Below are 72089 nucleotides of genomic sequence, written 5' to 3' on the forward strand. Positions count from 1 at the left end.
TGTAACCTGCAAAATCTGCATCTGAGTAACCTATTAATTTAAAATCTGATTCTCTAGGATACCATAATCCTAGATCAGCTGTTCCTTTAAGATACTTAAAGATTCTTTTTACAACTGTTAAGTTAGGTTCTCTTGGATCTGCTTGAAATCTTGCACAAGGACAGGTAGCAAACATGATATCTGGTCTACTAGCAGTTAGATAGAGAAGTGAGCCAATCATACCTCTGTAATCAGTAATATCTACTGAATTACCAGTATCCTTATCCAGTTTTGTTGCAGTGGCCATGGGAGTGGATGCACTTGAACAGTCTTGCATTCCAAATTTCTTCAGCAAGTTTCTGGTGTACTTAGATTGACAAATAAAAGTTCCTTCTTCACTCTGTTTGACTTGAAGGCCCAGAAAATAACTGAGTTCTCCCATCATACTCATCTGATATCTTGACTGCATTAGTTTGGCAAACTTTTTACAAAGTTTGTCATTTGGAGACCCAAAAATAATATCATCAACATAAATCTGGATCAAAAGTAAGTCCTTGCCATGGTTGAGATAGAACAGTGTTTTGTCAATAGTTCCTCTGTTGAATCCACTTTCCAGAAGAAACTGAGCTAAAGTCTCATACCATGCTCTAGGAGCTTGCTTAAGTCCATAAAGTGCTTTATCAAACCTGTAGACATAATCTGGATGTTTGGAATCTACAAAGCCTGGAGGTTGTTCAACATATACTTCCTCTTCCAATTCTCCATTGAGAAAAGCACTTTTCACATCCATTTGAAAGACAGTAAACTTTTTGTGAGCAGCATAAGCCATGAATATCCTTATGGCTTCTAACCTAGCAACTGGCGCAAATGTTTCATCATAGTCAATTCCCTCATGTTGAGAATATCCTTTTGCAACCAGCCTTGCCTTGTTCCTTACAATTATGCCATCACTGTCAGTTTTGTTTCTGAATACCCACTTTGTACCAACAACCGATCTATTCTTAGGTCTTGGCACTAAGGTCCAGACTTTGTTTCTTTCAAATTCATTCAACTCTTCCTGTATTGCTTGCACCCAATCAGCATCTTGAAGAGCTTCTTCCACTTTCTTTGGCTCAGACTGAGAGAGAAAACAATTGTAAAGACATTCATTCGAAGTACCTGTTCTAGTTCTGACACCTGCCTCAGGATTTCCAATTATCAAATCAGGTGTATGTGGTTTTGTCCACTTCCTTGCAGATGGAAGATTTTCTCTAGAACTGGATGCTCCCCCATGATTCATGCTGTCTTCGGTTTCATTTTCTGATGCTCCCCCTGAAACTATGCTCTCTGAGTTGGATCCTTCAGTATTTAGATTTTCAGTACTATCAGTACTTGGCTTATCAGAACTTGACGAATCAGAATTTGAAGAGCCAGATGTATGTTCTGATGCTTCTTGAGATGTGATAATATCTTGAGTATGCTCCCCCTGCATTGGTGCATCTTCCTTTGACGTAGTCACCACAGTTTCAATAACATCAGAGTTTAATCCATCAGAATTTACAGTATCAGGACTTAGACTGTCAGGACTTGAGGTATCAGAATATGAATCTTCATTTTCAAATCTCAGCTGATCATGATCAATGCAATCTTCAAGTCCGGTGATCTTCTTGTCATCAAAAGAGACATTGATAGATTCCATGACCACTTTTGTTTTCAAATTATAGACTCTGAAGGCTTTTGTAGAAAGTGGATATCCAACAAAGATTCCCTCATCAGCTTTTAGATCAAACTTGGATAGCTGTTCAGGATGAGTCTTGAGAACAAAACACTTACATCCAAATACATGAAAGTATTTGAGATTTGGCTTCTTGTTCTTCACCATCTCATATGGTGTTTTTCCATGCTTGTTAATGAGTGTTGCATTTTGAGTAAAACAAGCAGTCTGCACAGCTTCAACCCAGAAATAGGTTGGAAGCTTTGCTTCTTCAAGCATTGTTCGTGCAGCTTCAATGAGAGTTCTATTCTTCCTTTCAACAACTCCATTTTGCTGTGGAGTTCCAGGAGCAGAAAATTCCTGCTTTATTCCATGATTTTTGCAGAACTCTTCCATTATCAGATTCTTGAATTCAGTGCCATTATCACTCCTCAAAATTTTCACAGAATCTTTGATCAATTTATCCAGATGTTTGACATGATCAATCAGGATAGATGCAGTTTCACTTTTTGTGTGCAAGAAATACACCCATGTGTATCTGGTGAACTCATCTACTATGACCAACGCCTATTTCTTCTTTGCAATAGACATGACATTCACTGGACCAAATAGATCAACATGAAGCAGATAATAAGGCTCAAGAATTGATGATTCAGTCTTGCTCTTGAACGAAGATTTTCTTTGTTTAGCCTTCTAACATGAGTCACAAAGACCATCAGGAACAAACACTGATTTTGGCAGTCCTCTCACAAGATCTTTCTTGATCAGTTCATTTATCTTGTTGAAGTTTAAATGAGAGAGTTTCTTGTGCCAATTCTAGCTTTCTTCAGTTGAGGCTCTACTCACTAAACAGATTGCAGAACCATCAGAACTTGTTAAAAGCTTAGCTTCATAAATGTTACCACGCCTGAATCCCTTCAGAACAATTTTTTCTTTAGATTTACTAACTATTTCACAATGTTCTGCAAAGAAATCAACATGATAACCTCTGTCACAGATTTAACTTATACTCAGTAAGTTGTGTTTAAGTCCTGAGACCAGAGCTACATCTTTAATGATGACATTCCCAAGATTGATATTGCCATATCCCAAAGTTTTTCCAATGTTGCCATCTCCATAAGAAACACTTGGGCCAGCTTTCTCCACAAAGTCTGATAGCAGGGCCTTATTTCCAGTCATATGTCCTGAACATCCACTGTCCAGAACTAAAATATTTTTCCTGTTGCCCTGCAATCAAAAAGACCACTAATTATTAGTTTTAAGGACCCAGACTTGCTTGGATCCTTTGGCCTTTTTAGGTTTGTTAACATTTGCAGCGGATTTAGCATCAGATTTTATGTTAACAGTTTTCTCATCAGAACTTATACTACCAGACTTTGAATCAGAACTTACACTAGAAGGAACAACAGAAACTTTCTTTAAAGAAGGTTTTATTTCATAATAATCATAGTACAAACTATGATATTCCTTACAAGTATAAATGGAATGCCATAAACTACCATAATGAAAACAAGGATTTTGTGGCTTGTATCTAACAGACTGACTCTTAACTCCTGATTTTGAAGATAAGGAGTTAATATTCTTATTCTTCCTGCAAAAAGAAGCCAGATGGTTAGAACTTCCACAGTTATGACACGCTTTCCTAGGAGCATCAGGAACAGATTTATAGTTATTGCTTTTATTCACACCTTCCTTTCCATTCCTGTTTTTCCTAGGTGATTTTACCTTGTTTGCATTCTTAACATCTTTCAGCTTATGCTTAAGCTGCTTCTTTGTCATTAAGCCTATGTTAACTTCAGCTGTCTTTTCCTGTTTTAGTTTGTCAGAAGCTAATTCCTTTTTAACTTCTGATTTCTCATTTTCAGATTTTTCAGTTACAAACTTAACAGGTTTTAACTTCAGCTTTTGCTTATCAACAGGCTTAATTTCTACAGTTGCTTTTTCATTTTTATTTTCTCCATAACCTAAGCCCTCTTTCCAGTTTCCACTGCTTAGCAAATTTTGAGTTGTTTTGCCAGAGTTAGTCCAAGTTCTGATAATCTCTCTCTCCTTTTCTAACTCAGTTTTTAGAGATTCATTCATTTTTAGCACTTCATCCCTAACATAAAAAGCATCATCTCTATCCTGCTGAGTTTGATGGAACATGACTAACTCTTTTTCTAAAAAATCATTTCTTTTCCTAAAAGCAAGATTTTCAGAAGTTAATCTTTCACATGTTAAAGTTTGATCTCTATAACTAACAAACATGGTTTTAAGATATCTTCTCAACTCATTAATATCATCAGTATGAAAAGCATAAGTAGTCTAAGGTACCTTTGTTTCAGCAGCTTCAGAACTGCTCTCAGAACATGATTTATCAGCATTTGCCATCAATGCATAGTTCTCCTCACTTTCAGAGTCTGAGGTGTCTGTCCAGCTTTTCTGCTTTGTGACAAGAGCTTTGCCTTTTTCACTCTTGGTCTTCTTGCAATCAGGAGATATGTGGCCTTTCTCACCACAATTATAACATTTAACATTAGCGTAATCTCCTCTGTCAGACTTTCCTCCTCTTCCTTCAGATCTTCTGAAATTCTTCTTATCAGAACTTATGCCTTTTCTGGAAAACTTCTTTCCCTTCCTGAACTTCCTGTATGCAATCTTCGTGATTCCTTTCACCATAAGAGCACACAGCTTCATCATCTCCTCATCAGCATCAGTTTCAGGCAAGCTTTCAGAATCTGAGTCATCATCACTCTCAGAACTTGATGACTCAGTATCAGACTTTATGATAAGAGCTTTACCCTTGTCTTTCTTTGAGGAAGGTGGTTTGAGGGATTCCTCTTCAGCCTTGAGAGCAACTGTCCTTGACTTTCCTCCTTTCCTCTTGCTTCTTTGTTCCATCTCAAGTTCATGAGTCTTGAGCATTCCATAGATTTCATCAAGAGTTGTTTCATCAAGATTGTAGTTGTCTCTTATTGTTGTTGCCTTCAAATCCCAACATTCAGGAAGAGCTAACAGGAATTTAAGGTTTGTATCTTCAAGATCATACTCCTTATTAACTAATGACAAGTCATTCAAGAGTTTGACAAATCTATCATATACATCAGTCAATGACTCATTAGTCCTAGAGTCAAAGTGTTCATACTCTTGAGTGAGTATTGTCTTCCTGTTCTTCTTAACTGTTTCAGTTCCTTGACACCTTGTCTCCAGTGCATCCCATATCTCCTTAGCAGTCTTGCAGTTGATTACCCTGTTTGACATTACATTATCAATGGCACTATGCAATAAGTGTCGTACCTTGGCATCCTTAGCAATAGATGCTATATCTTCAGCAGTGTAATCACTCTTTTCCTTTGGTACAGTTTTTGCTGCTTCACCTGCAACTACAACAGCGAGCTTGGTAGGTTTGTGAGGCCCTTCCTTGATTCTATCAAGGTATTCTGGATTTATTGCTTCCAGAAACATGGTCATCCTTACCTTCCATATGGGATATTCAGATGGTCTCAATATGGGAACTCTGATAGTCTCATATCGACTCTGAGTTGATGTCTTTGATGATTCCTCAGTTTTGGTAGGCTTAGTTGGAGTTTATGTGTCAGACATGATTGTGTTTGGATCTTTAACTATATGTGTGTTAACAGAAGGCTCTGATACCACTTGTTAGGTCACACTTTCACTGTAGAGGGGGTGAATACAGTGTTTATTACAATCAAATCAAACTTCAAGAACTTATGTAACAGAAAACAAACTTTATTGAAACAATAAACTCTGTTACAATCTGGAACTGTTATCTCTCAGTGATGAACAAAATATCACGAGAGCTGCTAGGGTTACAGTAAATAATATTCTCGATTAATGATAACACTTATAGTGTAAACCCTATGTCTGTGTTTATATACTACACAGTTACAAGATAATCGCTAATTGATATGGAATATAATTCTGCTTCCTAATATATATCAATCAGATATCTTTTCTTCCAAGTATTCCATTCTTCACGGAATTCCTTCTTCATGCATATCTCTTCTTATGTTTATCTTGATCTTCTTAACTTCAATCAGCTACTGTCCTTATCTGATCGTTCTTCAGCACTTAAGTTCTGATATCTATCTCCTGATGCTTATCTCCTGATAACATAAGTACTGATATCCCTTAAGTTCTGTCGTCCAGTATAAGTATTGATCAGTTAAGTACTGATTTGTTCTGTTCAAATAAGATCTGAAATCTAAACATAAAACATATTAGCCATAACATTATCAAATATATCTAACATTAAAAAACTTTTATTAATTAAATTATTATTTATTAAATAATGAACCACCAAAATTACTTTTTTATTTATTTACAATAAATTTCGTAATTTGTAGGTAATTTGAAGTTACATTCCCGATTAATTAATAATTCAGAATATAGTAACAATAGATTTATAGTTATTCTAACACTACAAGCGAGGTGTTATAATAGGCCAAAAATCTCTTAACTAATGTAACGCTCCTTGTAACACTTGCATTACAGTAGCCCACTTATGGCGTAGTGTACAAGTTAAAGAACAAGTTAAAGTATTCCAATCAACAAGATGACTTCAAAGATAAAAGGAAATCTAAGGCACTTTTGACTTGGAGTGTTGAAGAAGATTCAGATTCTGAAGAGTCAAGTGAAGAGATGATTAACATAGCTCTTGTTGGACTTGAGGAATCTTGTGAAAGTGATTATAATGGTTCAGAATCAAATAGTGAGGTAAATTCCATTAGTGTTAAAGTACATAGTGATAATTTTTCTTTAGGTGAACTAACCTTGTAGGACAAAAATAATCAATCTATGATTAAACTTATGAATTTAAAAAATGAGAATTATTAATTAGAACAGGAAGATGTTCGTCTTCTAAAAGTCATCTCAGATCTAATAGATTCTAAATCAAATGTTGGAATGATAGAAAATCACAAAGAACATATTGTTCAACTTCAAGGAAATAACAAGCAAATTCTGAGAAGGAATGACACACTCACAAAAGAACAAACTTCGCTGAGAACTGATCTCAAGGCTCAAAATGCATATTTGGAGGAAATCGAATTGAACAAATCAGCTAGTTTGATTGAAATGTCTAAGTAAGCTAAAAAGATCATGGAACTGGAAGATGAGATCAAGAATCATAAAAAAGAAATGGGAAAGTGTGTTCAAGGAGAATAAGTATTCAAATTGATGATGAACAATCTCGAGTTCCATTTGATAAAGGTGGTCATGGGATGGCTTCTATATCAAATGATCATTCATTGAAGTATGATGGTAAAATGATATTACGTATGATTAAGGTATACCTTGGAAAGTTTGTAATATATGTGGAAAGAAAGGTCAAATAGTTAGGCAATGCATAGTTAAGAGAGGAGTGGCAACAAGCTGGAACAAACAGACAGCTCACAAATAGAAAGTTGCTAAGCCAAGACAGCAAGCTGAATGAATAAGAAGAACAAAGAATTAAGCTCCCAAAGTTGACCAAATATGGATCAAGAAATATGATTTGAATGTTTTATATGTTCTATCTCCTAACTATATCGGACCCAAACCAATATGGGTATCAAAACTTTGAGTTGTTTTTGTTTATTTTGTAGGTTTGTCTTGTGGCATAATTAATGTCCAATCAATGGATTTTGGATAGTAACAAGGCACATGAGTGGAGATAAATCTCAGTTTCTTATTCTAAAGATGAGGAAGGGTGGCAGTGTCACAATTGGTGATAGCAATACTCTTCCTATTCTTGGAAAATGAAAGATTGGTAATAGTGTTGTATCTTTAAATAAAACTCAATATGTTAAAGATCTTACTTATAATCTACGTAGTATAAGTCAATTATTCCATGATGGTCGTAAAGTATATTTTGGTCAACATGATTGTACTATATTTGTTGCTTCTAACAAAATTCCTCTAGTTTCTATAAGGGAGGGAAATATATATCTAATGGATTTTAAAGAACATGAACAAGCATGTTATTTAGTAGCAGTTGATACAAGCCCAGAAATTTGGCATAGAATGCTTCGACATGCCAACATGGATTTACTTAGCCATCTGTCAACAAAACAGGTAGTTCGAGGTTTGCCAAAATTGAAGTATGTCAAAATAGAAACTTGTACTGCTTGTCAACTAGGAAAGCACATCAGAACTTTACACAAGGTCAAGAAATTTTGTCAAGAAGCTTATAAAAGTATTGGAGGTAAACATTATGCTTTTGTTATTGTTAATGATTATTCTCGATATATATGGGTATTGATTTTTTCTACTATAGTTTGTGCTTTTAGTGAACAATCTTGAAAGAAGACTTATAGGTATACGAAGTGATTATGGTGGTGAATTCCAAAAGGACTTTATTTCTTATTGTGAAGAAAGAGGAATTACACATCAATTCTTTGCAGCTCGTAAATCATAACAAAATGGAGTGTTAGAACGTAAGAAAATATCTTTGCATGAAACATGTAGGACATTGCTTGAGAAAAGCAGGCTGCCAAGAAGTATTTGGGCAGAAGCCGTCAACACAGCAAGCTATGTTCTTAATAGAGTACTAACTTGGCCATTATTAAACAAGACTCCATCTGAATTGATGAAGAAAAAGAAACCTAATATTGGTTATTTCAAAGTCTTTGGTTCAAAGTGCTTTGTACTTAAAACATCTGACATGGATGAGTTTATTGATATTTCATTTCAACAAAATAATGATGATCTGTCAAGGAAAGAGGCAGATGTTGCAGGTACAGGTGTTGACAGCGAGCCGATAGTGAAGAATACTGACTCACAGCATGCTGATAAGCCAAAAGATGCAACAACATAAGTTGATATAGAAGATTTAACTTCTTCACCTATTGATGAAACTTTGGAAAAATTATCTAGACATACTCTGGAAGGTCAAAGAGGAGACAATGACACTGGTGTAATATCCAGGAAAATTATGTGAATATTTTATAATAAATAAATAAATATTATGTGTTTATGTAAGTTTAAAATGATTATTACCATGTTATGACATGTTGAAGTTGTTATCTGTTGCCCTGCGAAGACCATTAGTTTTTTTGATTAATTGTTATGTGTGTTAAAATGCATATATAAATACGTAATCTAGATGCGTGTTTATTGGCATCTTTATCAAGGTACTGATTTTATCTCCTTTTATATGTATTTTTATTCATTATATGAGTTTTCGAGGTTTTATGTTAATTTAGGAATTATTCCGATTTATCAAAAATCAACGGCCCGGGCTCCCACCGTGACGACAAAGCCCATAAAATTGATATTTTAATTTTTATAAAATCATGCATATTTCAAATATCCATCATCTTTGTAATATCTGGGATATATCGTGTAATTATTTTTGCTAATAAATAAATATTATGCATATTCAGTATTTATTCTGTGTTAAGTGGTATATGTATTTGGATGTTTAAAAATAATATCAATTGAGTATTTTAATTTTTATATGTCCAAAATAAAATATAGATAATTTTCATATCTTCTTATTTATTTTTATGTTGATTTACGATTTTATAGGAAATATATGGATTTTATAAAATCTTTTTCCGAGTATTTATAAACAATTTTTTATAACCGGGAACCAACCGATGTCACTCGTTATTACATTTTTATAACCAAAAACTCTTCCGAGAACTTCTTCCTAACCTTATTACAATATTCTGAGCATTTTCCATGTTTCGAATTTTTCGATCCGGCGTACGGTTTATCCTGTGCAGGTCCCGGCGCAATATTTTTGATACACTATTCATTTCGGTAAATCAATAAAACTCGTATTTTTGATAAACGGGATCTTTTTATTAAACTATTATAATTATCACCTCGTAATACGTATAACCAGACGCTGAGACCAAGACCACAGTACAAATTGTATTGATTTGAATAATTATCCCGAAAACCGGTACTGTTTGGATCTGTTTTTATAAATAAACGTACCATTTTGTATCCGGAATGATCCAACGGGATACCAATTTTCCGTAATTATAAATAGCCTTTACCGTATTTTATTTCGTACCGAAAATCATTTACAAACAGTAATTATAGAAATTCCAGAGAAAAATCCTAATTTCATAAAACCTACCGATAATCAAACCTCAATTTCAAGGTGTTACCGGAATCTGTTAGTGAAGCTCGAGTACTCAAATCAAAGCTCTTGAAATATACTATCAGAATCTGTGCTTCATATCACTGCAGAATCAAAGGTTTATTTTCTGTAATTTTATTTATTTTCGAATTATTTTGATTAAAAATATGAATTTTTGTACGGATGATTGTTTGAATGATTTGATGCTTGCATGTTGTAGAGCTTGTTCTCCTGATGATTTTCATATGTCATGTGACTAATTTGGAGTTTAATAACATGTTCAAAATTGAGTTTAATTTTTGAATTTTAAAATTAGGGTTTATAACCCGTATGAATGTTCTTAATTGAAATTTAGGGCTTTTTGTTCTAGGGGTTATTAGCTGTTGAAATTAATGGGTTGTGTTCCTTATAAAATTTGCAATTGATTGGTATATAGCTCGTTAACAGAGGATCCCTGAATCGAAGGGAGTTGTGTTTTGAAGTTTACGTCGGCTCGCCGGAAACCGGCGAACTTCTCGGCCAAATTCCAGCCAACTCAGGGATTATTGATGTGTTTTGATTGCATGAATAGATTCTTGCTATTTAAAAGATGTGATCTGTAGGAGATGGTGGTGTGAGGATGTCGGGAACGTGTTCTCCGGCCATCCCCGTAATTTTCCGGAGACTAAACTGCAAAATTGCAGTTTAGTCCCTATACTTTTGAAGATGGTGAAGTTTAGTCCCTGAAGTTTTTGGAAATTGCCGAAATAGGATTCCTGTTTTAAAAATGTTTAAAAATCATATTTTCTATTTATTTTAATTATAAAAATTCATTTTTAATTTTTGAAAATTCCAAAAATTATTATTTTAATTCCAAAAATTATTTTTAATTCAAAAATAAATCTGAATTAATTAGTTAATTAATTTAAGTTAATAAATAATTGATTAATTGGTCAATTAATTCGAAAATTAATTTATTAATTGATTTAATTAATTATTATTTGATTTTTATTAATTATTTAATTAGATTTATTTAAAAATGATTTAAAAATTCTGAAAAATAGTTTCAAGTTTTAAAATATTGTTTTAAATTGTTTTCAAGGCTCGATAATTATTAGAAAATTATTTTAAAGCCAGTTTTGGACAACCGAACCCTGTTTATTGCTTCGAAATTAATCCAACGACCCGTTTTAATTCTGAAAAATGTTTTAAAATTATATTAAATATCTGAAAGCCTGTTTATGACCCGAGACTCCTTTATAAATGATATATCATTGATTGTTTGACATGTTACAGGTTATATGTGACTTATTGTTTAATTATCGACTATATGTTCGGTGTTTACTTGTTTATATGTTCGAATTTGGGTAAAATGAAGGGTAGATAGAAATGTATACCGAATAGAATCGTACGAGTTGAGTATTGATAGATGCTTATAATATGTGAGCAGAAGAGGCAAGGCTTGGGAAAGGGAAGCAGATAGTCGAGGAGTAAGACGGTTGTGATTGGAAATTAGTGCAGTTTAGCAAGCTAGTCCAGGCAAGTGTTCTGAACTTTCTCAAAATATATTATAGATTATCGATAGTCCTATATTGCAAGTGCTTTGAAGCACTGAACCCTAAACCTTGATTCCAGTTGTTGATCTTTAAGTCGTAAACCTTATTCTTTCTGAACCATTGATTGTTATATACTCGAATACGAACCACAGATATACGATACTACTCCCTAAATAAATACAAACTAAATGCCAAACACTGAATCAAATTGCTTACATATTCAAACCATTGTACCTTACGCTTTAAAAGACCAAAACCTTAAAATCTTGAAACTTTGATTCCTTTGTTATCCAATTCTTTCATTACCTAACAGCCATTCTTTGAAACTGACATATTGATCCCTCGTGAAGATTGCAACCATTTCATTATTGAATATTCAATGTTGCTTATGATTTTGTTTATTGCTTTACATTCTTTATTCTGTTATTATGTTAGAATTGAATTATTTTATAAAATTGTGGACCAGTTTCGTGGTCACACCAAATTGGTGATCAAGTATGGCCAATGTGTGTCGTGGATCCAGTAATTAGAGCAGAGCTGTGTGCCTTGCTCGGGGTTAGTGCGTGACTGATCTGCAGCCTAACCTTGGTTTTAAAAATAAAAATATAATATCCAATTTTAAATCATTAATCATTGTTCACTTGATACCTTAATCCTTTTAACTTGATCATCTTTATTCTCAGTCTTGTCATTGTGACTTGCTGAGCTAGTTAGCTCATTTGTGCGATGTTGTTTATGTTCTTTTCTAGTTAAGAAAGAACCAGTTGGTAGCGAGGATCCCCAATCCAGTGCTAGAGCTAGGGGTCCAAGTTGATCGAGTTAAGCTAGCAGACAGCTTTTGAGATAGTTTAAGTTTGTAAAAGTTTGTAATAATGTTTAATATCCAGTACTGAATTTCAATAGTTGGGATTTGGACGTTTGTAATATAAAGTGTGTGTGTTGCTTGTTTACATATTTAACTTGTTGCGATCCATGGTAGTTGGTAAGTTAGGTCACTGCATAATAGTATTTTCTTTATTATTGTTATAAGCAGGTTATAAATAAGGTGTGTGTGTGTATGTGTGGACCCCAAACTTCTGACCCGGGTTTGGACGGCGCCACAGGTTTGGTATCAGAGCTACAGGTTATAAGTCACTGACACAAGCCGAGGTTGACGGGAATGGGTAGAAGGTTAGAATTACAAGTAAGGAAATAGAAAGATCAAACGTCGAGAGGATGAGTGTGACGGTATAACAGATATTAGTATAATTCGCGTTGTGGTTCAAGACTCATATATTGTGATATGATTTCAGATAGCAGTGATGGCCAACTCTTTCATCTCCGTACCAGCTGATCCCTCAGAGCCCTCAATTGAAGGACCATCTTCGGATCCACGTCCTGTTATTCCACCAGTGTTGGCTATTTTACCTCCACCTGTGTTGCAGCCCGTACCACTGCAGGCTATTCCACCCCCAGACATGAGGCCACCTATCAGAGGACCCCAACCTGCTGAAGCAGCGATTCCTACAGGGTCAGATTCAGGAGTTATTACATATCATGCGTACCAGGGAGGTTGAGAGTGGTGAGAGGCGACTCAGAGAGAGGCTCCAGGTGTTTCGAAGAGCAGGTGTAGTGAGGATATCACCCATGATTTCCTTGTGGAATGGGCTAAGTGGGTTCTAGATGAGCTTGAGGAAATTGGAGGTCCAGACTTGCCATGAGCCAGAATTTCCTTGGAGTTAGATCCAGAGATGGAGATGCTCATCAGTACCTTTCCCTTGCCAGCATTGTCATTTACATTACTATAGTTGTCTTACTTTACTTTATTTATTATATCAGTTATACCCTGTAATACCATGTATCATGCTCCTTTAACTGTTTATATTCTGTAAATAAGCATGCAATTCACGTAGTTCAATTATTACAATTGTTTTCAAAAAGAGATATTTCTGTTTTACAAAACTTTTCTTTTATGTAAAGGACTTGATTTAAAAGCTAAATAAGTTGTTTGATTCTTTACAGAAAATGCCTCCCAGAAGAAATACCCACACCAACACCCAGAATGAAGAAACCAACAACAACAATAACAACCAAGATGATACTAACCAGAATGCAAACCCAGGACCCATAGACCCAACAATAGCCCATATTCTCCAAATCTTGGCCCAACAAACAGTTCACTTGACTCAACAACAACAAAGATAGAACAATCCCCAGGTAACTTTCAAAACTTTTCAGGTAGTAAACCCACCAGAATTCAAGGATTCCTTAGATCCGATTGAAGCGAATGTTTGGTTAAAGGAAATAGAAAAGTCGTCTGGTTTAGTTAAAGTAAAGGAAGAAAAAAAGGTGGAGTTTGCAAGTTATTAATTGAAGAATGAGGCCACCTATTGGTGGGAGACTGTGAAGACATTGGAAGGTACATATGTTATTACTTGTGAGAGGTTTAAGGAATTGTTTTAGAAAAATATTTTCCCCAGTTTGTTCAGGATCAGATGGAGCTGAAGTTTTTAGAGTTAAAGCAAGTAAATATGTCGGTAGCTGATTATGAAAGTAAGTTTAAAGAGTTGTCAAGGTATGTGCCGTCATATGTAGATACTGACAGGAAGAAGGCTAAGAGATTCCAGCAAGGTCTGAAGCCATGGATCAGAGGGAAGGTAGCCATCTTTAAATTGGATACATATGCAAGAGTTGTACAGAAGCCATGATTGCAGAAACAGAGAGCGAGATGTCACAGAAGGAAAAGGAGAGTAAGAAAATGAAGTTTTAAGGGAATGAAGGACAGTCACAACTAGGGAAGTTTCTAAATTTTAAGAAGGGCAAGTTTTAGCCAGGGAGAAATTTTAATTTCATGAAGCAAAATGCATGCGACGGAGGTCAAAACAACCGTCCAATCAATGTGAATCAGCCGAATCAGTTGAGGTTAACTTTTCCAGATTGGCAGATATGTGGGAAAAAACATGGAGGAGTCTGTAATAAGTTAAATGTGGTTTATTTCAAGTGTAATCAGAAAGGGCATTATTCGAGGGAGTGCCGCAATCAGCCAGTGAGAGAGCCAGTAAACAAGGATCAGCCTATCCGGAATCCAGCGGTTAAGGTTCCAGCTATTGGATTTACATGCTTTAAATATGGGAAGCCAGGACATATAGCTAGGGATTGCAAGACACCAGCCCCAGTCAGTAATGCATTGAGAATTATGGGATCTACCCCACTAGTGAATGAGACTCCAAGGGCTAGAGTTTTTGATATGTCTGTAAAAGATGCTATCCAGGATACTGATGTCGTGGCAGGTACACTTAATGTGAATTTTTATATGCCAAAGTGTTAATAAATTCGGGAGCAACTCGATTGTTTATTTCTCAAGATTTTATTAGTAAATGAAATTGTCCGGTTGTGTATTTAAATGAAATAATGACTGTGGAATTAGCAAATCAAGAACTATTGCTGTTAATCAAGTTTGTGGGAATTGTGAGATTGAGATTTCTGGTAACAAGTTTTGTGTAGATTTGATACCATTTAAGCAAGGAGAGTTTGACGTTATCTTAAGAATGGATTGGTTATCTAAGCACGATGCCCAGATAGATTGTCGAAATAAGAAGGTAATGGTAAAGACGCCTGACGAGATGATAGTAACGTTTAAGGACAACTTTTGAGATTTTGAGAAAGAAAAAGTTATACGCTAAATTTTCAAAGTGTGAGTTTTGGTTACAGGAAGTTCAGTTCTGAGGACACATAGTCAGTAATGAAGGGATCAAAGTGGACCTAGTGAAGATTGAAGCAATTACCAATTGGGAAAGATCGAGAACACCAAAAGAGGTAAGAAGTTTCTTGGGATTAGCGGGATATTATCGCCGATTTATTCAAAATTTCTCAAGGATTGCAACGCCATTGACGAAGCTTACACGGAAGAATGAAAAGTTTATATGGAATGATATATGTGAAGAAAGTTTTCAGGAATTAAAGCGAAGATTAATTACGGCACCTGTTTTGTCACTTCCAGATGATCAAGAGAATTTTGTAATCTATATCGATGCTTCTCATAAAGGAGTCGGATGTGTTCTGATGCAGCACGATAAGGTTATTGCGTATGCGTTAAGGCAAAAGTATCCTACTCATGATTTAGAACTAGCAACTATAGTATTCGCTTTGAAGATTTGGAGACATTATCTATATGGAGAAAAGTGCGATATTTATACGGATCACACAAGCTTGAAGTACATATTCACACCGAAGGAGAAGATGGTTAGAGTTGATCAAGGATTACGACTACACGATTAACTATCATCCCGGTAAAGCAAACGTTATGGCGGATGCGTTAAGTTGGAAAGAAAAGTTGAATGTATTATCTGTTGCCGAAGAGATATACAAGGAATTTCAGAAACTGGAATTGGAGATTAGAGTTTGCAAGTCTGATGAAACAAAAGTGTATAGTATGACTTTCCAGCCGGAGTTGTTAGAAAAGATAAGAAAGTGTCAAGCAGAGATAATGGATCAGGACATTAATCGTTTGGTAGGAGAGGAATTATGCACGTAAAAGGACGCTCAAGGTATTCTTAGGTTTTCTTCTAGAATTTTACTACGCCATAAGTGGGCTATTGTAATGCCTAAATGGCGTAACAATAGGTCCAAAAAGTGTTACATTAGGTCTATTGTAACACCTGGGGGTGTTACATATACGAGCATTACAATAGACACCCTAACGTAACACTTCACTGATCTATTGTAACAGAGAAGAAAACGTTACAATAGGCAACTACTGTAACACTAAAAGGCCCAAATATAACTGAAAATAAGCGATACATTAGGTTTAACCAAAATTGCAGAAGTAGGCCCACATGTGGGTCCCACATAGCCTAATATAACAGTAAGTTCTATCAATTGTAACACCAAATTTTTTAATTAAGTAATAGTACCATTTGTAATGTAACACTATATAGAAAAAGTACATTACACTATAATAGGCAAATGTAACAGTTAATTTTAAAATTTTGGAATACATGCTATATTTAAAGAACAATCACATTACCAATATTATCAAAATAAAATCTATAATACATATCCAAAAAATTACAAAAACGAGCTAAAATTATAATAATATGATCGATCAATAAACCCTATTCCAAGCATATCCAAATTACACTTGATCTTCTCCATTGATCTTCTTCTCTTTACTACACGTTAAATCACCAAACAAACTTCTTTGAAAACAAACTCTTAGATGTGCCACAAGCTGCCCCATACCTAAAAAGATAACAATCCAATTCAAGCATAAAAAGGTATATATACAAAAATCTTTTTAGAAATTAGTATATAAGAGAAAATTGAGTTGTCCTTTATTGTACAATTAAATACACTACCATTAAAACTTATTCATTTATTCTATTACAATTTAAAACATGATGCACACAAACATATACATACTAATAATATATAGGTCAAATCCAAATAAGAATAGAAAAAGTGTGACAAGGGCTATAAATACAATAAGCAAAATTGTCCATAATAACAACATGAAAACATTTAAAGTAAATAAAAAAATCAAGATCTAAATAATTAAATCAAAAAATAATTAGACACAATGTAAAAGAATAAATGGGTACAGTAGTTGTAGCAATGAAGCACTCGAACCTATGTCTGTGTCCTGAAAAATAAATTCATAGCAAAATAATAAAAATAAGCTAATATGAGGAAGTTTGTTTGAAGAATACACTTAATATGATAAAAAAGATGCAAATTTTAGGCAAAATGTATTGTCTAATAGGAACCAGAAGCCTGAATATCACAGGGAACAAAACCCCAGTAACAGGAATCCAGGTAATTCCACAAGTGATTAATGAGTACCCAGATTGGAAAATTGTGAAAAAGGTGATTGTCTTGTCTCTCCTATGCAAATTAAATAGGCTCATTCATCTTAATTCTTAAGGGTCAATAGTCAATAGTACTCTTGCTTTATATATTAAATAATTAACAACAAAAAATGACATTTAAGTACACTTGAATTGTATAGGCCATAAACAAAAATTAGCAGTAAAATGAACTTTCTTAATGCATCTAAACAAATAAAAACATCAAAATTAATATACTGCCTATCAGTTGAAATAACTTTAATTTAAAACAAATGATGATTTGTGTTAGTAATCACTACTAGGTTCATTCCTAAATCACAACTCCAACATCTACCAAAACTAACCCTCATTAGTCACTCAAATTACATCTATAACAGTTAGAAAACAAGAATTTGGTTAAACAAAAGATCCCAAAACATGAGGGCAATTAAGGCATTTCCAGCTGAGTAGCTAGCCAGTAGTATTTATAGAGGTTGTTTGAATAACGATTTTGTTAAACTATGAAATTGCAGATTAATAAATAAACCATATGTGCCTAAAAATAAGAGAGACAAAATTAAACACTGACTAAATTTTGTCTGAGCAAATATATCCAGAGCCAGTAGAGGTACTTAGGCTAGAACTTAACACTAAACTTTACTAAGAAATCACACATATGATCATCTTTAATCACATCCTAATACATCTAACATAATTAAATTACCTTCTTTTAAAGGGCAGTATAATTCACAAAACTATAGTCAGATGGCTATTTATGGGATAGAACACGGGCCAACTTTTTCTTCCAGAGTAATTCACTATTGTAACTAACACTACATATAAGTTCCACGGTATATGATATAAATAAACATGATAGAAATTACTATTGGTGATGCAGAACCAATATATTCAAAAGAAATTGAGTACGGCTGAAAGTCAAAGGCTATCTTAAAGTAGTGCATATAAGCAGTTGAATACAATTTGTGTAGTGCATATATGAGATACATAGGATACAACTTACAAGTCATGTAGTGTGTGTCTCTGTATCCGTTTATATAATAAATAAGTATAGTCATATAGTTCTTCCTATATATTGAAATCAATTTTACTGTCACCTTATATAACAAGTTAATAACAAGATAATATACATTTTAACATTATCCCGGTCATACTAATTCTTATATTTCAGAGCAAAAACTAGTTCTGCTCATAACTTTAAACATCTCAAGGAAAAAGTGTCATGTTGTATAAAGTATTCTGCATAGGATATAGAACTATTGAATCTTATAAAACCTACATTCAAGATTTTATCAAAGACTCCACTATAATAACTCTCCAAGTACTAAAGAACTAGAAGAATATCACTATGGAGTAAGATAAAAGACGCCATAAAGTTACCAAAAGTGTAATAGAGGTTGGGTATTAGCCTATTACAGTGTTAAAGTTAAACTTTTGTAAGCCAAAATTTAAGGAGAGAGCAAACAGTTAAACTTCAACTTGCCCTTCAATTCCGTGTGCTAGCATTTCATTCAAATTCATAACATTTCTACTATTCCCCTACATACTTCAATCTCTGCAAAGCAATTTAAATATTCAATACAAATCCCTCCTACAGTCTACATTACGTCATTGTATAATGATTCACTAACCAAACCTAAAATTTGTCCCAAATTTCCATCACAAAACCATTCCAAACCATAAATACTAAAACACACATAATAAATCGTACATATTGACAAATATATCAAATAAACTAATAATTACCTGACCAGTCCTAGCTCTCCCAACCAAATCAGTACCATCAAGTATAATATCAAACGTCAACGCGTGAATCGGAAACAACGCCTCAATCCCCTTCTCCCTCAATTTCTCCCTCAACGGCTCCGAAATCCTAAAATTCGACACTGCATTCAGATTCACCACCTTCACCTCCTCCTCTACCTCGCTCTCCAATTTCACTTTCTTCGCTTTCTTCTTCTTCAAATTAACCTCCTTGCCTCACTCCGAGCTCGTATCGCTCCTCTCCTCATCCTCCTCGCTCGCCTTCCTCTTCTTCTGTTTCTTATTACTCTTCTCCTCACTCTTCTTCTCCTTTTTCAAGCTCTTGTTATCAATCGGAGATTCAATTACTAACACTACATATATGATATAACCAATTACTTGCAGCACTTCTCGTAACCAAAATCACATAGTTAAAATATAATCATAATTGTTCCCGCGAATCCAATCACTTTAATTGAGCATTTAAGAAGTAAACCCCTAAAACAAAAATCATAAAAAATTTAAAAATTGAAAATAAACAAGTTACACAAATTTAATTCAGCAGGTTGCTAAGAGTTACAAATCGATTTGTTGTGAAGTTACTCAGAGATACCTAGAAATCGATTTCCTCTAAGTCCCAAACTTTTCTCATATTTGCTCACGAAATCCCAAAACTCTTTCCAGTGAAGTACATACTTTGAGTTAAAACCCTAATTTGAAGCAGTAATCGCGTTCAACAGAAAGAGAGTTCGAAGAGAGATAGTTTAGAGAGAGAGAAAGAAATATTCTGTCTAATCGACTGGAGGGGGAGTATACAGATGTGTTTTTTCATTTTGGGGGAAAAAATCCCTCCTTTAATTTGACCTCTAATTTTTATTTATTTTTAAATTCTTATTGTACTTATTAAAAAATTTGTTATATAAAAAATCAAAAAAATATCATATATATTTATAAATAATAAAATTTTAAAATTTATACTATTATATATGATATATTATAGTCATAAAAAATCCAGAATATAATTTTAATACTAATCTATGATAATTTTTTCACTTTAATAATTTTAAAAATAAAAAAAGCAACTAATGTAACACCAGGTGCTGGTGTTACATGTTGTGCAACACCAGCATTTCTCTGCAACACTAGCTTTATAGCTATTGTAACACTAATTGAGAGGTGTTACAATAGAATAAAAATTTCCAAGCTAATGTAACACTCCTTGTAACACTTGCATTACAGTAGCCCACTTATGGCGTAGTGTTTGGATTCCACTAGTAACGGAGTTGAAGAATGAAATTTTACAGGAAGCTCATAATTCAAGGTATTCAATCCATCTAGGAAGTACCAAGATGTACAGAGTTTTGAATGAAAATTATTGGTGGCCAGATATGAAGAGGGAAATTGTGAAATGGATTAGTACATATTATGAATGTCAAAGAGTTAAAGCAGAGCATCAGAGACCAACTGGATTGTTGCAAACATTGGAGATTCCAGAGTGGAAGTGGGAGCATAATGCCATGGATTTCATAGTCGGATTACCAAGGACGAAAGCCAATCATGATGCCATTTGGGGTATAGTGGACAGACTTACCAAGTTAGCACATTTTCTGCCTATAAATGAAATATTTTCACTAGACAAGTTAGTCCATATGTACCTGAAAGAAATCGTAGTTTGTCATGGAGTCCCTGTGTCTATCATATCCGATCGAGATCCAAGATTTAATTCGAGGTTTTGGAAAAGTTTTCAAGAATGTTTAGGAACGAGACTGAATATGAGTACGGCTTACCATCCACAGACGGACAGCCAAAGCGAAAGGACAATCCAGACAATCAAATACATGTTACGTGTTTGTGCCATTGATTTCAAAGGAAGTTGGGACGAACATTAACCTTGGTAAAATTTGCTTACAATAACAGTTATCATGCCAGTATTGGGATACCACCCTATGGAGCTCTTTATGGACGCAAATGTCGATCTCCTGTATATTGGAACGAAGTAGGAGAGCGTAAAATACTTGGACCTGAATTGGTACAAAAGACGAAGGAAGTTGTTGAAGTTATCCAGAAGAGAATGATAGCAGCACAAGACCGTCAAATGAAGTATGCAGATCAATCAAGGAAAGATATGGAATTCGAAGAAGGAAATCTAGTATTACTGAAAGTATCACTGTGGAAAGGATTGACAAGATTTACAAAGAAAGGAAAACTGTGCCCAAGATATGTCGGACCTTTTGAGATTTTAAAGCGCGTTGGTAAAGTAGCTTACGAGTTGGCGTTACCTCCACACATGGAGCACATTCAGAATGTTTTTCACGTATCGATGCTTAAGAAGTATAATCCAGACTCCAGGCATGTAATCGAATATGAGCCAGTAGAACTTCAAGCAAATTTATCATATGTAGAGAGTCCGATAGAGATTCTAGAAGAAAGAGAGAAATTGTTAAGAAATAAAGTGGTAAAGTTGGTAAGTGTATTGTGGAGAAACCCAAAGGTTGAAGAGTCAACCTGGGAGTTAGAAAGTGACATGAGAGAAAAGTACCCTCATTTATTTTCTAGGAGATTCCGAGGACAGAATCCTTTTAAGAGGGGAAGGATGTAATATCTGGGATATATCGTGTAATTATTTTTGCTAAGAAATAAATATTATGCATGTTCAGTATTTATTCTGTGTTAAGTGGTATATGTATTTGGATGTTTAAAAATAATATCAATTGAGTATTTTAATTTTTATATGTCCAAAATAAAATATAGATAATTGTCATATCTTCTTATTTATTTTTATGTTGATTTATGATTTTATAGGAAATATATGGATTTTATAAAATCTTTTATATAATCGGGAACCAACCGACGTCACCCGTTTTTACGTTTTTATAACCCGAAACTCTTCCGAGAACTCCTTCCTAACCTAATTGCAATATTCCGAGCATTTTCCATGTTTCGACTTTTTCGATTCGGCGTACGGTTTGTCTTGTTCGGGTCCCGGCGTAATATTTTCGATACATTATTTGTTTCGGTAAATCAATTAAACTCGTAGTTTTGATAAACGAGATCTTTTTATTAAACTATTATAATTATCACCTCGTAATACGTGTAACCAGGCGCTGAGACCAAGACTGCAGTACAAATTGTACTGATTTGAATAATTATCCCGAAAACCCGTACCGTTTGGATCTGTTTTTATAAATAAACATACCATTTTGTATCCAGAATGATCCAACGGGATACTAATTTTTCGTAATTATAAATAGCCTTTACCGTATTTTATTTCGTACCGAAAATCATTTACAAATAGTAATTATAGAATTTTCCAAAGAAAAACCATAATTTCATAAAACCTACCGAGAATCAAACCTCAATTTCAAGGTGTTACCGGAATCCGATGGTGAAGCTCGAGTACTCAAATCAAAGCTCTTGAAATATACTATCAGAATATGTGCTTCATATCACCGCAGAATCAATGGTTTATTTTTTGTAGTTTTATTTATTTTCGAATTATTTTGATTAAAAATATGAATTTTTGTACGGATAATTGTTTGAATGATTTGATGCTTACATGTTGCAGAGCTTGTTCTCCTGATGATTTTCATATGTCATATGACTGATTTGGAATTCAATAACATGTTCAAAATTGAGTTTAATTTTTGAATTTTAAAATTACGGTTTATAACCCGTGTGAATGTTCTTAATTGAAATTTAGGGCTTTTTGTTCTATGGGTTATTAGCTGTTAAAATATAGTGGGTTGTGTTCCTTATGAAATTTGCAATCGATTGGTATATAGCTCGTTAACAGAGGATCCCTGAGGGAGTTGTGTTTGGAAGTTTACGTTGGCTCGCCTGAAACAGGCGAACTTCTCGGCCAAATTCCGGCCAACTCAGGGGTTATTGATGTGTTTCGATTGCATGAATAGATTCCTGGTGTTTAGAAGATGTAATCTGGAGGAGATGGTGGTGTGAGAATGCCGGGAACGTGTTCTCCGACCATCCCCGTAATTTTTCGGCGACTAAACTGCAAAATTGCAGTTTAGTCCCTATACTTTTGAAGATGGTGAAGTTTAGTCCCTGAATTTCTGGAAATTACAGAAATAGGATTCATGTTCTAAAAATGTTTAAATATCATATTTTCTATTTATTTTAATTAAAAAATTCTTTTTTAATTTCTAAAAATTCCAAAAATTATTATTTTAATTCCAAAAAATATTTATAATTCAAAAATAAATCTGAATTAATTAGTTACTTAATTTTAGTTAATAATTAATAGATTAATTGGTCAATTAATTTGAAAATTAATTGATTCATTGATTTAATTAATTATTAATTGATTTTAATTATTTATTTAACTAGATTTAATTATTTAAAAATGATTTAAAATTCTGAAAAATAGTTTTGAGATTTAAAATATTATTTTAAATTGTTTTTAAGGCTTGATAATTATTAGAAAATTATTTTGAAGCCAGATTTGGCCAACCGGACCCTGTTTATTCCCTCGAAATTAATCCAACGACTCGTTTTAATTCCGAAAAATATTTTAAAAATCATATTAAATACCCAAAAGCCTGTTTATGACCCGAGACTCCTTTATAAATGATATATCATTGATTGTTTGACATGTTACGTGTTATATGTGACATGTTGTTTAACTGTCGGTCTATATGTTCGGTGTTTACTTGTATATAGCGTAACTTTCAGTCTGTTAATCAGATTTGGGTAAAATGAAGGGTAGATAGAAATGTATACCGAATAGAATCGTACGAGTTGAGTATTGATAGATGCTTATAACATGTGAGTAGAAGAGGAAAGGCTTAGGAAAGGGAAGCAGATAGTCGAGGAGTAAGAAGGTTGTGATTGGAAATTAGTGCAGTTTAGCAAGCTAGTGTCAGGCAAGTGTTCTGAACTTTCTCGAGATATATTGTAGATTATTGATAGTCCTATATTGTAAGGGCTTTAAAGCACTGAACCCTAAACCTTGATTCCAGTTGTTGATCTTTGAGTCGTAAACCTTATTCTTTCTGAACCATTGATTGTTGTATACCCGAATACAAACCACAGATATACGATACTACTCCCCAAATACATACAAACTAAATGACAAACACTGAATCAAATTGCTTACATATTCAAACCATTGTACCTTATGCTTTGAAAGACCAAATCCTTGAAATCTTGAAACTTTGATTCCTTTGTTATCCAATTCTTTCATTACGTAACAGCCATTCTTTGAAACTGACATATTGATCCCTCGTGAAGACTGCAACCATTTCAATATTGAATATCCAATGTTGCTTATGATTTTGTTTATTGCTTTATATTGTTTATTCTGTTATTATGTTAGAATTAGATTGTTTTATAAAATTATGGACCAGATTCGTGGTCAGACCAGATTGGTGATCAAGTTTGGCTAATGTGTGCCTTGGATCCAGTAATTAGAGCAGAGCTGTGTGCCTTGCTCGGGTTTAGTGTGTGACTGATCAGCAGCCTAACCTTGGTTTTAAAAATAAAAATATAATATCCAATTCTAAATCATTAATCGTTGTTCACTTGATACCTTAATCCTTTTCACTTGATGATCATTATTCTCAGTCTTGTCATTGTGACTTGCTAAGCTAGTTAGCTCATTTGTGCGATGTTGTTTATGTTCTTTTCCAGTTAAGAAGGAACCAATTGGTAGCGAGGATCCCCAATCCAGTGCGAGAGTTAGGGGTCCAGGTTGATCAAGGTAAGCTAGCAGACAGCGTTTGAGATAGTTTAAGTTTGTAAAAGTTTGTAATAATGTTTAATATCCAGTTCTGAATTTGAATAGTTGGGATTTGGACATTTGTAATATAAAGTGTGTGTGTGTGGGTTGTGTACATACTTTAACCTGTTACGATCCAGGGTAGTTGGTAAGTTGGGTCACTGCATATTATTATTATCTCTATTATTGGTATAAGCAGGTTATAAATAAGGTGTGTGTGTGTGGACCCCAAACTTCTGACCCGTGTTTGGAGGGCTCCACAATCTTTGCATTTATGAATTATTCATAATTTTTGAGGAATTTTTGCATAAATTTTATATTTATTTAATTTAAAAATTATTCTCTATAATTATTATTTTTGGGCCTAATTATTTTAGTTAGGGGATGAAAACACCCTTAATTGATTTTGGGGTAATAATTTTCGGATAAAACAAACATCAGAATTATTTATTTTATTTCAAATAATTAAAATAAAATAGAAAATGATGGATTTGGGGGTACAATCTTGTTTATAACACAGAAGCACTGATTTTGGGAGCTACACAGATCCGTTCTTGATGCTCTTATAACCAAATTGAAGCTCGTTTAAAGGCCTGTCAATTACTACCAGAATCATGATCTAAGGTTAAGTATTTTAAAAAATCAAATTTTGTGTTCTTCAGGTTGAAATTTATTTTTGATTTTTAATGATTGTTGATAATTTTTGAAGTTACCAATAGCTTTAGAATGATTCACTGAATCGAATGGTATATTTGTTTGAATTATTTAAGTTCGGATTTGGTCAAGGCAAGTTTTTGTTTAAGTTTCATTTTTATTTATTTTATTTTGATTTTCTGGACTAATCTTGATTTAATTGATGGTTATGATGTTACGAAAAGATTGTAGACGAAATCATCTTTAATTTGACCTATAAAAGGATGTATTTGGTCACGAATTTACTCGAATTTATGATTGTCAGAATAAGCTTGGTTCTGCCGGCTTTCATAGCTTTTCAGCGGGAAACGACGAGTTCCTACCCGTCTGTTATGGTGGTGGATCGTCTTGAGTTGTTGAATGGATTTGGAAATTGTTGAGGCAAAGAAACTGTATTACTCAGTGCTGGTTTGGCTGAATCGGAACTCAACGGAATTTTCGGTCGGCCGGATTCTGGGCAGAAATCCGGCGAGTTCTACCTGACCCATTTGCCAGATTAAACCCGACCTGTTTCTTTTAATTTGACCCGGTTTCAACCTTCAAATATCCTAATTTACAAATCCAATTCTGTTATGCAAAGTTTATTTTAAAATAATTATAAATTTATTTTCTATTTTCAAAAATCATTTCTTTTAATTCAAAAAATTATTAGTTAATTGTTTTAAATTCCAAAAATTATTTTTTTATTATTTTCAAAATTCAAAATTTGATTTAATGATTTATAATTTATTTTATGTAAATATTTATAGATTTAATTAATTTATTAATTCATTTAATCAATTAATTTTATTTATAAATAGTTAAATCAAGTATAATTATTTATAATTAATTCAAATAATTCCTAAAAAATATTTTTAGCTTTTAAAAATTATATCTAGGTATTTAGTAATCAATTAATATTATTAATAATTTATTTATTCATATTTTATTCGTAATAATAAAATGTTCGTCCATTTTAGTGAAAATACTTTCGAGACCTAATTTCTTTTGTATTGAAAGATCATTTGATTTTTGAGTTATTCTGAGTTGGTATCTGATCGATAAATACTATTATTGACCCGATTTTAATTCTAAAAGCACTGAGTCCTATCTTTTCACGATCTGACTTATGTGTTACATGAATTATGTAATTACATGTTAGATGAATAACATGATTACGTGTTATGTGATATGCATGTATGATATCTGTTATTAATTTTTAATGACATAATTAGTTATAAACGATCGGGTAGACATCAAGAATTATAGTTACGTCGATTGAGTTTTGTATTGTTAATTGAAATAGTACTTTTATTTATACAATCGATTAGCAAGGAGACAGCCATGTGTTAGACTGAGTCGGTAGCCAACAGTTATAAGCTGGGGTTATAGTGAAGACTTAGTATGCGTACTAGGAAAATTTTCTCCCCTATTCTAAATTCAGAATAATGAAGTGCTTTATTTATTCTTATATCAGATGCAACTTCTCTACGCTATTCTAATTCCAAATTAGTCCAATATTTTACATATTAAACTGCTTATGATTATGCATGTTTTCTATACTATTCTAATTTTAGAATAGTTAAACGTTTTATATATAGCTGAAATAATCTTCAAATTGATAGATAGTGAATAGCCATACTATCCAGAAATATTCTATAAAGTGGAACTTTATTTTGAGATTAGCAAATAACTATTCATTCTAGTTATTTCGCCATCGGTTGATGTGGTTACTCCAGACCATGTAAAATAGGGAGTTATATTGTGAAGGGTTTCGTCGGGTTCGACTCCTTTAATTAAAAATGTTTTATTGATTGGATGAATGCGTAAGTCACCGAGGCGGACGGTCCAGCGGAGGGCCAGGTATTATATGAAATATTTATAATACAACTTATACCATAGATAAATATATTACATTTATATTTGAGTATTCATGTTGTGGGACATGTTTCTAGGAATCATGATCCCGAGATATCACTTGGGCTGATCAGCATGTGAGGTACGTCCGTCGGTTGAAGATTCCGGTCTAAAAATTATTGTTTACTATTTATAGCTTGTTTAGATATTATTATTGATCAAATATTATTGGTTATCTCCTGTTATGCAGTTATTATCATAATATGGTTTATCACTTCAAGTATACTTTTGTAGTACTTACTGATCATTCCTTTCGCTCATACTTGTTTATTATTCGGATCTTTCAGCTAAGTCAGAGCAGGTCTGAGTTCCAGGTTTCACCAGGAGTTGTGTGCTTGTAAATAATTTGGTGTGTTTTCCAGGTAGACTGTTTTGAAACATTTGATTAGTCTAGAGGTTTGTAATAAAATTTGAAAATTTGTAAAACTAAATAAACTTATGAGTTGTAATAACATTTGGTTTGTATTAGTGCATGTTTCATACTATAACATGTGATTGATCCAGTTGCATGGCAGGGGTCATATTTATTATTTTATTCCACTTTTCATATTTTAGTATTGTTTATTGGTTAGTAACTCCCAAATCTACACCCCGGACTTTAGGGCGTTACAACTAGAAAGCTTCAAAATCTATTTGATGGTGAGGATTTTTCACCTCCTTCTAAGAGAATTAGAACAAATAAAGAAGATATAGCTCAACTTTTCCTACCTAAGTCACCAAAGACATTGAAGAATCATCCACCATAATTTAGTATTGGTGATAGGTTAGAAGGAATCAAGATAATAAAAGGAGCAACAAATATTTGTGCTTTTGCAGCTTTTGCATTCTACAAGAAAATCAAGCTACACTAAATGAATGTAAGGAGTACTTTCTTAAATTGATTTTTTAAAGTAGAAGTTTATGTCAAACAACCTCCTGATTTGAAAATAAGAAATATCCATATTTTGTGTATAATTGAAGAAAGCTTTATATGGATTAAGGAAAGCACCTTGCTCCTCGTATGAATAATTAAGTGAATTCTTGATCAAGAATGGTTTAATTCGAGGTACTGTCGATCCAACTTTATTCATTATATTTAAAGGTAAAGATATATTAGTTGTTCAAATAAATGTTGATGATATTATATTCGGTGCTACTAATGATTTGTTATGTGAGTGGTTTTCTAAGTGTATGCACACTGTATTTGGTATGAGTGTGATGGGAGAGCGCAATTATTTTTTGGGGATACAAATCAAGTAAACTCCTGAAAAAATTTATATACATCAGTCTAAGTATATCTAGAACTTACTCAAATATTTGGTTATGATAATATCAAGTCAAAATTAACACCGATGACTGCTGTCAGCAAGCTGACAACCGTTGAACATGGTAATGATGTTAATATTTAGACTTATAGATGTATGATTGGAAGTTTATTATATCTAAAAGACTCTAGACCTGATATTATGTATAGTGTTTGTGTTTGTCAAGATTTCAAGCTAAACCTAAAGAGTCTTGTTTGAATGTTGTTAAGAGAATTTTCAAATATTTGAGCGGAACTATTACTCTTGATTTAATCTATTTAATCACAAATATATTTGATCTTGTTGGGTATAGTGATAGAGATTATGAAGGTTTTCAAACTGATAGAAAAAGTACATGTGGTGTTTGTGATTATTTAGGACATAATTGGTTTCTTGGCTAAGCAAAAAACAGACATCTGTTGTTTTATCTACAGCTAAGGAGAATATTTAGCAGCTGATAATAGTTTTAAACAAATACTTTGGATGAGACAACAGCTCAAAGATTTTTGAATTTCTTGTGGTCAACCTCCTATTTGTTGTGATAGCACAAGCACTATCAATATTTCTGAGAATCCAGTAAATCATTCAAGAACCAAATATATTGATGTTAGGCATCATTTATTAAAAGACAATATTGTAAGAGGAAAGATTAAGCTGATATTTATAGATACTGATGCTCAAATACTGATATTTTCACCAAACCTCTAGCTGAAGAGACTATGATATGAATTTTATAAGACCTTTCCAGAAAATAGATAATATCAGCTTGCTACTGGTGCATAAGGTGAAAAAGTACACAATGCTATCTGATTGGGTGATTTTCGTTGTTAAAATCTACTTACTATGATAACAATTGTTTGTTTTTTTCTTTTCGCCTCTTTCAGTAAGTAGCATGATCATCTGCAGATGGACGACAACTCCTGGAATCATCTAAAATAGCTTTAGATAAGGGAAAACTTGAAGATGCAGTAAGATTTGGTTCAAAGGTAATATGCCTGCCAATGGCTTGTCATTCTATCAAAAATATGAATCAGTATTGTTTTTCTTTCCGGCTAATATCTGGCTATTGTATATTATTCTTTTCTAGCGGAATGTAAGTTTAGAAAACCAAGATAAAAAAAATGATTCTTAGTAACAAACATTTGTTGACATTTTGTATTAATTGGCTAATACTGATGTGTGCTTCACTTGTATTTTCAGGCTCTTGCGAAGCTAGTTGCAGTTTGTGGTCCCTATAATAGGATGACAGCAGGAGCATATAATCTTCTTGTTGTAATTTTATATTAAACAGGAGTCTTTAATCAGGTCTTTTTATATAATAAGCCTCCGATTTGTAGTAATTTTCTGCAAAATAAAGATAATTTTCTCCGATTTGGAAATTATTTGTGATCTTATTTATGGAGTCTGCCCTTGTACACTTTTAATAGGTGCACGATTAAGAACATAACAAGAACATGCCACCACTTCGGCCCAAAATATCTAGGCAATCTTTTTGGTTTCCATATACATCGAACAAGCTCCATAATTATTCGGTTCTTCCTCTCGGCTAACCTATTTTGTTGAGGGGTTGAATGAATTTCATGCATCTTTAAAAAACTTCCAAATTCTTCGGACATATATTCATCACCACGATCAGATCGTAGTGTCTTCAAAGAACGACCAATGTCTTTCTCTATATATGCTTTAAAAGCTTTAAAAACTTCAAATACTTGAGATTTTTGTTTGAAAAAATAATTCCACATCTTGCGACTATAATCATTAATAATAGTGAGGAAATAACAACTACTTCCAATAGAGTTTATGCGCATTGGTCCACATAAATCCGAATTTATTAATTTCCATGGCTTTTTAGCTCGCCATGCAATGTCTTTTGGAAATGGATCTTGATGATGCTTTCAAAAAACACAATCTTGACACACTTGATCTTGCCTTTGAATATATGGGATGCCTCTCCCTATATGACCTTTACAAATCTTGGATAAGTGCTAAAATTTAAGTGATGATATTGAAGATGCGAAAGCCAAGACTTGTCATATACAATATTCGAAAATCATGGAATGAGACTCATTTTGGATTTTCAATGGAAAGATTTTAGTTGATGTCATCTTAACTCTTACAACACGGAGGCCCTTTTTATCTTTTATCTCACAAATATCATCTTTAAAATTCACATGATGTCCATTTCTTAAAAGTTTCCCTACACTTAAAAGATTATGCTTAAGATCGGGAACATAATAAATACTAGAGATATAGTTTATACCTTGCTTTGCTTGGATTGAAACATCTCCATATCCTTTGACGACGAGCCTATTGTTGTTACCTGTATTGACTTCTTGTTAGACACTTTTTCAAAATTCACAAAGCAATTTTTATTTTTGGTCATGTGATTGCTACAAGCGCTATCATATATGTTAGGTCACACACACTGTAGAGGGGGTGAATACAGTGTATAATACAATCAAATTGAACTTTAATATCTTAAGTAATAGAAAACAAACTTTATTGAAATAATAAACTATGTAACAGTATGGAATTGTTACCTCTCAGTGATGAACAAATATCACGAGAGCTACTAGAGTTATAATGAATAATCTTCTCGAAATATGATAACACTTATAGTGTAAACCCTATGTCTGTGTTTATATACTACACAGTTACAAGATAATCGCTAATTAATATGGAACATAATTCTGCTTCCTAAAATATATCAATCAGATATCTTTTCTTCCAAGTATTCCATTTTTCACAGAACTCCTTCTTCATGCATATCTCTTCTTATGTTTATCTTGATCTTCTTTCCTTTAATCAGCTACTGTCCTTATCTGATCATCCTTCAGCACTTAAGTTCTGATATCTAACTTCTGATAATTATCTCCTGATAATATAAGTACTGATATCCTTAAGTCCTGACTTCCAGTACAAGTACTGATCAACGGTTAAGTACTGATTTGTCATGTTAAGTAAGATCTGAAATCTAAACATAAATTATATTAGCCATGACATTATCAAATATATCTAACAATCTCCCCCAACTTGTAAATTAGCATAATATACAAGTTTAACAGATATTTGATGATGTTAAAAATATTAAGTACAAATGCATGAGAATTAGACTAGATAACTACAACTCACAGTCCTTAAAGCTTTACCAATATTCAACTTCTGATAACAACTTCAGTCTGTACAAATATCAGAATTTAAGCAGTTGTAGATCTTCAACTTGGCTTCATCATCTGATCTCTCTGATGTCAGGAGTTGTTCTGAGATAGTTCTTCAACAAACATTTCTCAGCATATCTGAGTTCATCAATCATTCTCCTTTTGGCATCTTTAAGCTCTGCAGTATCTTGACCAATTTGAATAATTGCAGCTCTGAGATCATTGATCTTTGCTTTTCTTATATCCTGATCCAGTCTGATCAAATAAGCTTTATCAGACTCAAGATTGAATTCAACAGCCCTGTACCCCAGAAAGGTAGTTATAATCTTAGCAGTGTTGGGCTTCATTTCAACTATATCACCATTGTGATCTCTGTAATTTGGAACGTATGTGATGTCAGACTTAACAGAATAAAGCCTTTTCTGTCTCTGAATCTGTTCTTTCAAATAGTTTGCAGCAGTTCCTGTTATTCTGTCATCCACTTGAAGTAAGAATAGTACATGCTCCAATTCTTTAAAATACTTCAATGGAATGGCATTTTGTCTTATATGATAAACCCTACCATCTTTCATGAAAAACAACAAGATGTATTCTTTCAAGTAGGTATGGTAAACCATTTGTACAGATTCCAGTTGATTCAATCTCTCAGGAGTTGCTCCAATACCTGGTTCACTCAAGGAAGTTGGATCATTGGTAGTGTTATGTATTCTTCTTTCATCAGCACTTCCCAATCTAGTTTTATCTCTTGCTTCCTTTCCAGTAACTACTCTAGCTTCAAAACCACTTGCAGTAGTCTTCAAAGGTTGAGTATGTTTTGCTTTAGTGAATCCTGGTAGGAGTGTCTTTGGTCTATCTTCTGATATCAAGTTAACTTGAGCTATGTCAGAGGTTACTTGCTTCTTCTGAATATCAGAACTTACAATTTCTTGACTCTGAACAACTTGAGCCATGTCAAAGGTTGTTTTAAGAATTTTTCTTGAAGTTAGAGCAAGATTATCCTTTTCATCAGTAATTTCTTCATCCTCTAGAGGCACATAAACCTTGATAGGTTCACCAACCTTTTCTTTACCCTTGGATCTTGGATCTATCTACGGTTGTGATCTAGCAAATGTTGCTTCAGTATATATCCTTTCTTTGATCACAATGCCTTTGAGTTTTGGAAGTGGCTTTTTACCAGAAGCTTCAGATTTAGATGTGACTTTCTCTGATTTAAGTCTGGCTTCTTCTTCCATTAAACTTTCCAAGTCCATTCCTGGATTTTCCTGAAGAAATAACTGTCTTGACATTTCCTCATCAAGATCTAAAAGTTCATCAGAACTTATCCTTTTACCAGCAGCAGAACTTATTCTTTTCCCAGTATCAGAACTTGTCTTGTGACTTGTGATTTCAGCTTTTCTTGATGTGAATCTTCTACCTTGACTATGACCTCTACCCATTCCAGGGTTTCCTTGATCATCTTTTTCATCATCCTTTCCTGTCAGTGTCTTGTCAATCTTGCATTTGGACTTAATTACTTTCTCCCCCTTTTTGGCATCAGCAGGTAGTAGAAGAAAGATAAGCAATTCCACTGAGGATTGGATTTCAGTCAGTTGTGATTGCTAAGAAGCTTGATTTTTCAGAATATTATCAATCTGAGCTTGTTGATGATCTTGAGTCTTCTCAATATAAGCAATCCTGTCAAAGGTAGGTTGGAAGAACTTTTTCTTATCAATTTTCCAAACTTGTTCCTGTTTGATAAATTCTTCCTGAATCTTGTGTAGCTCTGCATGAGTGAAGACCTTGTAGATGTTTAGTACTCAATGCAGTGACTCTAAGTTGGGTTTTGAAATCATCAGAATTTAACATTTCATCAGCTTTAGTCAAGTGCTCAGCAAGATGCTTTTCAGTTGGAACACATGAAACTGAGTTCCATTCCTTAGTCCACTGCTGTCCTGCAGGAGTTTCACTCCAAGGTACTGTGCTTCTCCGGTAACAAACTTCTTAACCAGTTCAGACTTTAGAATAGTCTGTTGAGGAGCATGTCCTGAAGGACCTGCTGCATCAGCATCTGCAGTTGGAGCAGCATCACCAGTATCTCCAGCATTTGCAGCATCAGAACTTAAAGAATTAGTATCTTCTGATAAGATAACAGTGTTAGTAGCAATGGAGGTTTCAGCATCCTCTAAGTGATGATCTGTAGCTAAGTTCTGATCAACAGCCAAATCTTGATGCTCACCTAAAGTCTGATCATCAGCATCATGATGCAGAGAAGGTGTTGTTGATAACTCTGGAGTTTGAACAGCATCAGTAACAGGTGTTGTTGAAGGATTAGTTGCAGGTGGAGCTTCTAAGAGAATTACTTCAGGTATAACCAAGTTTTGAACATCAATATCAGCACTTGTGCCTGGATCAACAGGAGACACAGATGGTGTGTTAGCCTTTTCAGAAACAGCTTCCTGAGATGGAGTTGATGGAGAAGAAGTGACTGGAGCAAATTCCTTGTCTTGTGAGATCAGAGATTCCTGATCCCCTTCCTTAGCTGCTTCCTCTTCATCATCTGAAACTGGCATGTGTTCCCTCTGTTTCTTGTATCTCTTTGTTGATTTGGATTCCTTTGGAGTGTCAGGAACTGTCATTCTTCTAAGCCTCTTGAGAAGCCTAGCTCCCCCAATTGCAGAATCCCTCTGAGAAGTCTCTTTCTCAGCTTTACTTACAACAGGTTCTGAAGAAGGAACCTGTTCCTCAGTATCAGATTCATCTCTCAAGGCAATCCTCCTTCTCTTTTGAGGTGTTTGAGGAACAGTCTTTGTCCTCTTTGGCTTGGAGGATGAAGGCTTCACAGTAGGTGCTGAGGATGAGGGTTGAACAGTCTGTGAAGTGGAGAGATAGGATTTGAGATATGTCCTGAGGGTAGGTTGTGTAGAATGAGTGGTCGGTGCTGAGGATGATGGTTTTTGGGTGTCTGTTGTTGGTTGGACATCAGAGTAAACAGATCTATAAGTATCAGGATCAACATTTACTAGGATCTATTTTACAGACTGAGGAATCTGTAATGGTCTAACCATTGATTTCTTAGTGTCAGCATTTACCAGGTCATTAAAGTAGCGTTTTGTAACTTTAAAAGGTGTGGTTGAGGAACTGACTAATTGAGGTTCATCAGTACAAAAAGTATAAATAAGTTGACAGAATCTAGCAAAATAGACAACATTCCTATCCTCTGTCATCATATCCCCAATAAAACCAATTATACCAGTTGCAAAATTAAAATGAGTTTGATTGATAATAGCATACCCGATGTGCTGACTCAGAATCGGGATAGCATCAAAATTCGAACATTTGTTCCCAAAAGCTTTGGTGATGCAGTCGAAGAAGAAGCTCCATTCTCTTCTGATATGAGCCTGTTTCAACTGCCCAAGTTTTGCCAAACTCTTTTCATATCCCAAATTAGCCATTAACTCCTGAAGAGCTGATTCCTCTGGAATTGAAAAAGTACACTCTTCTGGGAGATGTAGAGCCCTGCGTATTGTACCAGGAGTAACTGCATAGATGAATCACCCACTTCGAAAACAATACTGGGAGTACCATGTTTACCACCATCATCAAAGTGCCCAGTCTGCCAAAACGTCAGAAGATGAATCACCCACTTCGAAAACAATACTGGAAGGCTGGGTTAATACACACCCAATCTCACTGTGTGCAAGAAGATCTTGCACAAAATGCAATTCAGATGGAGCTTCAGCATGATCAAGAATTACAGCATAGTTGTTTGGAACAAACTTAGCTCCATCAATGATTAAATCCTTAGGTGCCATGTGAAAAATTTAGATGAAAAAGTGCCTGTTAGGTGTTTGATAAAATGTCTGTATGAAAAACCAATGTGAGAAGATGAGAGAAAGTGAGAGTAAAAGCAAGTAGAGAGAAAAAAAATATGAAGGAAATAAAAGATTAAAGAAATCCTCTCTCTGTTGTACTTATACTCTGAAAAAAATGTTTATCGTTGGACACCTGTCAGACATGCAGTAATAACGGATAGTTACTGGGCTCGAGAAAACAGTAATTATTACTTACACACTCGCCTGTTTTCAAGGAAAGAACCGTTCCACTTACCCAGATATGCCATTAATTAAGGTGAAACAGTTTTAATTCAAAATTGAAGTCGTTCCCACTTATGGAATTATTCTTCACTGCAACATTAATATTCTGAAAATAAGTCAAGTGAAAATGACCAAGATAAATCATATGAATAAGTACTGATAAAGGAAAGTCAAAACTTAAATTTAAACAGAATTTATATGGACATCAGAATATCAATCAGGATTTATCAATGCATTACAAAATATCTTAGAGACAAAATCTTGAAACAAAAACAAATTTCATTAATATATCAAGTGAATACATTCATGAAATTGAGATTACATCAGAATTTATACAAGATTTCCCTAAGCTGCTAAACCTAACATCAACAGCCTTAGTCCTAGCTAATAAGCCTGACAAAGCTGATGATGAAGAAAAACAGGAAGAAGACGAGATTAAATCATTTTTTCTTCCTACTCTTGACAAACAGAATGGCGAGTCGGATGATTCACTCTTGCTGGTGGAGAGCTTCCAGCCTTTCCTCTTCCAATCGCTCCAGATGGCGATGGTAATCCATATAGAAGAATAGGAGGTGGGTCAGTACCTCCTGTGGGACAGAGTCCCATATCTCCTCAGGAATGGTCGTGACGTGCCATTCCTACTGCCAGTCGGCACAACTTAGCTCCATAATTAAGTTTTGTTAGTTCAAAAACATGTTGTATCTGACCATTGCGTTTTTGAAAGAAAAAGTATGAAGGTAAGTTTGTGAGAAAGAATTTGATGGGAAGGCTGATGTGAAGTGGCTGCTTATATAGGCAAGAGAATGCCAGGAGACGTAAAAGTATTTAATGCTGACAGGTAGAATTAATTCTACCTCGTCTCCCCAGACTTTGAAAAAGAATAACATTCATTGGAAGGAGAAAAAATGGTTGAATGTGCACAAGAAACAAGTAAAAGTGGACTGTTCAAGTACGAATACCATTAACCCTAACCATAGTGACTATTAATCTTCCACTTCAACATATTCTAGTTTGAACTGAGACTGTTATTAAATTTTATCCACAGATAAGCCAAGTAAAGAATTAGACTGTAATATCAGAACTTAGACTTATATCAGAACTTAACAGTCATCAGAACATAATTTCTTAACTCGAAAAAGGAATGCCTATCTAAGTAAATCCTCATACAAGTTCTGAGTTATACTCTTCAGAACTTAATCGTCAGAATATGCAACCAGAACTTGTCCTCAGAGTTAGTGCAAAATGACACAATGACTGTTTATCTAAAACAACATAGACCACCACAGTAATTTTCATCATTCAGATGGAGTGATTAGTGTGTGCATTAAGCTAAATTCCAGACAAGGAGTAAAGTCTGATTCACTTCAGTACATCTTAGAAATAAGGCATAACTAAAATTTGGCTAAAGAGCTGTCATTATCCTGAATACCTACTGATGAATGAGTTCATGCTTGAGTCCACCTCAGCTGTTTTGTGCTAATTTTATGCATCTTTTTAAATTCTATTTTACAGTGGCTTCTCAGTGTAAGTGAGTCACGACTGCTTATCAGAATTTATGCTATTATCGGAGTATTTCTCTAGTAATCATAGAGTGTGAAAAGTCACCAACAAAATATTTTGCTTTTCTAATGCATATTTACTTAATACCAGCAATGCACTTGGGTCGTCCCTTCCACATTTTCACTCTAGATCTCAAAGGAGTACCTGATTTTATTCTTTGATCCTTTTTGCTTTTTCTTTTGATAAGTGAGGTTTATCAACACTTAGTACATTCAGCAGTTTTACTAGTATCAGAACTTAACAGTTGAGTAGCATTATTTTAATTTGTGACTTAGTAATAAGATAAACAAAGTAAACTCAACTAAGCTCAATTATCAGAATTTTCTTGTGACATAAGATTTCCACAGAAATACTTACTTCTTATATGGGATCATCTGTTTATTGAAGACTACTAGGTCAGTATATAGCACAGTTATCCTCATAGGATTGAATAGTTACTTAAACAGACATATCACTTATCAGAGTTTAGAAACATATATCATACAACAATCAGTACTTGAACACATATTTCAATTAATCACAGAATACACAAAGAGATTACATTCTGTAAATACTGATCATAAAGTCTAATGAAACAGAACAAAACTAGACAGATTTAGAAAAAGAACCTGAAACCATTCCAAGTTCATTTACCAATCTTGTAAAAGTGGCTTCACATAGTGGTTTTGTGAAGATATCTGCTAGTTGTTGATCTGTTGGAACAAAGTGCAATTCCACTGTGCCTTCATCCATATGTTCCCTTATGAAGTGGTACCTGATGCTGATGTGCTTTGTCATAGAGTGTTGAACTACATTACCTGTCATAGCAATAGCACTTTGATTATCACAGTAAATAGAGATTTTGAAATAAGTTAACCCATAATCCAGTAACTGATTCTTCATCCAAAGAATCTGTGCACAACAGCTTCCTGCAGCAATATACTCTCACTACAAGAAAAATATTAATAAACATCACACATTAGACATCGGTTATGTTTGCCACTGATGTTAAAAGAATTTATAACATCATCCCGTATTTTTCTGATATCATTGTAATTCGAAGACAATAGTTATTTTAAAACCGATGTCTAAAGTTACCTAAAAAAATTTCAATTCGCGCCCATCTTTATATTTCCCCCCTTAGTCAAAATTTTCCCCCATTAACCTAAAATTTCACCCCGCTCATTAGCCAATATTTTGGTTCCCCCATTATTTTCCGTCTTCGGACATAAAAATTCCTCACCATCTCTCTCTTAGCACTCCTCTCCCTCTCTCTCGACTAAACACTCCTCTATCCCATTCACTTTCACCTCGACAGCTCACTTCACCATCGGAATTCCACTCATCTCACCTCTTCTCACCATCTCACCATCTCTCTATGTTCATCATCTCAATTCAGCTAAAGCTCGGTTGTTAAACTTTGTAAGCTTATCTCATCTTTATTCTCAAATCGAACTAGTGTTCTCCACATGAAGAAAAAATTAGAAATTGGGATTTTTTTATTCAGAACCCTAATTTGTTAAATTGGGTTTTTTCAAATCGGAACCCTAATTTGATTATATGTCCTGTGTATGGTGCTTTTATTTAATTCAATATATTTTGGAGTTATTAATTCTTTTTAATTTTTTGTATATATACATGACCGTTTTTTGCATATGGTAGTGGATTTAATCTTTAGGTATTCACTTGATTAAGTTGGATTAGAAGTTGCGTTGTGTTACTCATTGGTTTATGCTTTTGCATTTGTATGTTATATGATTTAATTTTTAAGTTAAATTGTGTTTGTCAATTTGGGGATACTACGAATGGGTGTATGTCTAAAGGTTGGATTTTTTATGTTTTTGTACCTTTGATAGGCATTTTTGTGTTTTTCTGTTGGCTAATTATATGATTTTGTTGTAATTTTGGTTGAATGTGATGTGGAACTGCAGGGCCACATTTCAATCCGGAAGGATTCACACACGATGCTCCTGAAGATGAAGTCCGTCATGCGGGTGACCTGGGAAACTTTATTGTTAATGCCGATGGTATTGGACTATTCTATTACTCTGGTTAGATTGGTTATTACGGGCTAGTATTTATAATATAAATTTGACAGATTAGTGTATTTAACCTTGAAATAGCTTTGAGGAAGTTAATTACGTGTCTTAATTAGTATTTCAACATTGCTCTTTATTCCTCGAAACAAATGATAAGAATCTTTCCAGGGCTCTCTATTGTGTGAAACTAAGATGATGAGAATTATGCTCATGATTAACTTTGAGCACTAATTAGGGTCCATATTATGGGTTCCAATCAAATTATTGTTTATAAACTTATCCTTACTGATACATTTTCCTTCTATGTAATAAATGTAGGTGTGGCAGAAGCAACAATTGTCAATACATAGGTATTTCTCTAGACCTTGGTAATTTTACACTTTGTTATGTTCTAATTCATTCTTAGTTATATTTGAATGGGAACTTAGTGGGCTAAATGCAGTAATTGGAAGAGCCTTGGTTGTTCATGAACTTGAGGATGACCTCAGAAAGGGTAATATTTTATTTTTCTCATTTTGAACTTCTGCCTTGCATGCCTGATATAATGATATGTGAATGTTATGTATAGGAAATTAGGAATGGATTCAATATATCTTCTGTGTGCAAAGATTTGTTTATTCCATGTTCTCACTTGCATTTGTTTATCTATTTAGGTGGTCATGAGCTTAGCCTTTCCACTGGCAATGCAGGAGGTAGACTGGCATGTGGTATGTAATAAGCAAACTCCATTATTTCTCATTACAAATATATTATTACTTTTGCCTTACATTCTCCTTGTGTATATAGTACATGGTATAGATTGTGTTGTGTTATATTCTGATATAATGAAAAGTTATTTGACAGAATTCGAGTCGACTACTATAAAAGTCATATCAGTTTTAGAATATGTTTGTGTTATAATGCATGCATTTTGGGCTAAATTGAAGGGACGTTTATTAACGCGATGTGCATATTCAAGGAGAGATCGACTAAGTCTGTTATAATTATAGTTTGTTTTTCATAAAAATTCAGGATTTTTTTGTACTTTCTTCTGACCTTATAATTTAAAACAAATATTTTTGAATGAGCCATTGAACTGTGAAGAATACCAAATCTATTGATATGTGGATGTGACAAAGTTCAATGAGGATGATACACGCATCAAATGCACATAGTCATTTGCCTTTGATCATATCTAAGCTTTGAATCATCCCTGATTTATTAATGACTTAATATATATATATATATGTATACTACTAGAGCTCATCCATTCAAAAGTTTTGGCACGACATGGTTATATCTTATATGTGCTTCATTAGATATTCTTGTTGTTGAGATGATTTGTAGACATTAATCATCCCAAGTCCCTAAACTAACAGTTCTTATGCCTTTATATCAGTAATGGGCTTGTTGGACAGAGCTCTCCTGGATTTAGGCATATTAAGCAAATAGTAAGTATGTCTTGTTTGTCTCTGTGTAAGTCTCTTGTAAGTCTCTGTATAATAGTATGTCTTGTTTGTCCTTTTTTTTACTTGGTCTCTTGTAAGTCTCTGTATAATAGTATGTCTTGTTTGTCTTTTTTTTACTTACACAGTCACTGTCTCTATCCTTATTCATTAATGTTGAGTTCTTATAATTAATCGTGATCATCTAATATGATTTATGCTAATGTATTTGTGATGATGATGTTACAAATGGGTTTTTCTTTGATTATGTTTTATTGGGGTTTTGTTGTTTAGGATCTGTTTGTTGTTTATAATTAATCTTGATCATCGAAAATTTTATACTTCTATGAAATATTTGCTAAAAGTGCAGATTTAAATGGAGTTTTAAAGCTAACTCTAATGTTGCGGGCAGAGTTAGAATTACCTTTACTTTTCATTCTTTTTCTGGGTTCTGTTTTTGTTCTTATGGTTCTATCTCCTTATTTGTAATTGCTATTTGATTTCGAGTCGGGAGTCAGGATTGTACATAACTAGGCAACACTGGTAATTACGCATGCATATCATCTTATGCTCTGCGCTGTTCCAAACCCATGTTTAATACAATCAGTCTAATTAGCTGAAAGAAGCATACACCTGGGAATCCGCATTGTTTTAATTTACTAATTTATTTTGATGCATGCAGCCCCAAAACATAGTACCAGCCGCTCCTGCTAAAGAGCTTGCAAACCCTGCAATATAGAGGAAGAAAAAGAATCTCCAGAAGGTTAAACATATTGCTCATCAGTTTCGAAATGTACTAATCTAGTCTGTCTTCCTACTGAGGTTTCTTAACAATAGACTTTATATATGGATTGCACATTTACTAAGGTTTGTAATGTGTTGCAAAAACAGCTTACTAGTGCAAACAACTTTGTATCATAATAGGGGGAACTAGTGTGACTCATGATTTGATTGATCCGATCTTGCTAAAAATCCTATTCCTTTAAGATGCCACAATCCCAGATCACCTGTTCCTTTAAGATACTTAAGGATTCTTTTCACAGCTATTAAGTGAAGTTCTCTTGGATCTGCTTGAAATCTTGCACAAAGACATGTAGCATACATGATATCAGGTCTACTAGCAGTTAGATAGAGTAGAGAGCCAATCATACCTCTGTAATCAGTAATATCTACTGATTTACCAGTATCCTTATCCAGTTTTGTTGCAGTGACCATGGGAGTGGATGCACTTGAACAATCTTGCATTCCGAATTTCTTTAGCAAGTTTCTGGTGTACTTAGTTTGACAAATAAAAGTGCCTTCTTCATTCTGCTTGACTTGAAGGCCCAGAAAATAGCTAAGTTCCCCCATCATACTCATCTGATATCTTGACTGCATCAGTTTGGCAAACTTCTGGCAAATTCTATCATTTGTAGACCCAAAAATGATATCATCAACATAAATCTAGACGAGAAGTAAGTCCTTTTCATGGTTGAGGTAGAACAGTGTTTTGTCTATTGTTCCTCTGTTGAATCCACTTTCCAGAAGAAACTGAGCTAAAGTCTCATACCATGCTCTAGGAGCTTGCTTAAGTCCATAAAGTGCTTTATCAAGCCTGTAGACATAATCTGGATATTTGGAATCTACAAAGCCTGGAGGTTGTTCAACATATACTTCCTCCTCCAATTCTCCATTGAGAAAAGCACTTTTCACATCCATTTGAAAGACAGTAAACTTTTTGTGAGCAGCATAAGCCAAAAATATCCTTATGGCTTCTAACCTAGCAACTGGTGCAAATGTTTCATCATAGTCAATTTCCTCCTATTGAGAATATCCTTTTGTAACCAGCCTTGCCTTATTCCTTGTAATTATGCCATCACTGTCAGTTTTGTTTCTGAATACACACTTTGTACCAACAATAGATCTATTCTTTGGTCTTGTCACTAGGGTCCAGACTTTGTTTCTTTCAAACTCATTTAACTCTTCCTGCATTGCTTTCACCCAATCAGCATCTTGAAGAACTTCTTTCACTTTCTTTGGCTCAGTCTAAGAGAGAAAAGAATTGTAAAGACATTCATTTGAAGTACCTATTCTAGTTCTGACACCTGCATCAGGATTTCCAATTACCAAATCAGGTGTATGTAACTTTGTCCACTTCCTTGCAGATGGAAGGTTTTCTCTAGAACTGGATGCTCCCCCATGTTCCATGTTGTCTTCATTTTCATTTTCTGATGCTCCCCCTGAAACTATGCTCTCTGAGTTGGATTCTTCAGAATTTAGATTTTCAGCACTATCAGAACTTGGCTTATCAGAACTTGACGAATCGGAACTTGAAGAGCCAGGTGTATGTTCTGATGTTTCTTGAGATGTGGTAGGATCTTGAGTATGCTCCCCCTGCATTGGTGCATCTTCCTTTGACGTAGTCACCACAGTTTCAATAATATCAGAGTTTAATCCATCAGAGTTTACAGTATCAGGACTTAGACTGTCAGGATTTTCAGTATCAGAATTTGAGTCTTCATTTTCAAATCTCAGCTGATCATGATCAATGAAATCTTCAAGACCAGTAATCTTCTTGTCATCAAAAGAGACATTGATAGATTCCATGACCACTTTTGTTCTCAAATTATAGACTCTGAAGGCTTTTGTGGAAAGTGGATATCCAACAAAGATTCCTTCATCAACTTTTAGATCAAACTTGGATAGCTGTTCAGGATGAGTCTTGAGAACAAAACACTTGCATCCAAATACATGAAGTACTTCAGATTTGGCTTCTTTTTCTTCAACATCTCATATGGTATTTTTCCATGCTTGTTAATAAGTGTTGCATTTTGAGTAAAACAAGCAGTCTGCACAGCTTCAGCCCAGAAATAGGTTGGAAGCTTTGCTTCTTCAAGAATTGTACGTGCAGCTTCAATGAGAGTTCTATTCTTCCTTTCAACAACTCCATTTTGCTGTGGAGTTCCAGGAGTAGAAAATTCCTGCTTTATTCCATGGTGTTTGCAGAACTCTTCCATCATCAAATTCTTGAACTCAGTGCCATTATCACTCCTTAAGATTTTCACAGAATCTTTGAGCAATTTATTCAGATGTTTGACATGATCAATCAAGATAGATGCAGTTTCACTTTTTGTGTGCAAGAAATACACCCATGTGTATCTGGTGAACTCATCCACTATGACCAACGCATACTTCTTCTTTGCAATAGACATGACATTCACTGGACCAAATAGATCAACATGTAATAGATGATAAGGCTCAAGAATTGATGATTCAGTCTTGCTCTTGAATGAAGATTTTTTTTGTTTGGCCTTCTGATATGAATCACAAAGACCATCAGGAGCAAATACTGACTTTGGCAATCCTCTTACAAGATCTTTCTTGACCAGTTCATTTATATTGTTGAAATTTAAATGAGAGAGTTTCTTGTGCCAATTCCAGCTTTCTTCAATTAATGCTCTACTCATCAGACAGATTGCAGAACCATCAGTACTTGTTGAAAGCTTAGCTTCATAAATGTTACCACACCTGTATCCTTTCAGAACAACTTTGCCTTTAGATTTACTCACAATTTCACAGTGTTCTTCAAAGAAATCAACATGATAACCTCTGTCACAGATTTGACTTATACTCGGCAGATTGTGTTTAAGTCCTGAGACCAGAGCTACTTCTTTAATTATGACATTCCCAAGATTTATATTGCCATATCCCAATGTTTTTCCAATGTTGCCATCTCCATAGGAAACACTTGGGCCAGCTTTCTCCACAAAGTCTGATAGCAGGGCCTTATTTCCAGTCATGTGTCCTGAACATCCACTGTCCAGAACTAGAATATTTTTCATGTTGCCCTGCAATCACAAAGACCACTAATTATTAGTTTTAAGGACCCAGACTTGCTTGGATCCTTTGGTCTTATTAAGTTTGTTAACATTTGCAGCGGATTTAGCATCAGAGTTTATGTTAACATTTTTCTTTTCAGAACTTACATTATCAGACTTTGAATCAGAATTTACACTAGAAGGAACAATGGAAACTTTCTTCAAAGAAGGTTTTATTTGATAATAATCATAGTACAAACTATGATATTCCTTACAAGTATAAATGGAATGCCATAAACTACCACAATGAAAACAAGGATTTTGTGGTTTGTATCTAACAGACTGACTCTTAACTCCTGATTTTGAAGGTAAGGAGTTAATATTCTTATTCTTCCTGCAAAAAGAAGCCAGATGATTAGAAATTCCACAGTTATGAAATGTTTTCCTAGGAGCATCAGGAACAGGTTTATAATTATTGCTTTTATTCACACCTTCCTTTCCATTCCTATTTTTCCTAGGTGATTTTTCCTTGTTTGCATTCTTAACATCTTTCAGCTTATGCTTAAGCTGCTTCTTTGTCATAAAGCCTATGTTTACTTCAGCTGTATTTTCCTGTTTTAGTTTGTCAGAAGTTAATTCCTCTTTAACTTCTGATTTCTCATTTTTAGACTTTACAGTTACAAACTTAACAGGTTTTAACTTTGGATTTTGCTTAACAACAGGCTTAATTTCTTCAGTTCCTTTATCATTCTTATCCTCTCCATAACCTAAGCCCTCTTTCCAGTTTCCACTACTTAGAAAATTTTGAGTTGTTTTGCCAGAATTAGTCCAAGATCTGATAATCTCTCTTTCCTTTTCTAACTCAGTTTTTAGAGATTCATTCATTTTTAGCACTTCATCCCTAACATAGAAAGCATCATCTCTATCCTTCTGAGTTTGATGAAACATGACTAACTCTTTTTCTAAAAAATCATTTCTTTTCTTAAAAGTAAGATTTTCAGAAGTTAATCTTTCACATGTTAAAGTTTGATCTCTATAACTAACAAACATGGTTTTAAGATATCTTCTCAACTCATTAATATCATCAGTATGAAAAGCATAAGTAGTCTGAGGTACCTTTGTTTCAACAGCTTCAGAACTGCTCTCAGCACTTTCTTTATCAGCATTTGCCATTAATGCATAGTTCTCCTCACTTTCAGAGTCTGAGGTGTCTGTCCAGCTTTTCTGCTTTGTGACAAGAGCCTTGCCTTTGTCACCCTTTACCTTTTTACAATCAGGAGATATGTGGCCTTTCTCACCACAGTTATAGTATTTAATATTGGTATAATCTCCTCTGTCAGACTTTCCTCCTCTGCCTTCAGATCTTCTGAAATTCTTTTTACCAGAACTTATGCCTTTCCTGGAAAACTTCTTTCCCATCCTGAACTTCCTGTATGCAATCTTTGTGATTCCTTTCACCATAAGAGCACACAGCTTCATCATCTCCTCATCAGCATCAGTCTCAGGCAAGCTTTCAGAATCTGAGTCATCATCACTTTCAGAACTTGATGACTCAGTATCAGACTTTATAACAAGAGCTTTACCCTTGTCTTTCCTTGAGGAAGCTGCTTTGGGGGATTCTTCTTCAGCCTTAAGAGCAACTGTCCTTGAATTTCCTCATTTCCTCTTGCTTCTTTGTTCCATCTCAAGTTCATGAGTTTTGAGCATTCCATAGATTTCATCAAGAGTTGTTTCATCAAGATTGTAGTTGTCTCTTATTATTGTTGCCTTCAAATCCCAGCATTCAGGAAGAGCTAACAGGAATTTAAGGTTTGAATCTTCAAGATCATACTCTCTATCGATCCAATGACAAATCATTCAAAAGTTTGACAAATCTATCATATAAATCATTCAATGACTCATTAGTCTTTGAGTCAAAGTGTTCATACTCTTGAGTGAGTATTGTCTTCCTGTTCTTCTTAATTGTGTCAGTTCCCTGACACCTTGTTTCCAGAGCATCCCATATCTCCTTAGCAGTCTTGCAGTTGATTACCCTGTTTGACATTACATTATCAATGGCACTATGCAGTAAGTGTCGTACCTTAGCATCCTTAGCAATTGATGATATATCTTCAGCAGTATAATCACTCTTTTTCTTTGGTACAGTCTTTGCCGCTTCACCTGCAACTGCAACAGCAAGCTTGGTTGGTTTGTGAGGCCCTTCCTTGATTCTATCAAGGTATTCTGGATCTGTTGCTTCCAGGAACATGGTCATCCTTACCTTCCATATGGGATATTCAGATGGTCTCAGTATGGGAACTCTGATGGTCTCATACCGACTCTGAATTTGTGTCTTTGGTGGTTCCTCAGTTTTGGTAGGCTTAGTTGGAGTTTCTGTGTCAGACATGATTGTGTTTGGATCTTTAATTGTATGTGTGTTAATAGATAGGCTCTGATACCACTTGTTAGGTCACACACACTGTAGAGGGGGTGAATACAGTGTATAATACAAATAAATCGAACTTTAATATTTTAAGTAACAGAAAACAAACTTTATTGAAACTAGAAATTCTGTTATAGTATGGAACTGTTACCTCTCAGTGATGAACAAATATCACGAGAGCTACTAGGGTTACAATGAATAATCTTCTCGAAATATGATAACACTTATAGTGTAAACCCTATGTTTGTGTTTATATACTACACAGTTACAAGATAATCGCTAATTGATATGGAATATAATTCTGCTTCCTAAAATATATCAATCAGATATCTTTTCTTCCAAGTATTTCATTCTTCACGGAACTCCTTCTTCATGCATATATCTTCTTATGTTTATCTTGATCTTCTTTCCTTTAATCAACTACTGTCCTTATCTGATCGTCCTTCAGCACTTATGTTATGATATCTAATTTCTGATGATTATCTCCTGATAATATAAGTACTGATATCCTTAAGTCCTGACTTCCAGTATAAGTACTGATCAACGGTTAAGTACTGATTTGTCCTGTTAAGTAAGATCTGAAATCTAAACATAAATTATATTAGCCATGACATTATCAAATATATCTAACAATATACACTATATCATAAGTGGGCTACTTCAATTTTTTTTCAAAAGCGTTATAAGCACTTCGTTGCTGTAACTCAGAAATTTGAGGTCTATTGTAACAGCGTGAAATTGGTGTTACAATAGCCGTTAACCTATTGTTACATTAATGTTACAATAGGTATTATTTTAATTTATTAAAATTAAAGTAAATATATTTTCATAAAATTACATCATTACTATAAAATATTAAATTTAATAGTATAATTTTTTTCAAGTATTACATTTTATTTCAAAAACAAATAATAATATATAAAAATAATAAAAACATTTTTTACTTATATAAAAAAATAATCTGTAAATTTATAATAAAAAATAAAATAAAATTATAGTTCCCTAGATGAAAATGTCTTGGCGGTAATTTTCCCCTCAATTGAAAATAGATTTAAGTCAAAACATATAAACACGCAAACTACACATCTCCACCCATCTCTCCTTCTATGTGGACCCACTTTCTTCTTCGATTGAAACGTGGATTCAAGCATGGATTAGGTACTTGAATACACAAACACACAGTTTCTTCGATTTATTTACTAACACCATGGATTGTTTTCTTTGAGGTAATTAGGGTTCTGCGATTTGGGGATTCTTGGATTAAGTGGTAATACATTTTGAATTTTTATTTTTTACTCTTTTATTTAGTTGTATAACTTGTATAAACTGTTTTATAAACGTTTATATTTTGTATTTCACTGTATTGTAGTGTTTCGGAGGTTTAAAGCTTTCATTAGCGTCTCTCTCTGAGCGTTCAACCCTAATCTCAAAAGTCCTAAATAGACAACAATCTCTTATCTTCAATCTCCAATCTCTTAGGATGAACCAATTTCAATTATATACAAAGTACAAAAAGGGCTTTGTAAGTTATTAGTTCAATCCTTCATTTTTTGGTATGATTTCTACAAATAGAGCAGGATTGTTTAAGTTTCTTCAAAATATAGCTCGATTGGTTACTTATTTTCATAGTTTAATTTATTGTTTTTAACTTTACTTTCTTTTAACACATCTGGAACTTTATTAGGTTTAGATAAGAGATTTTTGAGGTAAGGGAAAGGTAAGGAGAGCCAAGGGTAGAGAAAGAAGAAACAAGATTTTGGTTGAAATGCTCATAGTATGATTTTGTTAGGTTGTGTAAGTTGCAATGGGTTTATAGTTCAATGTAGATTGTGGCTTTTGTTAGAAAAGATGATATGTGACTTATATTTGTGTGTTTGTTTTTAATAAACATGGGGGTTTTGAAAGAAAATTCTGTGTTTTGTAGCCAATAAAGATGACACGACTTTTTTATTTGCAAAATAAATACATTCATTGTGACCACAATATTATCGTCACTACAAGAAAATAAGGCTAAATTCAACTGCACAAATTTAACCGGCCTAAATTCGACCGATTCCAGTTCATTCATTGGGCACGGCTAAATACAACCGCCCACGGTCGAATTTAGTAATAAATGCTACCGGATTTTTTGTGCGGTTGAATTTATCTCCAGCAAAAAATGGAGGGAATTTTCCCGCCAACTGAATTATTTTTCGCTCCTAAATTCAACCGCTAGCGGTCGAATTTAGCCTTACCAAATGGTGGGATTTTTTCCCGCTCTTTTTGTTTAAATTTGTTGAAATGACAAAAAACGATTTCAATCGAAATCAGTTGAAATAATTAAAATAATTGCAAGCGGTTGTATTTAGTAAATAAAAAAAATAAAATATACTTAAAATTTTAAATAGTATTATATATTATAAAATATATATATATATATATATATATATATTTATATACAAGAATAACATTCATCACATGCACAAATATTTATGATGGCGAAAAACTTATACATTATGGGAGAATTTTGATTTTTTTTGTGTTTGATAATATTTTAAAATTTAAATATTTATTTAACATATTTCAAAATTTATGAAAAATAATTTAAAAAAAATCGAAACACCAATTTTGGAATAAACACTGGTTAGCAGTATTAGTCAAACTAAAGCTTGACTGTTAAATTGGCAAAACAAATGAAATTATTTTGATGTAAAATTTTGGGTATATTAGTAATATATATCTATTGACATCCATATGTTGTATCGTTAAAAAGTAATTTAAAGAAAATCGAAATAACAATCCAGGAATAAACACTATTTAGCTGTATTAGTCAAACTGAAAATTGACTGTTAAAATGACAAAACAAATAAAAGTATTTTTATATGAAATTTTATTTATATCACTAATATACATATATATATTGAAATCCGTATAGTTGGATCGATGAAAAATATTTTTAATAAAATCGAAATACCAATTCTGGAATAAACAGTAGTTAGTTGTACGAGTCAAACTGAAGCTTTACTATTAAAATGACAAACCAAATAAAATTATTTTGATATGAAATTTTGGTTATATCACTTATATATATATCTATTGACATCCATATGGTTGGATCATTGAAATTTATTTTTTAAAAAATTGAAACACCAATTCAGGAATAAAAAGTAGTTAGCTGCAACAGTCAAACTGAAATTTGACTATTAAAATGGTAAACCAAATAAAATTATTTTGATATGAAATTTTGGTTTTGTCACTAATATGTATATCTATTAACACCCATACGGTTGGATCGTTGAAATTTGTTTTTAAAAAAATTGAAACACCAATTCAGGAATAAACAGTAGCTAGCTATACTAGTCAAAATGAAACTTGACTGTTATAATGATAACCCAAATAAAATTATTTTGATATGAAATTTTTTTTATATAACTAATATATATCTATTAACATCCGTATGGTTGGATTGATGAAAAATATTTTTAAAAAAATCGAAACACCAATTCAGGAATAAACAGTAGTTTGCTGTACGAGTCAAACTGAAGCTTGACTACTAAAATGACAAACCAAATAAAATTATTTTGATATGAAATTTTGGTTATATAACTCATATATATAACTATTGACATCCATACGGTTGGATCCTTGAAATTTATTTTTAAAAAAATCAAAACACCAATTCAGAAATAAACAGTAGTTAGTTGTACGAGTCAAACTGAAACTTGACTATTAAAATGGAAAACCAAATAAAATTATTTTGATTTAAAATTTTGGTTATGTCACTAATAAATATATCTATTTACATCTATACGGTTGGATCATTGAAATTTGTTTTTAAAAAAATTGAAACACCAATTCACGAATAAACAGTAGTTAGTTGTATGAGTGAAACTGAAACTTGACTATTAAAATGGGAAACCAAATAAAATTATTTTGATAGAAAATTTTGGTTATGTCACTAATATATATATATATATATTGACATCCATATGGTTGGATTGTTGAAACTTGTTTTTAAAAAAATCGAAACAATAATTCAGGAATAAACAGTAGTTAGCTGTACTAGTCAAAATGAACCTTGATTGTTAAAATGATAACCCAAATAAAATTATTTTGATATGAAACTTTGTTTATATAACTAATATATATCTATTAACATCTGTATGGTTGGATCATTGAAAAATAATTTTAAAAGAATGAAAACAACAATCCAGGAATAAACACTAGTTAGCTGTACTAGTAAAACTGAAAATTGACTGTTAAAATGACAAAATAAATAAAATTACTTTGATATGAAATTTTGGTTATATCACTAATATACATACCTATTGACATCCATATGGTAGGGTCATTGAATGTTTTAAAAAAAATCGAAACAAAAATCCAGGAATAAACACTAGTTGGTTATATTAGTCAAACTTAAAATTGACTGATAAAATGGAAAAAAAATAAAATTATTTTGGTATAAAATTTTAATAAATAATTTTAATTAAAAAAATGGTTGTAAATAATGATGATTTGACTAACAAAATTACAATGAATTATTATAGATAAGTAAAAGTATAAACCACTTAGTAAAAAAAAGTATAAACCAGGGCCCATGATTCCAAAGCCCGATTATAAAGTCCAAAGTAAGAATCCCTCAAAACCAAACCCTTATAATTCATTTATATTATAACTTACCCGTCCCCACTCCCCTGTAATCCGCCTGTCTACACTCGGTGTAGGACACCCCATCCCCTTCCTTTCAAACCAGCCTTCACAATTTTTAATTTTAATCACAAACCCCTCAAAATCCCCAAAACCAAACCTAACTAACCCCCCAATTCAACCTGTACACACAACCAAGGTTGACGTTGCCGATAATGTCGCTTATTTCCAAGCCATCACCGGCGTTGACGACACCGATTTAATCTATGAGATACTCTCCGCTCACAACTGGGATCTCGAACTCGCCATCTCCTCCCTCACCGATACTAATCAACAACCATGATTAGATCAAGTTAGTCAAAATCAACGGTAATGATTGATTTCGAATGAACAAACTAAACGACCTCTTCGAATTATGGGAGTTTTGGGATCATTTCCGGAGTTGTAGGGTTAGATTTTAGTGTTTTATCATACATATTTGGATTGTATATAATTTATACTTTAGTTTGTGATATTAAATATTGATTTGGTTGAGTTTTTGTTTTTGGCCCGTTTCTATTTTTGGCCATAAAATGCTGATTCCAGTTTATTTTGCTCAGAACCAACAATTTGGTGATGATATGATGTTGTTAGGCTTAGTTCTGAATTGGAGAAGTAGTTTAGAATTACTTGGTATCCATAAACGAGTTGAAAAATGCAGATTTGAATTTGTATTGGTTTGCCGGAATGGGAAAGTTGACCGGATTCTGGGAAGCTCACTCGAATCTGGAAAATTCCGATTTCCGGCGAGATTTTTTTAATTCCGGTGTGTGTCATATCGATCGAATGGAGTTGAAATTAAAATTGTATTATTGATTGAATACGGTTGAATTTATATTTTTCGGGCGGTCCATTCAAATTTTTTTAAATGTTTTTGGTGAAAATTTAGTTTGACCGCGTCCAGTCGCATTTCAAATACAACCGGTAGAATTCAATCAGTCGAATTTAGTATAAATACAACCGACCTACTAAATACCACTCTCATATGTACGACAGGTCTTAAAACCGGTTGTATTTATCTAAATTCAACCGTCAGCGGTCGAATTTATTTAAATGCGACCGGTTTCTCGGTTTCTCGATTTCTACGATAATTGGGATATTGTTGAAAGCGGGTATGACGAGCCCACAAATACTGTCGCCGAAGTAGCCTTTACAAATGCGGAGAAGATGATTTTGAAAGAGACCCGAAAAAAGGATAAAAAGGCCTTATATACAATTATTCAAGGTGTTGATGAATCAACCTTTGAAAAAATTTCAGATGCAAAAATGGCGAAAGAAGCATGGGAGATTTTACAAAAATCACTCTAAGGAGTTGAAAAAGTTAAAAAGGTGCGGCTCCAGGTGCTATGCGGGGAGTTCGAAAATTTGAAGATGAAGAATTCATAAAATATTGGTGAATTTGTTACGCTTTTGAAAACGGTGATAAATGAGATTAAAAAAAATGGGGAAAGTCTCGATGATGTTCGGGTCATGGAAAAATTACTTCGTTTGTTGACAAGGAAATTTGATTATGTTGTTACTTTTATCGAGTTGTCAAAGGACTTGTCCATAATTTCCATTGATGAGCTCGTAGGTTCACTTCAAGCCCACGAGCAACGAATGAACCAGTTATGAATATAGAGCATCAAAAGTGGAAGAAATGAGTCACTTTGCTGTAACAAAAGAAGATAAAGACGTTGGCAATGCTATGTTCCTCACTTATAAAGGAGATAAGGAAAACAAGAAAAATGTTTGGTATCTTGACTCAGGAGCCAGCAATCATATGATTGGCCATAAAGATTTATTTACGGAGATAGACGAGACCATCAGCAGAGAAGTTACTTTTGGTGACTCGTCAAAAATTCCGGTCAAAGGGAAAGGTACAATTACGATTGTGTCAAACAATGATGAGAAAAAGTATATAAATGATGTTTATTATATACCTTCTTTGAAAAATAATATCATCAGTCTTGGCCAACTTGTGGAGAAAAGGGTATAATATTCAGATGCAGGATAATTCTCTCATCATCAGAAATCAGGTTCGAGAATTAATTGCAGATGTGAAATTGTCAAAGAATCTCCCATTCACACTTGATATGCAGATGAAAGTGCAGAAGTGCTTGAAATCAGTCATTAAAATGACTCATTGTTATGGCATTTAAGATTTGGTCATTTTGGATTTTCAGGCTTAAAATTATTGTCAAAGACAAAGATGGTGGACGGTTTGCCAGAAATCAACGAACCAGAAAATTTGTGTGAATCATGTGTCAAGGGAAAAGAACACAGGCAAAGTATTCACGTTGGAAAATCATGGAGAGCCAGGAGGCCATTAGAGATAGTTCACACATATATAGCTGGTCCATTTGATATCCCATCACTCGGAGGTAATAAGTATTACCTAACATTTATTGATGGTTTTAGCAGGAAAAGTTGGGTGTATATCATCAAAGAAAAATCAGAGGCTCTTAATAAATTCAAGGTGTTCAAAGCATTGGCGGAAAAAGGTGGACATTATTTGAAGGCACTCAAATCAAACAGAGGAGGAGAGTATACTTCAAATTTATTCAGGAGTTTCTGTCGAGCATATGGTATAAATTATCAATTGACAACATCATATACACCTCAACAAAATGGCATTGCAGAAATGAAGAATCGCACTATTCATGACATGGCATGACATGGCAAGAAGCATGGTGAAAGCAAAGCACTTGCCAAGAACTTTCTGGGCGGAAGCCGTTCTATGTGCAGTTTATTTGTTGAATCGCTGTCCAACAAAAAGTGTTAGAAATTAAACTCCAAATGAAGCATGGAGCGGGAGCAAACCATCAGTTGGACATCTCAGAATTTTTGGGTGTATTTCTTATGCCAATATTCCCGATCAGAAAAGGAAGAAGGTGGATGATAAAGGCGAGAAATTCATTTTCACCCGATATGACAAAAGGAACAAAGCATATAAACTCTATAATTCCCGAATGATGAATTTAATCATTTCTCGAGATGTTGAGTTTGATGAATCTGATTACTGGAGATGGAGCGAGGATGAAGGAAAAGTTGCTGGTTTATTTTTCAATGGTGATGATGATGCCGGTGATAACCAGAATCTTGAAGATGACGATGATCAAACTCCTCCACCAAGTTCAAATCAACAAACTCCTGGATCAGAACCATCCACGGGAGGAAGCAGCAGCTCAAGGGGAGCACCACGAAAGATGCGGAGTCTGGATAATATCTATGAAAGTACAAGTCCAGTACAAACATCCTTTGATTATTCCTTATTTTGCTTAGAATGAGTGTGATCCAGTTACATTTGAGGATGCCTCTAAATAAAGTATATGGAACAAAGCCATAGATGAAGAAATTGGCACAATCAAGAAAAATGATACATAGGAGCTCACAGATCTTCCAGAAGGACACAAAGTAATTGGCGTCAAATGGGTCTATAAAACCAAGACAAATCAAGATGAAGAAGTGGAGAAATACTAGGCGAGGTTGGTGGCTAAAGGCTACAAGCAGAGATATGGCATTGACAATGACAAGGTATTCGCTCCAGTTGCAAGAGTTGATACCATACGGCTTCTGATAGCAATTGCAGCTTAGAACTCGTGGAAGATATTTCAGATGGATGTCAAGTCAGCATTTCTCCACGGTTATCTTGAAGAAGAAGTCTATATTGAACAGCCTCTTGGATATGTTCAGAAAGGTCGGGAAAACAAAGTCTACAGACTGAAGAAAGCCTTATATAGTTTGAAGCAAGCTCCGCAAGCATGGAATACAAGGGTTGATGAATATTTTCAGAAAAATGATTTCGTGAAGAGTCCATACAAGCATGCCCTATATCTAAAGATAAATTCAGGGGGAGATATAATGATCGTGTGCTTGTACGTGGATGACATGATATTTACAGGAAATAACCCTGGTATGTTTGATGATTTTAAGAAAGTTATGACTAACGAATTTGAGATGACAGATATTGGTCAAATGCCATACTTTCTTGGAGTCGAGGTGAAGCAAAACAAAGACGGGATTTTTATATCTCAGAAAAAATATGCAGAGCAGATTTTACAGAAGTTCAGAATGGAAGAATGCAAGTCAGTGAGCACACCATCAGAACCAAGCATAAAGCTCAGAGTTGATTGAACAAAGGAGTTGGTAAATTCGACGTTGTTCAAAAGTTTGGTTGGAAGTCTAAGGTACCTAACTTTTACTCGTCCAGATATTATGTATGCAGTCAGATTGGTTAGTAGGTACATGGAGAAGCCGAAGCAAGATCACTTTATGGCAGTTAAAAGGATTTTGAGGTACATAAAAGATACACTTGATCATGGCTTATTTTACACATACTCTGCAGATTCAAAATTAGTAGGCTACTCAGACAACGATTATGGTGGTGACTTGGATGACGGCAAAAGCACTTCGGATTTTGCTTTTCATATTGGTTCTATAATTTTTTGTGGTCATTGAAGAAGCGATAAACAATTGCTCTCTCAATATGTGAGGCGGAATACATCGCAGCAGCAGCAGCAGCGTGCGCATGTCAAGCTATGTGGTTAAGCTATTTACGTGGATAATAAATCCGCTATTTCTCTGGTGAAAAATCCAGTGTCACATGGTTGAAGAAAGCACATCAATATCAAATATCACTTCATTCGAGAACAGTTGAATGAGAAAATTGTGGAGCGGGTACACTGCAGGACAGAAGAAACTTTAGCAATATATTTACAAAGCCGTTGAAGCTGGACGTGTTTCGATAAGTGAAAGTGAAACTCGAAATGTAAAGTCGAGTTTGAGGGGGAGTGTTAGAATTTCAAACTCTCCACCACCCTAATAAATGTTAACAACACAGCTTTCGAGTAGATGTTAAATAAACAGCTGGGTGAACACCTAAATTATGTATAATAGTCATCCTCAAAATATGGTAGGCAAAAAATGCTGAAGTCAAGCTTTCATGCAGATGTTAGATACATGGTTTTTTAAATATATGAATTGAGGTAGGCTGTATGTGTGCAAAGAAGAAAAGAAGTTTACATGAGGCTGGAGTATTAGCTGTGTACCAGGTCAATACCATAAATAAAGGTGGGCTATCATTTGAATTCTACATATGCAAGACTGGGAATAGTTAATGAATAGTGATGTAAGGCATGACATCAAGTAGTGCATTTCAAGCCTATAAATAGAACACTCAGCAAACTTGTACAACATACTGAAAAAACAGAGAGAAAGAAAAAGGTGTTGTAGCTTAGTTAAAAAAAAGGCCGTAGCCTTGTTGTGTGTAATTTCTTTGTTTGTAATATTATAAACAAAAACACCTGGTTTCTATTATGTATTAATATATTCATATATTATATTTTGAGTTAAAAACGAAAACAATTATATAACCCCATTATGTTTCCAACAGTTTTACTAAGAATTTTTATTCTTTGTGATGTTAAAATTCCATTTTTGACATTTCTTTAGGTGTTGTTATGTTACTGTTCTGTGTTTATCCTCTTGTACCTGCATTAGTGTTATTGGTTTTGTGGGACTTTCTGCTTTCTTCTTTTATTGGTCTGAATTAAAAGGATGCTAAATTTAATGTAAAAGAAGGCTTTGGAACCCTTGTTTTTAGCAAATTCATTTATGTATATCATCTTAGATAAAGGTCCTAGATACCCAAGTTGGGAATAAAAATATAACTTGAAAACGGGGCTGCTACTGCTCAAACTATAAACATCAATTGGTAATCAGAGGTGGTCCTTTTATTATATTTTCTTTCAACAATGATCTGAATAGTCCATTATAGTACCTTATTTAATGTGCCATGTTTATCGGAAAATATCAGTCAAACTGTTGCAGATGCTTGAGCCCAAACTAAGTATCAAATATAGTCTAGTATTGTAGTTTTGTTATTATGTTTAGTTTGAGAATAGAATCAACTGGTTACTGGTTTAATCTTCAGTCATTAACTTAAGTAAAAACTTTGAACTCCTTCTCCAATATATCATTCATTCGTTTATGTCGGGTTTTTGTTGGTTCATTTCCTCCACATGAAGCCCCATTAAAGATATGATCGTGTTTCCTTTTCCTCTGATTTTCGTATTCCTTATTAAATTTATCATGGATTTTGAAGTAAGATTACTTAATTTTGTAGCATAACCAGAAAAAAGTAACTGTAGGAACCAAGTGAAAAGCTAATACTCCTTTAGGTTTTATTTTCCTTGCTGGAGGGTATAGATTATTGGTGTTGTATACATTGTTCAAAGTGAGTATCCGGTGCTCTGTTACGTGGAGTGGTACATTGTGCATGTGTGAGTTTATGTTATTGTGAAATTGAAGTCTTTGAGGCACTAGCTAGTATGCCCCTTTCTATTTTGGTGCACTGAATTCTCACATTGCTATGGTGAATCACCCTCAAAAGTAAAGTTAAAAATTTATTGATTACTTTGATATTACTCGACGCTTGTTCTTTTATTTTTATGCTGAATTTCTGATGCTAATCCATCTACGTTTTATGCAGGTTCTCATGAAGTGCAGCACATGTTGCAGAACATTGAGATATGTTCAGACCATGAGAACTGTAAAGCAAGTCGTGCTCAAATCAATATGACAAAAGGGTTCGTAGCTAACTGGCCAATGAAATAGCATACGGCTAGTTCTTTCTTTCAGAAAAAAATTGAACTCTATTTCATATATAGAGACAGATCTCAAAATTAATAGATAAGTTTGTATTCAATTGTATTGGCACTTTGTTGATTTATAGTAAAATCATGTTCTGCAGGTGAATGTGGTGAGAGGTCTGAAGTTATATGATGAGATATTTACTGATACTGAGGTGTCTAAGTTGACAGACTATACGAATGAGCTTCGAGTTGCTCGTCAGAATAAGTAAATTGTTTTATTTGTTTGATTGGGTTTATTGTGTGAACTTTAGGGTAATAATAATATTGAGAATACAACCTCTAAAATTAGCCAAAGCTAGATTATATTATCAGCGTGGCTGGGTTGTGGTGAGCAATCCAGGTTTATCCACCCTTAATAATTATTTAAAATAAGTGTGTATATTTCTAAAAATCATGACTAGGTTGGAATAAGAACATTTTTAAGTATGTAATTACCCTACTAAAAAATTTTCAATATTAAGTAGTCTGATTTTTAATTACTTAAGATGAATTGTTACTAATGGTGCTAGAAACTTTATGGGGGCTGGGTTTTCATCAAAAAGAAAATACATGTTTGGAAAAGCATTCTATACAGGTACAAGTAAATCAATATATCTATTAACGATTCTCATACAAGATATTTCTCATAATTTTTTATATCACACTATCAGAAAACTATATATTCATGTAGGTTCTTCAAGGCCCTATGAGTGAAGTCTTAGCTGAAACTTTTAGTCCGCTCGTTCGGTGCATTGCTCAAGAGTTTTTAACTTATTTGTTCATTCAAGAATTGATGTATTTAGCTTCACAAAATGTAATTTATTAGTTTGGTAATGTTTGTATTAGGATTGGTGTTTATCAGAGCATATTTGCTACACGAATTGTTGTCTAAACAGAGGATGTATCTCAAATTTTATAAAATTAAATGTTACATTTTCTTATTGTGGTATAATTTCTTTATATATTGTAATGTTACATTAATAAAACCTACTATTGCACAATAAAAATACACTACGGTTACATTACACAAGCAGAGTGTTACATTAGACTATGTGGGAACCCACATTGGGACCCACTTTTTCAAAATAATTCTAACTTAATATAACATCTATAAAATATTACAATTACATTAGGGGACTAGTGATACCAAACATCATCAAGTGAATCTTCTTGAACATTGCTAACTAGAAGCATACTTTAATCTTTCTTCTCAACATCCTCATGTAAAAAATTGGAATCATCTTTTTCATCATTAAATATTTTATAACAATCTTTTCTTATATGCCCAATTTTATGAAAACAATGGCATTAAAAATTAAAAGAATTACCTCTTCCTCTTCGCTAAAACCACCACGACTAGTATCTTGAAATTGAAAAACTTGCTCCGAAGGAGAGGAGTCAAATTGCTTGATGTAGAGTTAATGAGATTGTAGTGAGCCAACAATTCTTCAAGAGAGAAAGTATTCAAATCTTTTGATTCTTCTATGGCGCTAATATTTTCGAGTCATACTACAAAGAATTTTTTCCAATAATATTTTGTCCGAAATATCTTCTCCATTAACATGAAGTTGATTAACAATTCAAATTGTTTGATTATAATATTCATCCACCGTTTCATTTTGTTTCATCTTTAATAAATCGAACTCACCTCTTAGAGCTTCAAGTCTCACATTTTTTACTTTTTCTTCACCTTTGTATGCCTTCTTGAGGATGTTTCATGCCACCTTTAATGTTAATGTCGTTGAAATTATCTCAAAAAATACTTCATCCACCACTTAATAAATAAAGTAAAGGGCCTTCTTATCCTTCTTTCGGTTCTCCTTTAAAGTGTTCAATTATTTGGGTGAGAGATTGGCTTCATTTTCCGATTTTTCAAAACCATTTTCAGTTATCTCCCAAAGATCTTGAGTGCCATATAACACCTTAATTTAGATGTTCCATTAATTATAATTTTCTCTCATTAAATGTGGAAGATCAGGTTGCAACATATCGTTGTTGGAAGCCATATGTTAACCTTGCTCTGAATACCACTTGTTAGGAACTTGAATATAAAAGAGTTGGAGATTAAAGAGAAGAAACTTGTTCCCAATAGTCCACACAAGTAACTCACATTAAAGAGATATAAACTCACACTTGTATTTCACTCAAAATGATTATATAAAACTTGATAATTATAAACCTTGAAAGAGTGTCCTATTTTTAGGCCTCTATAGAACCTACTAGAATATTATTTAATATGCAACTCCCAATGTACATGAAAAGCTAAAGATCTTAAATTCAAAAGACCATGGACTCAAAAGTATTGAACCTCAAAGTTCTATTCTAGGTGCTTCGAAGAAAATTTTATATTATTAAAATAATAATCAAAGTTTAGCTTATAATTAGTTTAACAATTAATCTCAGGTTAATTAAGTCCAACCGAAGTCCAAATTACAAAGAACGAAAACCCTAATCACTCAGACTAAGTTTAAATCTTCAAGGAACCTAATTGAATCCATGAACAAACAAAATCCAATCCGCAAATATAGAGAACCCCATTAAGAAATTATAGGAGAAAATATAGGATGGGAGAGAGAGTAGACGTAGGTTTGAGGGAGAGAGTGAAGAGTCAAATTATATTTTTCGATTTTTTTGATCCTTTTATCTAGTAAAATAATTTATTCCTGGCCTATATTTTCAACATTAATTTTCATTTCACTGCCCAAGTTTCATCACCTCGGCTAAAAAATTTTGATGATCAATGATTACACCGACATAAGTTTTACCATACATACCCGACAATGTCTATGAAAACATTAAGTGATACCAATAGTTACACTAAAGAAATATATAGCCAAATATAGGGTAAGATAATTTTGAAGCACTTATGTTAATACTTTAGGTGGTACCACTGAAAAAAGGGTTATAACGGGCCATATATGGTGTAGTGCAAGTCCATATACATAGTTTTATCAATGAGATGTAAAAGTAGATAATTTAACATATCTTCCACTTTTAAATACTCCAAATTTATTTAAATACATAGAGCAAGCAAAAACATCTAAATATTGGGAGACAATTCTAACATCATGCTCAAAAAAATATGGAATGTAGAAATACTCAAAATATTTAGCATGAATATTTAAGTACTTACGCTCCAAAACCGCCTCCCAAATTGGATCAACATAAGAAAAATCATGATCTTCTATATTAACTTGTTCCAACTCAATTTCATCAAATTTTAGAGCTACCACATCACTGTCCAGTTTTAATGCAACCGAATTATCTTCTACTTTAAAAAACATGAAGGGACCAACTAAAACATTAACTTTATCATTGGCACAAGAACTTTCAAGAACTAAAATATTTTCTTGAAGAGTAGAGGGACAATTGTAATAAGGAATTTGAAATTTATCATTTTTGTTATGTTTTGCACTAAAATTTAATTCTATTGATCCCTATTCCCATAACAGGCCATATTTCAATTCCTGAAGAACATACCAACCTATTGACCCCTCTTGTAATGATGTACCATTTTGGATCACATAGTCAAGCATACGAGAATTATAATTACCGACTTGATGCCAGTATGGGTAACATTCTAACAAATAAGATAAATTAAAAAAAGAGTTGGAATACATAACTGTTCACTAACTCAATTTATTTTCTCTATCAATCCTGTAAAACTCAATAGTTAGAAACTTGATCTCAAAATACTAAATAGTATACCAATATTAACTTTAGAATAAATAAAAATAGTCCCCGGAAACGACACCATAAACTTGTTGTCGTTTTTACAATCTTTATTCAACAATACGTTTCGCACCAAGTAGTAAATAAATTCGTTCTCCCGAAGACTATTAATAATCTGTTGAATACCAATTACTAAATTTCTTCTAATTCGATTCTAATAAAAATCAATTAAAGTGTTAACTAAAATACCACTAAATAATTAAACTTACACAAATATTGAATAATTAATTTCAAGAGAATGAAAACTAGGTCTGTGACTTCATCTAATGTTCTCAATAAGCTTTTTGTTTAACGTCTATTCTCATGGTCTAATTTCTAGTCGAAGACAAATATGTATTCACAAAGACCTTCCTAATCTCAAGTGACTCTAATTTATACAATAACCCCCACATTCCAATGTAGAATTTAAAACCATAACCACCATTAAGTTCATCTTAATTGGACTTCTTAGTGTTTAGGTATATTCGTAGCCTAACTAAAAATTAATATAAATATTAATCCTAATAAGATATATTGATTGGTTCTTAAACTTAGGATTTATCTTCCTAGTCCACCTAAATTACTAAATTAATCTCAAGGGTGATCAATCTTAGAGAAGAATTAAACATAAACCAATATAAACAATTAAAACGATCAAAAAAATTGGGAGAAAAGAATCCAACTTATATATTAACAAGGATCCATTAAACACATCGAGAGAAAATTAGTTCATCATTTCAAACGAAAATAATAAACAAAAGTATGTAAATATAATGGAAAAATAAAGAGAAAAGATAAAACATGTAGATGCCGCAATCTGTCCTTCTTCAGCTTTTTCCCCGTTGAGCGTAACCTCTTTTTTCTTCTCTAGAAATGTAATACCTAATAATAATATATGATGTATATATGTAACCAATTTTTTTTATATATTTTTAAGAGAATACACATATGTTTTCCAAATTAATTTTATTTTTCAAGTAGAATCCGTAGTTGACTTTTCTTTAGAAAGTGTGGAACATTCCATATAGATTTTAATCTCCGGACCACCCTAAGATAAAATAGGATCTTCGCGTAGGCTATTAAATTGTCAAATTTGGAGTTCTAGACCTCAAGATAGGGCCCAAATAGTGGAGCATGCACGTGCACTCTAACAAATATGAATTTTCTTCTAATAAATCTCCAACCCTTCCAAGTTTAAGATTTCATTCCTCTTACAATTAAACATTATAATCCATTCAATAAAAATCCAGTTAAATGTAAAATATAATAAATATGAGGAATAAAAATTTATAAAATATATAAAAATATATACTCTATCACAAGGATAATCACATATCGAATCCCTCCATTGGAACCGAATTTCTTGTCTATCCAACTTGCATAATTATCCCCCTCGAGTACCCCGTAAATCTCCGGTAATGCCAACCAAGGGAAATAGTTCCCTTAAGATATCCAAGAATTCTAGCTAATGCCTCTCAATGAGTCTTCTTTGGACAGCTTGTATATCTAGCTAACTTAGATACAAAAAAAGAAATATTTTGTCCAGTCACATTAGTAAGATATTGCAAACTCCCAATAATTTGAGAATACCTTAACTTAGTCACATGAACTCCTAACCTCACTATGAGAAAAAGTCTTACCAGTGGTCGTCGCTAATATTGTGCTTTAGCGACATCATTCAGCGACCGCCGTGATGGTCGTCTCTAATAATCTCTTAACGACCGCATTTCGTTGCTATTCGGTCAGACAATTGCTTTCCCCCAAGAAAATATAGCTGAAAATTTTGGCATTAATTTCTTTGCTACTAAATTTTATTTGTGACCGCCTGTAGTAGCAGATCGTGCCATATCAGCTTGTACGTCAGCGACCGCATTTCGCACATACTTAACGAATAAATGTATCAACGATTGCTTTTCTCCTGCGACCGACTTCCGTTGCAAAATATAATTTTATATTTTTGTGAAAAATAATAATTTTAAATAAATTGTTTCCGCACTTTTTTCAGCGATCTAATACCATTTGCGACTAAACGCAGTCTCACATACTAAAGATTAAAAATTTTATTTTTTAAAAATATCAGAATATACTGGATTTTTTAATATATTTCTTTTGAATTTTAATTGAATTTTTGGCGCACTTTTGTTAGCGAGAAAAAAAACATATGCGATCAAATATAGTCATTAATACAAAATTTTAAAAATATTATTTTTTCAAAAATAATAGTATTTTATTTAAATATATTTTAAATTAAATTATTTATTATTAAAAACATATCACCGATTTTTTTTAATATATAAATTTAAATTTATTTCTTTTAAATTTTTTTAAAAAAATTGTCACACAAATACCAAGTATTAAAAGTAGTATTTATAACGATATAGAGTATTTTATTTAAAAATATTTTATTAAAATGAAATTATTATAAAAAAACATATCAAGATTTATTTTTAATAAAAAATAAAATTAATTTATTTTTCATTTGCAAAAAAAATTGGCGCACGTTTTTAGTGACCAATGAGCATTTGCGACCACAACAATTTACCAAATTACGAAGATATTTTAGTTTGTGACGAAAGTTGCGCTTATGATGAAATGTGTAACTTGTGACGAAATGTGTACTTGTGGAGAAATTTATATTTGTGACAAAATTTATTTTTGTGACGAAAATCCGAACTTAAGAATAGGGCAAAAATAATGTAATTTTTTAATCATAATTGGGCCAATTGCGACGATTTTTAGTGTTAAACTTTTGTCACAAATTTCCAAATTTGTTGTAGTAATCCATAATATGAACTTAGTAATTTTATAATTCAACATATTAATGAAATAATAATAGCATTGTTCGTTTTTCATGTTCATAAATGAACTTGTCATATTTAGTGGAGATAAACTTAGGGAGGCGATATAGATGAACTCGTTGAAATTGGTGCGTGATGAACTCGCGTAATGTGAGAATAAATATTGTAAAATTCTTAATATGAAAGATGTAGATTCATTGTATTGTATATAGTAAATTTGTTTTTGTCATATGTATATAGCAAATTCAACTATTGTGCTTCGAATATACTGTTTTGAACCAATTTTGGTTGAAAATAAGTCGCAGATAATTTTTATGAACAAGGGTTTTTGATTGAATTTATAGTAACTAACATATATATTTGTTAAAATATTTACAATGTAAATATTTCTCATACAAATTTTTTTACCAAGGTTTAGATTTGACTAAAATAATTAAATTACTATAACAAATTAAGATGATGAACTTGAGTTGTGCTTGAACAATTTGGTCATTTTTATAATCAATATTCCATCAAATTTGATCAACTTCAGTTGTGGTTGAATATTTTGGTCATTTTATTTGAGTTATCTCGTAGTTCATATTTGTGTACAAATTTTGGAATTGTGATTGAAAAAAGTTTTTAAATCATCTTTATAATTAGTTTCGATGTTTTATGGAAAAATTTATATGGCATATGATGCATATTATATGTAATATTACTTATTTATTTATTTATGGTTTTACTTATATATATATATATACAAAATTCACTTTTTACGTCACTGTTTTTACATCAAACATAATAGAGACCAACATATATACTAGTATTAAGTGGGCAAAACCCTCAGATTGAATCAATTTTTAGATAAAATCGTAACCAAACCGGAAAGTCTTCTGTTTTTAAAATCAATTCCAACAGAACCATTGGATCAGTTTCGGTTTTTTAAACAGTAATTCGATTTATATTAGTTTGATTTCGGTTATAAAATCGATCAAAACAAAATTAAGAACGTAACGTATAATTGAAAACAAAATAAATAAACGTACCTCTACAATCCAAGTTTACATCATCCAAATTTAAAGATTTACATCATATATTAAAATAAAAAATTTCAAAAATATTAAAACTACAATTTATTAAAGTAGGCAACAACAACATTATAAGTCACAGCCGGGACAATAATGTTGTACCTCCATAATATATATATATATATATGTGTGTGTGTATAAGTGTGTGTATATATATATATATTTGTTTATTATGACTTCGAAAAGTTTATATAATATAAAAAAAATTATTAAAAAGATCAATTTAGTTTTTTCGGATAGGTTTGAAGCTAAAATCGGACACAAAAAATTTGGACAGTATCACTTTTTGAACTTTTCGGTTTCGGATCCGGTCATATTTTACGGATTCATTTTTTACGATTTTCATCGGTTTCAGTTTTTAATTGGGTTTTTGCACACCATCACTACTAGAAAAACATCAATGGACATCAGCTAAAAAGCGATGTCTATGAATAAAAAAATCCGATGTCTTCGTGGGTGATGTTAAAGACCCCCCATTTAACATCGGTTTTAAATTGATGTGATAGTGAACATATAACATCGGTTTCCTGTGTGAAACCAATATCTTTACCTTGATGTTAATTTTTTAATGCACATCTATTATTTATATATTATTATAAATGATATTTTTATCACTTTAAATATATGTCAGTTAAGCAAAAGGTTTCTCTTTACCCATTAAACTGATTTTACTAATACCTAGAATATCGGTTTTCAAGCAAAACCGATGTGAATTTAAACTTTAATATCAGTTCTTATCTGGGAACCGATTTCTATAGTTATTGAACTGATGTCTATAAGAATTAATAACAACATTTTGTTTAACCAAACATTGTCTAAAGTTCTCTTTAACATCAGTTGTGCATTCTTATGCCTTTGTGTGTTGTGGTATTTAACATAAGTTTTTTTATATAAAGTGATGTTTATGTACTACTTAAACTAATATATGAAGCCTTAATAGACATCAACTTTGTACTAATGCCAAAAAATTGCCAAACTAAAAAAATTGCCAAATCAAAAAATTTCCAAAACCAATTACTATATACTACTAAATTGTCTATACATTCATCAACCAATATCCAAACATCAAGTACAATATTTTCATCCAATCCAAACATCAATACAATATATATATTCTTCCATCTCTTCTAATTGTGCACTAACTATAATATCCGACGACATGTAATCAAAATAGAGAAAATTATCCCAACTATGTTGAGATATAGAATCATTTCGTAAACCTAAAAAAAACTTCAGCTACTGATGCATCTCCACCACCTTGCCGATTCTTGCGATTTTCCTGAGCTGTCATGTTTACTCCTAATTGGACTCATAATCTGATGATAAGTAGCCACATAAATTTGATAAGATAAAACCAAGTAAACGTGTTTTTCAAATGAATATTCACTAACACTTATAACCATAAGTGGTCACTCATTAAGTACATCTTACTAAAACTAAAATAAATATGAGTTGTGCACTTGCACTTTTCAAAAACATATGGAAATAAAAACGAATCTCTAATAGTGGTCACCATTGCACTAAAACATGATAATGTTATTGGACACCAAAAAAAATTACACAAACGTAAATAATCTTACATCAAATGAATAATAGACACCTATAACCAAACATATGTACAAAGCCAAATGTGATCTCTCACTATTCTGAAATCTACTAACACAATTCACATCAGTTTACACATCACATAGAGCCCTTTCATAATACTCATACTTTACTAACCGTAAATTTATCAATATCTGTTACGTGATAATTCTCTATGATCAGAAAAAGCTCAGGATATGACTGTGTTTTAGATGTTATCAGTATTTGATGTGTCCTCGGGATTTGATGCATCATCATTATTTGCATGTCATCAGCATCTGAAGGCGGTCTCTTATTAAGATTGATTATGTTCCTTATTTTGAGGGATGGATATCCGTTACGTTCTGAGTGATAGGACTTTATGTAATCAGTTAAAGATATGTATCATTTTCTGTTAGTAATTGATAATGCATATCTTATATTGATTTGTAGCAGCTGTGTATTATATAAACACAGTTTAGGTCATCATATATTGTGAAGCTCGAGTATCATACGACCTAGCAGATCTCAAGAAAAATCAGTATTTCTTGAGAGAGTTTGTAATAGTTTTTATCAGAAATATAAAGAACTGTTATATTTTTATACTTGGTTGAAATATCTATACAATTGTATCCAACCCCCTTAAATAATTGTATTACTACTGGGCAATAATTGGTATCAGAGTGAACTGATAAATTTACAATCAGAAACAATCTAAACATGTCTCTGAACAAGTATGAAAGTATTAAAATCCCCATTCTGAAAAAGACAGAATATCCTACATTGAAGGTGAAGATGCTCATGCGCCTAAAAGCTACAGATCCATACTACCTCGACTTAATCAATGATGGATCTTACAAGCCAAAAAAATTGGCGCCTGTAACTCCTATTGTTGCTGAACACCTTCAGTTAAAGGAGAAGAGTGAATGAACGCCAGAAGAGAAAGTTGATGTGCTGAAGGATGCAAAGGTAAGAAATATTTTGCATAACAGTCTTGACTTTGTGATGTCAAACAGGGTTATAGCCTACAAGACTGCCAAGGAAATCTGGGATGCCCTTGAAACTCAATGTCAAGGAACCATGGCCATTATGAGGAACAGAAGGGTTGTTCTAATTCAAAAATATGAACATTTTGAGGCCATGTCTGATGAAAGTCTCATAAAAATCTATGACAGGTTTCTCACTCTGCTTAATAATCTATCTTTGGTGGGAAAGGTGTACGATCTGGAAGATTCAAACACCAAGTTTCGGAGAGCCTTGAATGAGGAATGGGAGACTCAGACTTCAATCATACGACATCAGTATTATTTGGAATTAGTCACTTTGGATTAAATCTATGGCATGCTGAGAACTCATGATATGGAAGTTCAGCAAATGAAAGAGAGGAAAAGCAACAAGGGAAAATCAGTTGCTTTAAAAGTAAATGTTAAAGCTTCAAAAGATAGGTATGTTGAAGCTGCAAGGAAAAAGAATAATCTGCAAGAATTAGATACTGATGATTCATCATCATATCCTGATGATGATACTGATTCTGAAACTGATGAGAACATGACAGATTCTGATGTCATGCACATGGCTGAATTCCTAGTCAAAGGATTCAAGAGGATGCAGTTCAGGAAGTCTCAAAAGGAAAGAAGTTTCAGGAAGAACTTTACTGGAAGAGAAAGGAAGTCGTTTGAAAGAAGAGAAGGAAAGGACTCTAAATCTGGAAAAGTCGATAGATCAAAAATCATGTGGTACAACTGTGTTGAACCTGGTCACTTTGCTACAGAGTGCAAAAAGATAAAGCATAACAAAGGGAAGAACCACTACTACAAATTTTAACATGCATAGCATTTATTTTTAAACTTGCATAGCGCTTTAAAGTGTTATATTAGCCAGTGCTATGCAAGTAAAAAGCCAGTTACATAGCTCTTTTTAATCTGCTATTCAAGTTCATCACTTACATAGCATTTTCTGAAGTGATATGTAAGCAAATATTTCCTAAATAAAAATTGATTTTACATAGCATTTCTAGAAATGTTATACTAGTAAAAATAATAACACTTGCATAGCTCTTTCAGAAACATTATGCAAGTAAACAATTCAAAAAAATTATTAATTTATTAACTAAAATGCTACTTATATGAACATTTTATGTGATTTCAGTTTAATTATTGTTTTTACCATTTTTGTACTTGTAATACTCCTTAAAAAAATAATAATAAATATGATAAAATCGATAATGCTAGTCTAACAACTCTTTTTATTTTACTGTAATTCAAATGAATTCCATATATCAAAAAATATTAAACAATACATAAAAAATAAAGTATAACAAATAAAATCATTTTAATTCTTACAAAGCATAACAAAACTTAAGTACCAACAAATAATTGCAAATTTGCAATCATATTTAATGCCCCGAGCTACAGGTCGTACAAGCGTTAAGCACAATTCATCTCAAAGTAAACCATTTTATCCTCTAAGCATTAACTATAATCATCATACAAATGCTTTTTCGTTCACGGAGCAGCAATGTTGTTTTTCGATAATGAAGTCGTTCGTACTTAATCTTGTCAGTGGTGCTCTTTTTGCGCCCTCTTAGTGGTGCTCTTTTTGCTCTCAAATCATCCACAAAATAAAACCATACATATATAGACTCATCCACAAAAACTAGTAATTTTATGTTCATAAGTAAACGGGTGTCTAAAACAGGCGTTCTTAAGAGTAATGTAAAAAGATTTAAAATAGTAAATAGGTAGTCGAAAATTCTCTAACGAGAAAGGTAACTAACTTAAATTATACTTTCACCTGAGAGTCTACTTAACTTCCTTACAAGCATTCTATAGAAAACTTGTCACGAACTTGATATATACGATTATAAATAGAAATGAGTCAATTGCCACTTTTAAACTAGGAACAACAAATAATATGAAGAAAATGCAAGTGAAACACTAAATGAAAAATATTAAAAATTTGAAATGGAAAAATGAACAAGAAAAACTCACCAATAAATATAGAAGATCCTGAACTTTAGGTGTCCACAAATAAAGAACCGGATAAAAAAGATATGCTCATTCTAACTTCTAATTTTGATGGTTGATCCATTATGTATTCCTTTACTGTAAGAAAAATATATTATCTTTTTATGTGTTCAAAGACGACAACAAAAAACAGTAGTATATCATAAAGACTAAAAGTACAGCATTGCATAACAAGTTCAAAGTAAAATAGACCTTTTCATTCCAAACCTCTGATTGCCTGGTTAAAAATTTAACTGCTACATCAGATGCAAATAATTGAATTGACATTGCTGAAAAAGTGAGTCATCCCATCCGGTCGTGATCCACCATGAATGAGATCTACCAAACTATATATGTTGACAGCATTGTCTACAGTATTTTAACTATAACAAAACATTAATATAACATGTTTAAAATAGTTACATGGAATTATGATTAAAAAAAGAAGTTTACCGGGTATTTATTAAGGTTAACAAAGTGACCATAGAGGCTTCGAAGAGCACTTATTTTGTACTCTGTTATAAGATCACCAGACTCTGTGTGCTTGTCAACTTCATAAAACTTGTAGTCAATGATCCTATTGTGAGAATATATATTGATCAATAAAGTTGAAAAACACAATCTAATAGAAGTCCAATAAATATATATAAGACGTGTTGTGCCTACGAAGATAAAGTTGGGGGCATAATGTGAACTAACTCTGTCTCACGAACACCATCAACCAAAGTCATAAAAATGTTCTAAAATGAAGCATAAAACTGAGTAGAAGCTCTTTATATTAGTTTATTTTCTTCTTCAAGGCCTTATCTGATTTAATATGAGTTTTTTTGCATTCTGTAATAGTGTTGTTTGGGCAAGAGCTCACTATATCACCCTCCCTGTTTAGACATGTGAGCACGTGACATGAATCGACTGACCAAACCTTAACACGACCCATTTTTAATTTATACAAGTTCAATATAATCAAGAGTCACACCTACATGCTTGAACTCTACCTCACATATAGAGGTAGGCTGAAATACTTTTTACTTGTATATTCAATCTCTGAACTGTGATCACCTCTTATTTACAACTTTCTGAATTCCATCTATGATACACTTTAAAGTTCAAACACTGGATTATCACCATGTGTGCCTTAGAAATAAGTTTTAAAGTTGGTTTATACTTAATTGCACTCGTAGTAAGAAAAGGACAGTTAACAAAGGTAGGTGAAAATATACTGTTATATGTTTCTTAATAAATAAGTTATGTCATGTTAGATATAATTGAGATGTCATGTCTAATATGTTTCATGTTTAGTTTTCAGATCTTAACAAACAGGGAATATCAGTACTTACTGAAATCAGTACTTACTGGAAGTTAGAACTTAAGGATATCAGGACTTAGATTATCAGAAGATAAATATCAGAAGATGGATATCAGAACTTAAGTACTGAAGGACTAACAGTTAAGGAAGGAAGCTGATTTACAGGAAAGAAGATCGAGACTAATACAAAAGAAGATATGCATGAAAAGAGTTAGAGGACTTAAAGACTTGTATAAGATATCTGATTGATATATTTTTGGAGGCAGAATTATATTCCATATCAATTAGAAGTTATCTTGTAACTGTGTACTATATAAACACAGACATAGGTTTACACTATATGTGTTATTATTATCGAGAAGATCATATATTGTAACCTAACAGCTCTCATGATATTTGTTCATCACTGAGAGAGAATAGTTTCATTGTAACAGAGTTTATTATATCGAA

General features: G+C 33.1%; 1 protein-coding gene and 1 long non-coding RNA gene across 2 annotated transcripts; one reads left to right on the plus strand and one right to left on the minus strand.

The window, feature by feature from the left end:
- Nucleotides 1–16222: 16222 nt before the first annotated feature.
- Nucleotides 16223–19669, minus strand: LOC141724200 (uncharacterized). The gene is made up of 3 exons (XR_012576539.1): nt 19460–19669; nt 18850–19344; nt 16223–16501 (listed from the first exon to the last, which is right to left on the minus strand). It is a non-coding gene; the product is annotated as an uncharacterized LOC141724200 (long non-coding RNA).
- An 8831-nt stretch (nt 19670–28500) lies between these two features.
- On the plus strand, nt 28501–41583 carry LOC141660219 (superoxide dismutase [Cu-Zn], chloroplastic-like). The gene is made up of 11 exons (XM_074467183.1): nt 28501–28537; nt 29359–29438; nt 29540–29545; nt 29653–29724; nt 38994–39045; nt 39154–39249; nt 39580–39607; nt 39675–39754; nt 39915–39968; nt 40640–40691; nt 41368–41583. The coding sequence occupies exons 1-11, from the start codon at nt 28501–28503 to the stop codon at nt 41378–41380; spliced, it is 570 nt and encodes a 189-aa protein (XP_074323284.1). The 3' UTR covers nt 41381–41583.
- The last annotated feature ends 30506 nt before the right edge of the window (nt 41584–72089 follow it).

Source organism: Apium graveolens, chromosome 5 (assembly GCF_009905375.1).
Source record: "Apium graveolens cultivar Ventura chromosome 5, ASM990537v1, whole genome shotgun sequence".
Classification (NCBI taxonomy): Eukaryota; Viridiplantae; Streptophyta; class Magnoliopsida; order Apiales; family Apiaceae; genus Apium; species Apium graveolens.

What these genes read in the sequence shown, in the direction of transcription:
- LOC141660219 (XM_074467183.1), top strand. Translation starts at nt 28,501, where the DNA reads ATGACTGCTGTCAGCAAGCTGACAACCGTTGAACATG. An exon ending in GCTGACAACCGTTGAACATG is followed by an intron (nt 28,538 to 29,358) that starts GTAATGATGTTA and finishes GATCATCTGCAG; the next exon opens with ATGGACGACAACTCCTGGAA. An exon ending in GAATGGGTGTATGTCTAAAG is followed by an intron (nt 39,046 to 39,153) that starts GTTGGATTTTTT and finishes GTGGAACTGCAG; the next exon opens with GGCCACATTTCAATCCGGAA.